Source organism: Pinus tabuliformis, chromosome 6 (genome assembly GCF_031772625.1).
Source record: "Pinus tabuliformis cultivar Carrire ecotype Pingquan chromosome 6, CPIR1, whole genome shotgun sequence".
Classification (NCBI taxonomy): Eukaryota; Viridiplantae; Streptophyta; class Pinopsida; order Pinales; family Pinaceae; genus Pinus; species Pinus tabuliformis.
The window spans coordinates 1,985,140,786-1,985,212,874 of record NC_142292.1 but is presented as its reverse complement, the minus strand read 5'-3'; positions in this window follow the sequence as shown (position 1 = coordinate 1,985,212,874).

The window sequence follows — 72,089 nt, the reverse complement described above, 5'->3', positions numbered from 1 at the left end:
GCACTGTTACGAGGATTCCTTCTGATAGCTTTGATTTTTCCAAGACTTGAATCTTTTAGTATAATTTGGAAACAATCATGAAAACTTAGAGAGTGTTTTAGGATCCAATTCGGATCACGGCCTTCCCAATGAAAAAGCTTTTGGACCACCAAAAGCTGGTTTTCTTTTAAGCATCAATCAAGTGAGGTATTGCTTCCTCGCTTGCTCAATTTCTATCCATTTTGCACTGCTTGGCTTTGAACCTTTGAGTCCAATCCCTGAGGTATTCAACACTCCCTCTGTGCGTGGTTCTTACCTTCTTGTCTAGAATTATGTCTTTCTCCAATTCATTAAGATATTTAGGCAATAGATCATCAATAGAAGGCAATTGACTCTGCTCTTCAGGATCTTCAATTAATGAAGGTTCAATATTCTCAAGCTGTCTGCATTAACAACTGAGTAGATGTGCATGTAAACTGGTAAATCAAGGAAAAAAGCATTCTCACCAATTTTCTCAAGTTTTTTGAAAGGTCCATACCTTATTGGCTTTAGCTTCTTACCTTCACCTTGCATTCTGTCTTTTTTGATATATAGCCAGACTTGATCACCAACTTGGAAACTATGCTCCATCCGATGCTTGTCATGCCTTTCCTTATACTTGGCTTGGCTCTTTTCTAGCCGCTCCTATACTGCCTAGTGAATCTCTTGGATTTGTTCAATGAACTTAGTTGCCTTGTCCACATCACTGTGTCCATCAACTGCTATGTCTTTACCAAAGACAAAATCCAAGGGAGACCTTCATGTGAAACCAAAACAGGTCTCAAAAGGAGATCTCTATGTAGAAGAATGTTTAGCTCGGTTGTAAGCATGTTGCACATAACATAAATGTTCATCCCAAAGTTTGGGATGTTTGTTGCAATAGCCTCTGAGCAACTAGATCATTGTCTTGTTGTTCACTTCTGTTTGGTCATCTGTGTGCGAATGAAAAGTTGTGCTATTCTTCAACCTAGTGTCGATCAATTCCCACAAACTCGACCAAAATTTCCCAACAAATCAGGTATCTCAATTAGATATAATGGGAGTGGGTAATCCAAAATGAACCCATACATGGTGAAAGAACAAATTTGTAGTTTGTTCAGCTGTAATCTATTTGTTACAAGGTATTAAAATACACATTTTCTTGAACCTATCCACAACAACATATAAACAGTCATGACCTTTCCTAGATTTAGGGAGTCCTCCAACAAAGTCCATGGAAACACTTTCCCAAGGATGAGAAGGAACTGGTAGTGGAGTGTACAAGCCTAGTTTTCTGTTATTGGGTTTGCTTTTAGCATACATGGTACACCCTCTCACATATCTAGAAACTGTCTCATTCATTTTTAGCCAATAACAAATTTTTTGCAGTTGTGCAACTGTTTTACTTACACCAAAGTGACCTGATATCAGAGAAGTGTGAGCTTCTCGAAATGATATAAGAGTTGGTCCTTAACATGATAATCCAATTCTTCTACTCATTTTCCTTGACTTAAAGTTGCATATACATCTTTAAAATGTATATCTTGAGCATATTGTTCAATGTAGCTTTCATGCAATACTGAATTATGCTTAAGTATAGTAGATGCATTTATAATTGTTCTCGACAACATATCTACAACTTTATTGTGTATGTCCTTTTTATATCCGATCACTAAATGAAATTGTTGTAGAAAACCCATCCATCTATAGTGTCTTGATTGCTGTAGCTTAGTTTGGGAGTGTAGATATTGAAGTGGTTGATGATCAGTATGTATAATTGTCTCTTTGCCCATTAAGTAATGTTTCCACTTTTTCACACTCTGTGCCAATGCATACAATTCTTTATCATATGTGGGATAGTTTACTACTGTAGAATTTAATGTCTCATAATGATAACATATGGGTTTACCATGTTGCATTAACACTGCTCCCATGGCATAGTCGCTGGCATTTGTGACAATCTCAAATCGTCTTTAAAGATCAGGCAGTGCTAGTACTGGTGTTGTACTAATCTTTTCTTTCAAGGTGTCGAAGGCTTTCTTCTGTTTGCCTCCCCACTGAAACATATTCTTCAATCCTGTTAAAGCATGTAAGGGAGCTATAGTTAACGAAAAGGTAGAAATAAAATTTCTCCAATATTGTGTTGCTCCTAAAAAGCTTCTAACTTCCATAGCAGATTAGGGTTTAGGCTAGTTTACGATGACTGCAACCTTAGAGGGGTCTATATTCAATTCACCACCCCTACTATATGTCCCAAATAATTCAAAGATGTTTTGCCAAATTCACATTTGGAGAGTTTAACATAAAGATTTTCTCTTTTCAAAACATCTAAAGCATGCTTAACATGTTTTAAACGTTCTTCCCACATTTTGTTGAATATAAGAATTTCATCCAGATATACAATAACAAAATCATCAAGAAAAGGTCTGAGTACATCATTTATTACTCTCATGAAAGTAGCAGGAGCATTAGTTAACCAAAAGGCATAACCAGCCACTCATACAATCCCTGCTTTGTTTTGAAAGTAGTCTTCCATGCATCTTGCTCTGCAACTCTGACCCAATGATATCCACTATGCAAGTCTAACTTGGAAAAATAAACAACTTCTTTCAATTGATCTAATAGATCACCTATTCGAGGAAAAGGAAAACGATTTTTTATCGTTATTTTATTCAGTGCTCGATAATCAATGCACATTCTCCCTGAGCCATCTTTCCTTTTCACCAAGACTATGGGAGACCCACATGGTGATGTGCTAGGTCTGATGAACGCTTTCTCGAGCAGCTCCTGTACATTCTTCTTGATTTCTGCGTTCTCTAAAGTAGACAACCTGTACATTTCGATGTTAGGCAATGGAGCATCTTGCTGCAAATTAATATCATGCACTATTTCCTTTTTGGGTGGTAGACCTTTAGGTTCTTGAAACAATATATCATATTCTGAAACAAATTTTTCTAAATCAGCTTGTTGTTTAGCATCACAGACCTCAAATACATTGGTTTTATCAGGTTTCTTTTCCTTTACAACCATCATTAAAATTGTTTGCATGAATTCACTATTTATTTCATTTGCCTTGAGTTTATGAGAGTATAATTATTCTTGAGCTTATGAGCTCTTACAATATATTCGATTCCATCTTTAATGAGTAGATACTTGTTCTCAGCTCTATAGAAAATAGTTCTTCTATCATACAAGTAAGGACTTCCTAAAAAAATTCCACATATATCCAAAGGAACTATATCTAACTCACCCTCATCTACAAATGTTGACCCAAAGAAAACTTAAGTTTACATTGTGTAGTCACTTGTGGCTTTGGTTTATCACATAACCAACCTAATGGATATGGTTTCTTGTAAGGTGTGGTTAGTAATCCCAACTTCTTTACAATTTCTTCAGAAATTAAATTTACTTGTGAGCCACTATCAAACAAAGTATCAATTTTTTGATGATTGGAAATAACTCGAATATGAAAAAACTCATGTCTTTTCCTCTCATTTTCTTCATTATCAGTGTCAAAACTACTAGTAGATGCTTCAAAATTTTTACTTTTTATACCTTTGGCTGCGATTGTTGTTTCATCTCCTGAGTTTGACCCCAAATGCTTTTGAATAGTTGCGGCAGTTCTCTTCTTTTTGCCCTCCAACTTCTTAGGTTTCAACTCAGGATGTAGGATCCAGTAGTGTTCATCATCATGCCCATCCTTCTTACAGTGAGTGCATGAAGACTTACTTTTTTGTATAGTGTTTCCCTTCCTCTCTTTCCATTTCCGTTTTTTTTATTCTTATTTTTGCTTGCAGTGGGATTGGATGATCCCCCAACTTCTAGGTTCCCATTCTTACGTCTAGCTTCTAGAAGCATCGCCTGAACAAATACCTCATTTATGATAGTGGGATTAAACCTGAGGATGGTGTGCCTCATGTAGCTATGTAGACCACCTATATACTTCAACAGAGTCTCAGGTGATTCTAAAGAAATTCCTAGAATTAAAGCACTTTTCCTAAATTCTTGGGTGTAACCTTGCACACTTTCCCCTTTTAGTTGTTGAAGAGTTTGTCAGCGCATCATGGCTTGTTGCATGTAAGCTAGTGGATAAAATTGCTTTTTAATTACAAAAACAAATTCACTCTAGACAGAAAGAATCTTACCATGTTTCTTCATGTCAGCTTGTGTCTTGCCTTCCCACCATACCAAGGATATGCCCCCAAGGTGTAGGTTGGACAACTGAATCTTACTCTTGTTTGAATCAATGCTCTACACTCTGCGATAAACATCAATCTGTCTGATCCAATTATCCAGCCTCTCTGCATTCAACTCTCCATCATATATCAACAAATCAAATTTAACATCTAATTTAATCAAAGATGCTTTCTTTTTATTTTCAGGGCTATTAGGAGGTGTGAGAAATTTTTCTTCTTTCCCCTTTCATTTAGAGTGGTCATGGAGGAGAGATTCTTCTACTCCTTTATCTTGTTTGGAGTTGGATGAATCTTCATCCCTTCTTTTCCTGAATTCTCTATACATTTCCTCCACCATGGATTTCATGGTCATAAAACTATCCATGAATTGGGGGTCTGATTCCAAGGGATTTTCTTCTGACATTTTCCTTTTAGAATAGACTCTTCCAATTTCTGAGTTAGTTTCATCCAACTCTCCTTCTCCTAATTTAAGCTTTGATCTAGTTAGCATTCAACAAAAAAATCTAGCACAAGCTTGTCTAACCTTAGTAAACCTGAGCTCTAATACCACCTCACCTGGAATTTATCTAGGAAAAAAAATTAAAGGTGTTACAGACTCATATGCATGGATGTGTCTATGTCACATTATGCAATGGATTGATAAGATTGCGAAATACATGGACACTGAGGCAGTTAGAGAAAAACATAACAGGAAAACATGTAAGACAACAAGTTTAATAAGGAGTTCACCCAATGCTCCTAGGTTACGTCTCCTGGTCCAGCCTTAAGTGGTGGCCTCTCTATTATGTTTTCAAGCAGAGTTTTTACAATAGTGGACTCAATTCGAGTCTCAATAAACAAATGAAATTTAGTACGACCAGAGTACACAGACTCTCCTTACTGAAACTCAACCTCTAAGGGTCACAGTAGTATGACAGGCCCTATGCCGATGAGTTCTCTTGAACCTCTCAAGCCTTTTATGGAGTGCACAAACTCTTTAATTCTCTCTGGCTTTGTCTGGCTCGATGTTGCCTTCAGGTCAGCTCAGCTTCTACTCTTTTGACTGTTCGTTTCCACTTCCTGGCCTTCTGGTTTCCCTGCCTCTGTCCGTTTGATTTTCTCTGCTTTGCGTCATCATCACTGGGTAACACTTCACAGGGAGGTGCCCAAATGTTTTTCTAATGAACTAAGTGTCAGATTCTTTGAATCATATTTGAATGGCCGTTAATTCCATTTGCTTCAAGATTGCCCGCGAATCATGAATCATTTTCCAACTCATCCCCCACGGCGGACTTCAAATCCTCTATCATCTTGCTTTTTGACTTGTCAGATCAAATCAATCATCAAGATACATCTCTATCATCGATCTAGGCCCCCCAGATCCTACAGTCATCCTTCATATTGGGCGGACAAGTTGCTCGATGTTTACCGTCCGATGCGGGCGGTTTTCTCTCTCATTCGCCAGACGCGTGTCGCTTGTTGTATGGCATCGGGCGGGACTTAGTCAAAATTGCTTACCGCCTCGAAGCCTTCAGATATCCTGCCGGTTTAGGGAATCCCATGCTACGGAACCGAAATGTTTACTTTTCCCCATTTTACAGTGTTTTCGGGTCTGGGAGCTTCGGGGCTTTCCTTCACTAAGGGGGACGCCCTGCGATACACAATTAGCGCTTTCTTGATTTGGCCTCTGGTTTTTCTAGTTTGTGCCAGAGCGTGTTACCATGGGCCAACGGTTTGCACGCTTGATCGAGGGTCCTCGTTGCTCCACTCTGGCCACAACTGCCACTGTTACGAGGATTCCTTTTGATAGCTTTGATTTTTCTAAGACTTGAATATTTTAGCATAATTTGGAAACAGTCATGAAAACTTAGAGAGTGTTTTAGGATCCAATTCGAATCACTTAGAGTGCCGCACGTACAACCACATTACATCTCAATTTCAAATTCTTTGTTGCAACACTGACCTTCCTAGCCTTTTACGTTGTCAAAATTACAATGAGCTCGGGAGGATTCTCTCCAAGATTTTCGAGCATAGGAATAAAATCTTAAATCAAACTAAGTCCGATAGACCAAAGTTTGATCTCAGTGGACGTAAACCACCACCGTCATCATCATCATCAATATATATAAGATAAAAATAATAATAATTACACATCATCAATGTATATAAAATAAAAATAATAATAATTACACAACACTACAATGTTATAGCCCATACAATTAATCTTGGACCTCACCCATAAACTTATAAATCTATGATACATTGCTCATTATTTTATAAAAGGAACTCCACAACAAAGAAAAATCACAACAAACACCTTTCTCTACCTCGTAGCCCGATCTTATCCTCGCAAACCACCTTTGGTTACGTCAACCATAAGTCCTTGGTAGGACAGGGGTTATTCGAGTTGAACAGAGGTCCCAGATGACCAGAGTTTGATACATTAATATGGATTATTAAGTTCTTCTTAGGTAGGTAGGTTTGTTCATGGGCATGGCAGTGAAGCCTCGGGAGATTCCAAGCCGTAGAGTGGCAGCACACTCTACAACTCATACATCTCTTTTTAATTTTTTATTGTATGTTTTCCTTATTTATAAATATTATATACATAGGTGCTATATTGTATACTTACTATACGAAATTTTTTCTATCTTTAATTTTTATTGTAGTTTTTCCTTATTCATAAATATTATATACATAGGTGCAATATTGTATTGTTACACACTATAAGAAAAAAATTGTCTTCAAAAGTTTTCAGCATATTACAATTTATGCAGGGAGATGAGGAGAGGAGACGAGCTCCATGGTTTTTGATACATGGTCTATGGCCACACCTCAGAACTGTTTACCCTTATTATCATAAACTTAAATAGATAATATATTATCATAAGTAGATAATATATTATGTACTTATATAAATATATAATATGGATAATGTTATTATAATATAGTGAATAATAATTTATATACATATATCATTCACAAATGAATTCCAGGTCTTGCGAATGAAAGAAGGTTGGGCATAAGGTTAAAGTTCAAAATAGAAGTTGGGAAAATAAATCACAATCACTCATCATCGATTATTGGCACAATCACTGATTTATATAAACTAGCCTGATTTCGAAAAAAGGGTTTAAATGCTATAAAAATTACATGAATCACACTGCTTAGCATGCATACATACCCACTCCATTCTTTTCAATTCTACCCATTTCGTGTCGATAACGCATCATTTTCCCACACCTTTGCCTCAACCATCTGTACAGAGAATAAATTAATTTTGACGAAGAAAAAAAACCAAAACAATGGCATTTTGTGTTACGAATAAAAACTTACACATTTAGCTCATGTCTATAACGTTCTTTCTTCAAACATAAAATCAGTTATTACAAAATTAGTATATATTAATTTATAAACCCATAACTTTAAAATAATAATAATAGTAATAATAATTATTATAATTATAATTATAATTATTTACATTTATTATATTAAATGTGAAACCACCTAAATAGCATACCAAACAGGTGAGCACCAAATATACTGTGATGTGTTTCTTGAGAATTTTAGAGGAATATCATCCCATCGTGTATAATAGAAAGAACAATTGTCATCTCTGAATTGTGTCATCTTGGAATTAAAATTTTAATATTAATAAACATAAAATAATTTGACATGATCTTGATATTGATATATATTGTATTATGTATGATAATATAAAATATAAAATATTAATAAAATTTCAATATTAATAAACATGAAATTATTTGATATGAAATTGGTATATATTGCATTCTATATGATTATATAAAATGTAAAATATTTTCTTTTAAAATTTATTTTAAAAAATTTAATTTGAGGTGTCAAAAATGAATGACGAGATATAGCATTTAAAGAAGGGATATGGCAATTAAAAGAAATGTTTAGTAAATGCATATCTTTGTAATTAATTGAATGCTCTCTTCAATTTAGAAGCCACTGCGGTCCCAATATTTTTGATAAGTATGAAGATTAGCAATAATTTCAATTGTAAGAGAGGAAATACTTAAGGAGCTTTTGATAAGTATGAAGTTTGACAATAATTTCAGTTGTAAGAGAGAAAATAGTGTAAGCAGCTTGTAGGAGGAATTGCTCGCATAAAAGTTTTCACAGAAGTTTGCAAGATATAACTATTTTGGAGAACCAACTCCAACTAAATATGAGTGTGACTAAGGTGTGTTCCTTTTTTGGGTGATGTGTTTTTAAAGGTCTTTGTAATGTTGCACTGTTCAAGGTCTTGCCGTAGTGAGTAATGTCATAACTAATTAACATTTTTATGATATTGTGCTTTTTAAGTTTTGATAATTTTCTATCGAAGGAGGAAAAACCCTTCTTCATAGGAGTTCTCAATGACTTTGGAGAATCGGCTGCAACTATATATCAATGTGTTTAAGGTATGCTTCTTTCCAGGGTGATGTGTTTTAAAGTTCTTTGTAATGTTGTCGAGGTCAAATTTCTTGAGTTTAGGATAGCCATCCATCTTTAAATTATTTAGGGACTATAATTAAATTGCAGTCTTTAAAGTCTTGAAGTAGTTAGTAATTATCTAAGTCAAGGATGATTAACATTTTTATCTTTTTTTTATTTATTTTTTTGGACACCTAATCATCTATGGGTTGGTGTGGAATGTGAACAGCCACCGGAGTCCAAGAGACCACTTGGAATATGAATCCAAGGGTCACACCAATGTACTATATATATATATATATATATATATATATATATATATCATTGTGAATAAGATATGCAACGTAATGTTTATCATTTATATTCTGCCTCTGTCATGTATGTGTTTAACATGGTATTAGAGCATATACTTTCATAATTTGCTCAATATTTTGTGAGCCACTTGTCTTTATGGCCTACGTAAACCTGTGCATCTCTCTGTCTCTAGCTATTTATGTAAGGTTTCAAGGTTTTCTCACATGTATTTTTACCACATTGGTGTTATGCTGCAATGTCGTGAAAATTGATGCAGAGACTAGAATCCTAAATGTAAGATCGTTGAATTTTATGCATTTTGATGGTAAATTTATGGGATTCATTTGGCAACATAGGATTGGACGGTGGATACCTATTTTTTGATTTTGAGATTGATTTTGAGATGGACAGTTTGGAAGGGTATTTTTAATTGGAACGTTGTAGAATCTACCTGCTTTCTGCATTTGGGCAGTGACTGGGGCATAGAGGTTAACATTCTAGCCGCTTCCAATAAACGCTCTTCAGAACCCTAACACTCTTTCTTCAATGTCATTCTTTCGTACTTTGCATTTTTTTACTTATCACAGTTCTACTACCTACTTGAATAGTATCCTAGTGGTCGTTTCTTTGTTAGTGAGTTAAGCCTTATCTTGGCCACCTCCGAAACACCTCTCTACTATCCTATAACTAATTCTTAGATGGGCAGTGTCTGGATAATAATAGAAATGGTAAACATTATAGAATCCCAATAATCTACACACAACACTGCCTCCACTCAATGATTCCCTCATAACTGCATTTGAGTGTTTTACCTACAGACTTAAGGCACTTGGCTACAACTCTACCATTCTTCTTCAGCCACTCAGACCTGTCTAACTTGTCTGTCAAGTAACATAGCCCTAGTATAAGCATGCATAATGCACAGTAATATGTTCATTTAGTGTCTTCCATACACGTGCTTCATAAAAATTCTGCATTATCACCACTACCACCTTCCGAGTTCCAGAAACATCAGCAGCAAGCCTCATCTTCTTCTCTATATTTTAAAGAGCATCTATTGCAACATCCAATTTACCTTCCTGGAGGGCTACTTTCCTCTGCATGGCAATTTCATGGTCAATAGAATCCAGATTCATGTTGTTTATGTACCATCCACAAAAGATGATGCCATTAGGATCCACCATTGGAAGAAGGCTCTTGAAAAGAGCATGAATCTCATCACAATTAAAGGATACGATTCTGCAGGTTGAAGCTTATGTGAGGGAACCAAAATAATTTACATGCTATACTTTATCCTTTGTCACCCACAAGGTTCCTTCTCTGTTTGAAATCACACCCTTGGTGAGACTGGATAATAGCTTTGATTACTCCCAAGAATCGAGCGTGGAACATGGAAAGAATATGGAAAGCCTCATGCCTAAATTACCCGTTGCCTCAATCTAGACTATAACATCTCTATCCTCTTGTCAATTCATTCCTTTTGAAGTGGGTGCTCATAATTCCTTCTTCTTTCCAAAAATCCTCTTTTTGGGCGTTTCTCTTCCATATACTTAGATCAATAGAGATTCTTGGCATCAAAGGCTTACACACTACATAAACACTTTCACATTCACTTGTATGTCCTTTCCAATCCTTAGTCTACGTTCGAACTGATTCTTGCTGACTCTTCATCATCTATGCATATGCTTGTCATCCAAGAATATACGTGTGTACACTAGTTGTGAATGCATTGAATGTTCTTATGACATTCATTGAAACAATGCATTAAATCTCTGATAATACGCATTGTGTGTGCTTGGTTGACTTTATTGGCCTGAAGAAATGTTTCGATGCACTCCATTCTATTATTACACTAAATGGAGTAGTGAATCATTCAAACATTTATGGTTCATTGATTTTCTTGTCTTCAGCAATTGTGCCAAATTTGAACTAGACTCAATCGTTGCTGGAAATGTTAGCTGCTAAGAAATTATTTCAGGTGGATGGTCGATGAAAGCGTTGGTAACTGACCGATAATTTACATCCTCTCATTGTGTGGGATTGCTCATTCCTGAGTTCCATAGATTCACATGCCAAATGGCATTGGATGAATTGTTTCAACGTCATGCTGGAATATTCTACAACAAATAAACATATACAGTTGAAATTGACACTCGAGAATCAATTTGATTTATCTATGTCATAGAATTTCTTGTAGAATTCCTTTCATATTCCAGATTACTCAAAGCCCATTTAGTTTCAGAGTGTTGGACTTTTCATGACAACTCACCTTCAATTGTTTCAGATTCTTGTCCTCTTCCACAACAGCCAAAAGTTGTTAAATGCCAATACTGTGACCGAGGTGGCCATATGAAAGATCATTGTTTTGATCTTCATCCATGTGAGCACTGTCATAAAACCATCAATTCTTCAAACATATGTTTCAAAAACAAGCCTCCTGCAAGAACAAATATTCATCTTGGATGGATCACTTCATAGCAATGGGCTTCAACAAATAAGATGATATTTCAGTCATATGTCAGAATTTCTTTTAGAATATTAAAAGATCTTGTAGTTGATTTTTCTCCATCATCTTACCTTGTATCTGACAAGGGGGGAGAGATGGTCATCTACAAGCTTCAAAGCCACATCAAGCGAGCCTAAGCCACAACCTTCCATACCAGATTCAGAGTCGTAGCCAGAGACAAAGATACCCTTAAGCATGTCTTCGGTTGGTGATCAACTTTAAACCATCTATGCAAGGTTGAGATATCTCTTCAAAGAATTGGGGACACTTCTTCTAACAAAAGACTTCAACTTATTTCTAGTTTTGGAAAATTTCCAAGAATTTCTTTAAGAATTCAAGAGTTGGTGGTCATCCTTAAACCATCACAGGTTGAGACCTCCCCTTTCAGGTTGAGGTTTTCCCTTTTTATGCGGGGTGAGACCTCCCTTTCAAGGTTGAAGGTTTCCTTCTTTAAAACATGAGGAGCACTTCCTCTAACAAAGTTCCAAATTTGGAAGAGTTCCAGGAACTGCACTAAGCGATCCAATGTCGGTGATCATCCTTGAACCACCCCCCTTATTCCAGCATTTCAGGGAGCACATTCAGCCTAGTGTTGACATGCATATTTTTGCACATTTTGTATTACAACTCATACATACCCCTTTGGATTAAAGGGAAGAATGTTGGATACCTGATCCTTTATGGGTTGGTGTGGAATGTAAAAAACCATTGCAGTCCAAGAGACCACCTGGAATATGAATTAGAGTCACACCAATGTACTATATATATGTATCATTTTGAATAATAGATGCAACTCAATGTTTATCATTCATATTCTGCCTCTGCCATAGATGTGTTTAACATTTTTATTGTTTTGATAATTTGTTTACAAATCCAAAAAAGTCATTATACATTACATATATTGCTAATTTTCAGAAAAAATCACATCACTTTTTCATAAGGTTAGCAAATTTTCATAACATTCTTGTGAAATCTCTAATTTTCTAAAGATTTTTTTTTTTTACCTATGGGAATTATGATTTTGCCATTTTTTTGGTAATTTTTGATCTATACAATTTCTCGAAAAATTTATGAAAAAATTACAAAAATCTCATTTAAATTCATTTCCCCTAATGTAATATGGTGACCCTGAAAATGTATCTTTTAGTGGTTAAAAAAAAAAAAAATCAATTATTGGAGAAAGTTATATAAAAATCAAATTCTCTCAAAGATCGAATCTCTAAAAGAATAATATAAAAAAATCTCAATTAACGCGTACAAGTTCAATGTGTGGTATATTCATTTCCCAAAAAATACACCATGGATCTCTTAGGAGGGAAGTTGTGAGCATGGATTATATCCAACAATATTGAGCCAAATTTAATAAGGTAGTAGTAAAGAAAAAAAAAAGTTATATAAAAACCAAATTCTTTCAAAATCTCTAAAAATAACTAATATAAAAAAATCCTAGTTAACAATAATTTCAGTTGTAAGAGAGAAAATAGTGGAAGGAGCTTATAGGAGGAATTTCTTGCATACAAGTTTTTGTATAAGTTCTCAAGATACAACTACTTTGGAGAACCAACTGCAACTAAATAAGACTGTGACTAAGGTATGTTCCTTTTTTGGGTGATTTTTTTTAAATCTCTTTGTAATTTTGTATTTTTCAAGGTCTTGCCGTAGTGACTAATGTCATAACTAATTAACATTTTTATGATATTGTTTTTTTTCAGTTTTGATAAATTTTTTATGGAAAGAGGAAAAAGCCGTCTTCGTAGGAGTTTTCAAGATACGACTTTGGAGAATCGGCTGCAACTATATATCAGTGTGTTTAAGGTGTGTTTCTTTCCATGGTGATGTTTTTCAAAGTTCTTTGTAATGTTGCAAAGGTCAAATTTCTTGAGTTTAGGATAACCATCCATCCTTAAATTATTTAGGGACTATAGATTAAATCGCAGTCTTTAAAGTCTTGAAGTAGTTAGTATTTATCTAAGTCATGGATGATTAACATCTTTATAAATATTATTTTATTTTATTTTTTGTTGGACACCTAATCATCTATGGGTTGGTTTGGAATGTGAATAGCCACTGGAGTCCAAGAGACCACTTGGAATATGAATCCAAGCGTCACAACAATGTACTATATGTATGTATGTATGTATGTATGTATGTATCATTGTGAATAAGATATGAAACTCAATGTTTATCATTCATATTCTGCCTCCGCCATGTATGTGTTTAACATTGTATCAGAGCATATACATTCATAAACTTCTCAATCTTTTGTGAGCCACTTGTTTTTATGGCCAGTGTAAACCTGTAGATCTCTCTGTCTCTAGTTGTTTGTGTAAGGTTTCAAGGTTTTCTCACGTGTAATTTTCCCACATTGGTGTTATGTTGCAATGTTGTTGAAAATTGGTGCAGAGTCTAGAATCTTAAATGTAAGATTGTTGAATTTTATGCATTTCGATGGTAAATTTATGGGATTCATTCGACAACGTAGGATTGGATGGTGGATACCTGTTTTCTGATTTTGAGATTGATTTTTAGATGGACAGTTTGGAAGGGTATTTTTAATTAGAACGTTGTAGAATCTACTTGCTTTCTGCATTTGGGGAGTGATTGAGGCGTAGAGGTTAACGTTCTAGCTGCTTCCAAGAAATGATCTTCAGAACCCTAACGCTCTTTCTTCAGTGTTAATCTTTCCTGCATTGCATTTATTTACTTATTACAATTCTGGTGCCTACTTGAATAGTCTCCAGGTGGTCATTTCTTTGTTAGTGAGTCAAGCCTTATCTTGGCAACCTCCAAAACACCTCTCGAGTGTCCTATATCTAATTCTTAGATGGGTGGTGTCTGGATAATAATACAAATGGTAAATAGTACAGAATCCAAATAATCCACACACAACACTGCCTCCACTCAATGATTCCTTCAGAACTGCATTTGAGTGTTTTACCTACAGACCTAAGGCACTTGGCTACAACTCTACCATTCTTCATTGGCCACTTAGACCTATCTCAATTGTCTTCCAAGTAATGTAGCCTTGGTATAAGAATGTACAACACAAAGTAATATGTTCATTTAGTGTTTTCCATTCACGCGCTTCACAAAAAATATGCATTATCACCACTACCACCTTTCGAGTTCCAGAAAGATTAGCAGCAAGCCTCATCTTCTTCTCTATATTTGAAAGAGCATCCATTACAGCATCCAATTTTCCTTCCTAGAATCTAGTGAAAGCCTCAAGGAATTTGTATATTCTGACAATGGCAAGTGAAGTCACTTCATAGGGAAAAGTGCTAATTATGTCTCTTGGACTGGTGAGAGTGTTTTTAGGGCACTGATGTTGGACAAAATTGAACTAGTTAAAGAGTTTATGTCAAGCCTCTGTTATCTGAACATAGAAAATATGGTGGAATTACAAGAAAATTTTAATTTTTTAAATGGATCAAATTGACAATGTATTAGAGACATTGAAAACTCTAATCATGTATAATGTTGAAAACACCGTTAAAATCACTAAGGACACTTTTTTTTATATTCAAATTTCTCTTCAACGTGCACAAGAAAATATTGATTTTTTGCAGCTTGAATCTCAATTGCAGCAAGAAGAATTACAACAGTGGAGTCATCATTCTGAACCTGTTTCTATTTATAACATTGAAACAGACTCCCATAAACAACAAGTTAATAACGTTGCCATTGATTCATATTCAGTGACCAATGAAGTAATAGAGTTACATGCAGAAGCAGAAAGTCATCCAACACTTCCCAAGCCAATCATCAAACCTTGGGAAGAGGTTGTCCATAACAAGCACAAAACTAGTCTTGGATATGACAAGGATGTGTCCTTTCATATTCGAGATTACTGAGAGCCCATTCAGTTTTAGAGTGTTGTATTTCTTCATGATAACTCAGCTTCAGTTGTTTCAGATTCTAGTCCTCTTCCACAACAGCCAAAAGTTGTTAAATGCCAACACTGTGACCAAGTTGGCCATATGAAAGATCATTGTTTTGGTCTTCATCCATGTGAGCACTGTCATAAAACTACTCATTCTTTAAACATATGCCTAAAAAACAAGTCTCCTGAAAGAACAAAGATTCATCTTCGATGGATCACTTCTTAGCAATGGGCTTCAACAACTAAGAAGATTTTCAGTCATGTGTCAGAATTTCTTCTAGAATATTAAAAGGTCTTGCAGTTGTGTTTTCTCCATCATCTTACCTTGTATCTGACCGGGGGGGTAGTGATGGTCATCTACAAGCTTGGAAGCCACAACCTTCCATACCAAATTTAGAGTTGTAGCCAGAGACAAAGATGCCCTGGAGCATGCCTTCAGTTGGTGATCAACCTTACACCATCTATGTGGGGTTGAGACATCTCTTCAAAGAATTAGGGACACTTCTTCTAATAGTATACTTCAACTTCTTGCAAGGTTTGGAAGAGTTCTAGGAATTGCTTTAAGCATTCAAGAGTTTGTGGTCATCCTTAAACCATCACAGATTGAGACCTCCCTTTTTAGGTTGACGTTCTCCCCTTTTATGCGGGATGAGACCTCCCTTTCAAGGTTGAACCACCCCCCTTATACCAACATTTTAGAGAGCACATTCAGCCTAGTGCTAACATGCATATTTTTGCACACTTTGTATTACAACTCATGCATACCACTTTGGATTAAACGAGGGAATGTTGGACACCTAATCCTCTATGGGTTGGTGTGGAATGTGAACAACCACTGGAATCAAAGAGACCACTTGGAATATGAATCAGAGTCACACCAATGTACTATATATATGTATCATTGTGAATAATAGATGCAACTCAATGTTTATCATTCATATTCTTCCTCCGCCATATATGTGTTTAACATTTTTAATGTTTTGATAATTTTTTTACAAATCCAAAAAAGTCATTATACATTACATATTTTGGTAATTTTTAGAAAAAAAAAATCACCTCAGTTTTTCATAGGGTTAGCAAATTTTCATAACATTCTCGTGAAATCTCTAATTTTCTAAAGAATTTTTTGTTTACGTATTGGAATTATGATTTTGCCATTTTTTTTGGTAATTTTTTATCTATACAATTTCTTGAAAAATTTACTCAAAAATTACAAAAATCTCATTTAAATTCATTTCCCCTAATGTAATATGGTGACCCTGAAAATGTATCTTCTATTGGTTATAACAATATAAATGAAAATAAAAATCAATTATTGGAAAAACTGTATAAAAATCAAATTCTCTCAAAGAACAAATCTCTAAAAGAATAATATAAAGTTATCTCAATTAACAATAAAAGTTCAAAGTGTGGTATATTCATTTCCCAAAAAATACACCATGGATCTCTTAGGAGGAAAGTTGTGAGCATGGATTATATCCATCCCTATTGAGGCAAATTTAATAAGGTGGTAGTTTCAAAAATAAAATAAAAAATTAATTAAATTTTCTTTTATATAAAAACCAAATTCTTTCAAAATATCTAAAAATAAATAATATAAAAAAATCCTAGTTAACACGTACAATTTTTGTTCAAACTCTGGTATATTCATTTCCCAGAGAAAATACACCCTGCATCTCTTGCGAGAGATGCTAGGAAGTTGTGAGACCCGGGGAAGTTATGACCAAAATCCATATTAATCTTGTATAGAAATATAAACCCTACAAAGTATGGCATTGACATTGATCAAAGCAATTGGACAATTTGTTCTAACTAGCTATATGACCCAATAAGCCTAGATGCCAAGCCAATAGGCCTCTCCACTACCCTTGCTAATACTAATACAGCAGACCAAGGTTGAGGTTGTGATAATAATGAGTTTGTGGAAGTAGAAACTAGAGCGAGAGTGCTTACATTTCTATGCAATGTTTTTAACAAATATTTCTTTTTGTAGTAGAGAAATTTCAACAACTAAAACATTGTAGAAGACAAGAACAAACAGGAGTTGCAGCCATTATCTAACAGAGATACTAACAAAACCCATGAAAACGTTACCCTTATGAGGATAAAAGAACCAAACCACAAAGGAAAGAAAACAACGGTTTGATAAGACTAGGCCTTTATCTACAACAATGTTCTCACCTTAGTTAAAGCCCAACTCTCCACTTAGCTCTAGAAACCACATTGTTTGACTTAGAAATAAGAAAACTAGTTACCTGGGTTTTAATACCATTTTGCATTAGTCAAAAAATGATATGATCATAATTATCACAGCCTTTATCTACAACAATGTTCTCACCTTGGTTGAATCCCAGCTCTGGAAACCACATTGTTTGACTTATAAATAAGAAACTAGTTATCTGGATGCATTTTGGAGGTCTCCAAATCGTTTCGTTAGTACCATTTGCTTTAGCCAACCAATAACTGCTTTCACACCTTGATTTGTTTCTATCAGCCGAAGTCTAGAGTACATTAAGCTCATGTTCCCAAGTCCACCGTGAATGTGAACTGTTACTTGGTTGAGTGAAGAAATGGTTGACCATGGAACTAAGGTTAACTTAGACATTGGCTTCCATTGCTCAAATGAGCTAGACAAACAAACAAATAGAATGAGCAATTAAGGGGCTACCACCAGAGGGAGTATGGTTTTAGGTAAAAGGCGAAAGAATAGTTCACTCTATCTACTTCCCCACACATCGACCCTGCCTCGGCAGGCAGCATTACTATTTGTCAGAAGTAAAGCCGAGGTAGCCGACATTTCCAAGGGTGAAATAAAAATATCTCATCCACCTCTCCAATGGACCGTTCCCTTGTTGATGTTCCAATTGTAGATTTTTTTCCTCTGGGGCCCTTAGAGCATGGCAGCCCGATGATCTGCTCCCATGACTCGCATCATATCCCTAAACCTCCGGGGTCTAGGGGCTAGGCCAAGATATTTAGCTCTCAAAGACTTTCTCTTCTCTCTTCACCCATATATCATTCTCATACAGGAATCTATGCATAATGTCACATAGGTTGTTCTATACTTTCGAAAAATATTCTCGACTTGGTACATTTATACAACTGCTTCCTCAGGTCTCTCTAGGGGCCTAGTGGCCTTATGGGATCCTTCTTAGGTTTATGTAAAGGACTTTTGGTGTTTTGTAGGTATTCTACTAGAAGCCAGCTTTTGCGGAACACCTGGGCATGTTCACATTCTCAATATTTATGCCCCCTACAAAGACCGATTCATTTTTTGGGATCGTCTTTTCTCCTCTGGAATGATGGAATTGGTTTCTCTTATCATTGTAGGTGACCTAAACTATACCATAGGTCATGATGAAGTATGGGGCCACTGTAATAAAATAGACCCTTTGGCCAGACTGATTCAAGATACTATACTCATGCATAATTTTGTGGACATATGCTCGACAAAAATTGCTCCAACATGGGATAATGGTCGTACTGGAATGACATATGTGGCCAAGAGACTAGATCGCTTTATGATCCTTGAATAGTGTTTAGAGTGACTTGGGGATGTTCGCGCTGGAACCATCAACAACTCCATTTCTTACCACAGGCCCATCTCACTGCATTGGAGGAAAATAGGCATCTGTATGGGCATTCCCTTTAAATTCAACTGATCCTAGTTGGAAGATTCAGTGGGAATGTCAAGATCTGGCAGAAACAGAAGCAAAAGGACCTCAAGAAAGAACTCATTGATATACAAAATGAAATGGATCGGATCCTGCCTAAAATGTCCTCCCACTGCGTTCCTGTGAAGATTCAGTTCCGAATACATGCAATGAACTCTGTAAGAAGAACATTCTTTCTATTGAGGAATCTTCATGGAGATTGAAAAGAAGGGTGACCTAGATAAAGGAGGGCGACCGCAATACTAAATTATTTCACCAGTTTGCAAATCACCACACAACATAAACTCCATCTGGGAGATTATGGATGAGGATGGCCAAATTCATCAAACACAAGAATTTGTAATGAAGATGTTCATTATTTTCAAAAGGCATGTGACAAAAATGATAATATAGTGGCAAAGGATGTAATTTATGGGATGGAGCCTTATCCCACTATGTATGAGGACAAACAAAATGAAGAGTTATACAAGGAAGTCATGGAGGAAGAACTTCTGAATGTGCTAAAATCTTTTAAGAGTGATAAATGTTCAGGTCTTGATGGACGAATGATCGAACTCTTTACACATTTTTTTGAACTTTTTAAAAAAGATCTTTTGAGCATGGTGGAGGAATCCAAGTCCACGGAAAAAATACATCAACACACCACTTCTACATATATCACCCTCAATCCAAAGAACAACAATGCAAAAAATTTCTCGGAATTCAGGCCTATTTCCCTGGGCAACATTATACACAAAATCATTTCAAATACTATTGCAGGTAGAATGCGAAATACTCTTTCGCGATATATCTCTCCAAAACAACATGGATTTCTCTATAACAGGCTCATCCATGATGTTGTTGCAAACATGCAGGAGAGTATGCATTCGATCCACACCAAGAAACTAAATGCGTCTATTTTCCAGATTGACCTGAGGAAGGCATATGACTGCCTGGATTGGGGCTTCCTTAGGTGTGTCCTTATCAAAATTGGACTAAGACCTAGATGTATAGAGTGTATAATGGCATGTGTGCATAATGTAAATTGTCTTGTCATAATAAATGGTTATCCAACAAAATATGTTCGAGTTGCTTGAGGTCTGTGGCAAGGATGCTCACTCTCCCCCCTTCTCTTCATTCTAGTAATGGATAGCCTAAGTCTGCACATAAAAAGGGCAGTTCTGGAGGAACAGTTCCGGCCACTGAAGATGGGCAACAACATCAGCATCTCCCATGGTCTTTTTCTTGATGATATTCTGGTCTTGGGTACGCTCTGTCACTTTTCCTGGTTATGTCTCTTTAATATTTTCAATAAATTTGCAAATGCTATAGGATTGCACATAAATAATATCAAATCTGTAATATATCATGGAAATTGCAACATGGAGGTTATCACATATATAGAAGGTTTATTTGGCATCAAGGCAATGTCTGTTCAAAAAGGAATGAAATACCTTGGATATTGCTTAAAGCCATGTTGTTACAAAACTGTTGATTGGCAATGGATTATTGACTGTTTCTTCAAAAGAATATCTGGGTGGGAGTTCAAATGCCTTTTATTGGTGGGCCAAGTCGTCCTCAGCCAAGCAATATTAGCAAAAATGGGGATTTATTGGGCTCATCTATATCACATCGTTACATCCATTTTTAATGAACTAAACCACTTAACAACAAACTTCATCTGGGTGGGGAACCATGAAAGGAAAAATTATCATCTAACCAAACTATCCAACATTACTTTCCCTAAGGAATTAGGTGGATGGGGGATTATGGATCTTCGTAGATTTGGTGGAGCACTGTTGATGAAATCTTTATGGAGGGGTTTATTTGGGGATGGCTCCTGGAGTAAAATCATTCAACACAAATACCTCAAAGATAAAGATTTCAGGTTTTGGTATAGAAAGGGCACCATAGGCATCAAGCAGGGATCTACCATTTGGCAAGTCTTTGGAAGATGGATAAACTCTTCTTTCAACAACTTGCATGGAAATTTCAAATTGGGAATTGTATCCTCATTGCTGTTGACCCAATCCTTGGTGCTAGGGAGGAATGCTCCATCCCTGAGAACATCAAAAATCACCTAAATGGAAATGGCATTTATTTCTGGGATCAGGCCATAAGTGATTGGCAAGGTCCACTTCCCATTTGGAAAGAGGATCACTCTCTTGGCCTTAATGGCCATATGGTTGTGGAGTGGAACAAGATTATAGTTGTTATCCAACACATCGAGATCTACCACACAGGTTCCTGAGACTCAATCACCTGGAAAGAAAAAAATTTCAGCTGACAATATCATTGTTGCAGATACATATTCTACTCTTTCCAGGTTGACGACATTACAAGCAGAACTACAATTCCCTTTGCCTTTTGGAAAACAAAAATTCCAAATAAAATCATCATCTTCTCATGGCTGGTTTTCCACAATAAGAATCTGATCTGGGAGAACCTAAAAAAAAGAAAATGGCATGGGCAGGGTATATGCTCTATTTGTAAAAGTGACACTGAAAACAACAATCATATTTTCCTTCATGGTCGACATACTGTTCAGGTATGGAAGAAACTGTCAAAATTTTTTGGTTTTTAGTATATCCTTCATTCCTCCATCAAGGAGTCCCTAAAATGGTAGAGCACTCATAAGTCCTCCTAGAGAGCCATTCCACTATTTATTTTATGGGCCATCTAGAACTCGTGTAACAAGTATCTTTTTCAGAACTCAATGGAGGATTTCCATAAGGTCACAGATAGAATCATATCTAATTTCTCAGTTTTCTCTTTACAACCCACTCATTCGAGCAACTGCCCACACATGCATAAAAATACACAGTTTTTATATCCGATGGGTTTTTTTTACGGAGCAGAACAAAGGGGTTCATGTGCATGTGGTGTTTGGATTACTATATCAGCTGAACTATCCTACAGGATCTTCTAGAATAGAGGCTACAACACCAACAACAAGGCAAAGAAAATAGCTCTATGGGGCCTCTTGTGGTTCAACAACTTTCTTAATATTCCTTAATTGCACATATATGGAGACTCAAAGATCATTATTGACCAAGTACTCGGTAAAGTCTCCATTAACATTCCTATGCTACAAGGATGGCTGAAGAGGATAGAGCTCCTTTTGCAGCTTCAGGAAGGTTCCACAATCCAGCATATCAACAGATCCCAAAACATGGAAGCAGATAGTTTATCAAAAAAAGGATTGCTTGGAATGTCTAGTAAATGGTATTTAAATATCACTTGGGAGCACAATACATATGACATGGGGGACTTCCTATTTCCAGGTTAAATCTAAACCTCCCTCTTTTTCTGCAAAGTTTATATATGTCTCTTTTTGTTTCTGTATATGTCATTTTTTGATTTGGTGCTCTGAACAATATATGCAATTTTGTCTTACAAAAGGGGATGTTCCCCCTACCCCTGGATACTAAAAAATATTTGCACTTAGGGTGATATGATCTTTTTTATGGTCAATATATATTTCAGTTTGATAGCTCACCCTTTCTCCTCTTATGAGAAATGGAGTACAAGGTTCCAATCATCTTGAGAATGATATGTACGGTATCTATTCGGTATACGTATACAACTATTTTCTTACTGAAATGAAAAAAAAAAAAATTAATTAATTAATTAATTTAATTAAATTAAAGTAAGTAAGAATATTTTAATATCTAAGGTTCAAAAAGATACACATGGCCTACGGGCAAGGCCCACATTGCTTTCACGACTCATTGAACTAAGGCCCATGTTACCTTACCTACTCAAACACGTGAAAGTAATATTTTTTTTCTTATTTCTATTTATTTATTATTATTATACAATAAAGATTTACTATTTGTAAAGAAAAAATCACTAATTTTCTATACTAATTAATACTTAACAATACTATTTAATCCATAGAGTGAACAATTTTTAGAACTCCCGTAATAAAAAAATGCTTTAATTTCGATGTTTTGATGCCCACAAAATTCGACTTCGGTTTCTTGCTCATAAAATGGGGTTTATCCACAGCAAACCGAAAAAACTATTTTAGTCTCACGTTATCGAGAATCAAAAGCTTCTGAACTTAGTTTTAATTTCTAGGCATTATCTAACGTAATAAAATATTTTAACCTTTTTCGAATTTTTTTTTTCCAATCATATGTTACTTAAATTTACATTTTGTAGCATTACATCAATAAATTTGTTAGTTTCAAAAGAATAACTAGCAATTGTATCACATGTTGCAAAGGAAATGCGGTAAGGTACAAATTCAATTATGAGATATAAAATATCACTAAATATAAATGAGGTAGTCATTATAAATGCGGTAGACAGAATAATGTAGTTAAGAATACTCACGAAAAGTATAAAAATTATGGAAAACTTCTCTCCAATATTTATAAGCATAGAAACAAATTTCTAATTAAATATAATAATTAATTTGTTATCATTTTCCATAAAGTTAGATAAACCAAAGTAATTGAGGAAAACTTATCTCCTTTTTCATAAGTTCAACTCTAACACCTCCTTAGTGTAGCATGTATTCTCATCATGAGATAATTAATGACTTATAAGTGATTGAGATATGGAATAAACATTTTGAGCTAGTTCTTGTTTAGAACATTTTTTGTTTGACATTGATTGTCATCAATAACCAGTAGATGATCAGAGCATATTCAAATGAAGGTGTAGAAGTTCAGCTTACATCTCCCAAACTTATCGTTAGACCTTATGAAGAAATCATCCACAACCAATACAAAAAGGATGTGACCTTTCACATACTAGACTACTCCAATATAGGTTTAGAGCGATGTATTTCTTCAAGAAAACCCATCTTCTCTTGCTCCTCTTCCACATTCACTTCATAGGTTTAGAATACCAACATTATGATAGAGTTTACCACCTAAAAGATCATTGTTTTGAACTTCACCTTTATGGAAAACATTATCATCACTCAAACAAATGTTCCAGACACAAGCTTTTTATGATGTGCTTTTTAATAATAAAAAATATCATTTTAAATACAAAGATTATATTTGACTTTTCAACAATATTATGAGTGACATTTTAAATTTTTTTCCCATATTCAATTTAATTTTTTTTAATAATATTTAAAATTAAAATTTGATTTTTTTAAATAAATTTACAATTAATATTTATATGTTTATCATAATTCACTCACAACTCCAATAAGATATAGGATGAACTCTTACCATGAGTGTCTAGTTAAAATAGCATAATTGGTTTTATGCTTAAAAACCTTATAATCTGAAAGAGAAAAAAATACTTTTATAATTTAGAAATAATAAATCAGCTTTACTTTAAAATAATTTTTATTAAACATCTTTAACTAAAATATTAGCATAAATAATTCTTTAAATACTCTTATTAACGTTCTTATTGTAATTAATGATCCTTATCAATTATCAAGAAATAATTTTTCTGAACGCTCTACATTCTTATTAATGTTTTATTGTAATTAATATGGATACCAATTAGGGCAATAAAATAATTTTATTGAAGACTCTTACATTACTATTGGCATGTAAAAACTAATAATTTGAATTTAACAAAGCCACATATATAATTGTCTTATTTTGATTATTAAATTTTGAAATTACCAAATTAAATATGTTTTGATGTATATATAAAAAAAAGAAACAAAAACAAAAACAATTTTTTTTATTCATCAATAAAAAAATTTATTCATCGTGACAAAATTTAGTTTGAACAAGTTTTGAGTCTAGGTTTTATTTAGTCATTACACAAATATTTTTGTTACCAAAACCTAAGATTAGTGTGAGAGCCTATAGAACTAATAACACTTTAAAGCTATATGATTTAAAAACACTAATATTATATATTTAACCTTAAACTCTACATTAATTATATTTTGTGTTATCTTATCTAATTTTAAAGTCATAATCAAGCCAAACACCAAATTGGTGTATGAGATTTGAGGGACAAATTACCCACCTTCCCGCAGCCGTTTGACTGCTAAGTTTATCAAAGCATACATACTCTGATTTTGAACTTGTAACCTCTTAAGGAGGAACACATTCTCTATATCATGATTTTTTTACCATAGATACTTTAGTGTTTTACCACATTTACTATAATATGTTATTTTAACTTTCAAACTAAATAGCTCGACACAAGTCAATATACCAAAAAGATATATACCATGTTATTTTATCATATATACTTTGTTGTCTTACCACATTTATTATAATATGTTATTTTAATTTTCGAGCTAAATTGATTGTTACTATGTTAAAAGAGAAAATCTAAATACATAATACTTATCATAGGATTGAATTATATACTTATCATAAGATGAATTATATTAGCCATTAAATTATGAACACTCAAGAAAGAATTCAAAATTACCACCGGTACACAATTCTATTAACAGTAGAAAGTTGCAATGTATATAGGGTGCCTCATAATTTAAATAAAGAGTAAATCTACTTAATTTCTAGAAATAGAATGAATAGGCTCATGTATGCAATTGAAAATAAAATTGATGGTTAACCAGTACCTCATGGTCAAGATAATGTTAAGTACCTCATGGTTTAAAATAAAATTATGAAATATCAAAACCTGACCTAAAATTAAAATAAAATTATGAAATATGAAAACATGACCTAAAATTAAATTCCAATTCTAGATTCTAAATTTAAATTTAAAAATGCGCTACCATGTAGATAAAATGATTTTCTATTAATTAATTATTTATACGAGCATATTTTTTAATTTAATTATTATAACCCATTAATATTATTATTATATTTATTTATGCTCCCAAAATCAAGGTGAATCATCCCATAACCGACGAGTGCTGTATTATTTCCAGGTGTGTTAATTGTGGTATAAATAAACAATCCAACTACTTTTAAGGCCCATCAGCCTATAGATCGGATGGCAAGTGGAAGTAAAGCAGCTCAGCAATTTGGTAGTCCCGACTCCCATCCATCCACGTACCCATAGATATGACAAGTGGAAGAAGCCATGCATGCGTCGAACCAGGGTGCAGCAGGCCTTGGGTCGGGATTCGGAAAGGTTTGGAATTTTATAAATCCCGAATTTTAAGATTATAAATTTTGATTTGTATTGTAGAAACCACGCTGCTCTGGAACACCCAGAACGAATATTTGGTTGAAGATGCCCATTTCGCTTGAACCCAGTTCAAGTATTTGCTTGAAGACTCGTCGTCTTGTGGAAGCATTAGTTAGTTGGAATCCTGCATATGAAATAGCTAATGGAGGCTTCGAAATTAGGCGTAGAAACAGAGCGCGTTGTGTTTATTTTTTCCCTTGTTTGTTTCTGAAATTTTAAAGCACCCTGCCGGAAGATCTTCACAGAGCGAGAGCGAGTGGTGACAAACAATCTGATGAACTAAAGCTTAGAATTTATGTGAAATCGAAAGTGGATAAATTTGCAAGTTTTAATTACTAAGTGTATAATATAAATATTTGCAGCAATTCGTCGTAGCGTTATCTATACAGTGGTTTAAAAGAGGAGGGTTCATTCCAATAACATGTTCAAATTTACAGCTACAGCTACAGCTAATCCACTTCTGTAATTTGAAAAATATTTGACCAAATTAACTCAACCAATATCTATAATCCATTTCTGTAATTTGAAAAATATTTGACCAAATTAACTCAACCTCATTCCAATAACATGTTCAAATTTACAGCTACAGCTACAGCTAATCCACTTCTGTAATTTGAAAAATATTTGACCAAATTAACTCAACCAATATCTATAATCCACTTCTGTAATTTGAAAAATATTTGACCAAATTAACTCAACCAATATCTATAGCGTGATAATTTTAAAAGTATGTTTGAATTTTAGTATAAACAATTTTATACTTTTAATTTAAATAAATTTTAAATATATTTGAATTAAACATAAAAGTATGTTTGAATTTTTGTATAAACAATTTTATAATTTTAAATTTAAATAAATTTTAAATATATTTGATTTAAACATAAAAATTATGCATAAATAAATAATCACTAATATATCAATGAACAATGTTTTATAAATATATATGAAATATAAATATAAATGAAATACAATCCAGAACGTTTTATAAATATAAATGAAATACAAGCCAGCAGAATTTTTAAATATAAATATAAATGAAATAAAAGCATGAAATACAAGCAAACGTGAGATATAAGCCAGCTTTAATCCAAAGTCAACCCATATCTATGGCCTAATAATTTTCATTAGGGATATCCGGCTATAAAAATTTCTTTCGTGGCTTACATGAAATTAATTTAATTATAAACTATTAATAATAATAATAGATTTAATTATAAATTAATAATATTGATGATGATCGTGGTGGTGGTGGTTAACATCCGCTGAGACCAAACATTGGTCTATTGGACCTAAAGAAATAAATTATTTATTTTGATTTAAGATTTTATTCCTATGCTCAAAAAGCTTGGAGATAAGCCTCCCAGGTCACTATAATTTTGACATTGTAAAAAGCTAGGAAGGTCACTATTATAACAAAGATTGTGAAACAGATCTAATGTGGTTGTACGCGGGGCACGGAAGTGGTTTTCATCCTCAATGTTCCTATTCTCACATATATGGCAGATCCTTTCCATCCATGGCATTTTAGGAACTACCCAACGACGTGTTTGACTATCGAGCTCATGAGAATTCATTCTAATCTTTGCTATATTAATTTTCTTCTTTGAGCTAGTTAAAATAGAGAGATACTTTTGATCTTCTAGGGTGGGGTTGATGAACTTCTTATAATAACTTTATTTTCTTTTAGCAGCTAAATCTTTCTCACACCACATTTTTTCTTTGAACTTAGAAGTAACAATATCTTTAATGTTATTTATGTTTTGCAATGCATCATTCCCGTTGATCTCCCAATAGTTTAACCAGGCCCTTGTGTCTTTATGCCACCCCTGATTGAGCCTTAGGTGGTTTTGGCTGGAATTTAAAGCTAGCTTAGGAAGTCTATGATCGTCTATGTTATTGAGTTTGTTCTTGTACAACAGAAACCTAATCATAGCTAGGCTCTCAATAGGGGAAAGACCTGCTTCTATAAGGAGAATAGGATAGGGTGTATTACTTTTAATTTTCAGGTTATAAATTATAAAACGCTTTTGGATTTGCTCAATCTTTCTCCATGATTCTCTGGAGATGATGCAACCCCAAACCTCGCAGCCATATAAGATAACAGGAGTGACTAAAGTTTCAAAGAGGAACTTCCTTTTATCCCACATTACAAGGTTTGTTGTTTTACAATTATTTTCAAGACCAAAATAAGCTTTCCACCCCCCATTAATCCTTTTCTCAATGCTATGGTTCCAGTTGAGCTTGTGATGAATATCAATTCCTAGGTACTTGTAAGAATACACTTCCTCCAAGTTATTATTGTCATACATAAAATTAGCGTAAGTGTCCTTCTTGGATTTGATAATCATAACTTTTGTTTTGTCAGTGTTAACAATCATACCCATGGTAGAGCAGAAATATTTAAGAAGCCTGAGTTGCTTATAAAGAATAGTAATAATATTATTAGTAGTAATAGTAATAATATTATTAATCTAATTATAAACCAGTAATAATAATAGTAGTAAAAATTAAATAACTATAAACCAATAATAATAATTATAAATTTAACTATAAACTAGTAATAGTATTAGTAATGGTATTAATATTAATATTAATTTAATTATGAACCAATAATAATAATGATGCAGGAGCATCAAGGCCGATTTTCATTTTAATGATGTAAATAAAGGGGGTGATACATTTTTATTATTTTATTGTTAGATAAATAATATAAGTGAGGATTTTGTAAATATTCTTGTATTAATTAAAAGGATATGAGAGAAATAGATTAGGAGCCAAATTTGGGATTAGGAATACTATGTATGGGACTTTGTTGAGTCCACACCTAAAATATAGATGTAGTTGAGGATTGGGTGGAGAGACTTTTGGAGTGAATTAAATGCATTATTTGTGTATAAATATGAGTGGTTTTTGTAAGGAAAAGAGGGCATGAAGTTAGTTTTTAGAAGTTGAAGGGCCATCAAATGAAGATCTGGCCAAGGCGAGAGGAAGTTTGTAAGTGGTTTGCATAATTAATGAAGAATTGATTTTGTGTTAATTTCCATTGTGTGATTATGAGACTGTTGTTTCTGAATTGTATGAGATTAAATGAGTCAAATCCTGCAATGTAATGGGAAATCGATCTGAATATAGGTGTAACTCTGCTGCTGAAATAATTAGATTGAATACAGTTGATTTATTTTTGAGGACAGAATCGATTTGAATTAATATCATGTTTTGTAACGAAAATACCAATTGATAGTTGCCAAGAATCGAATTGGCAAAGTCGAAGATCATAATCTGGAAGTCCAGGAAATCGTGTGAAATCCTGTAGGAAAAACTCTGTTCTGTCATTCAGTGAAATCGATATCGGATGGATTTTGCTATTGCATAATGTGATAAATGCATCAGATTGAGCCATCTCCTTGCAATTTAATGCCTCGATTGACATCATGTGAACCGCTTTCCATAAGATTGTTACAAGCTCTCGTGACCCAGTTGGGCGTTCATGAAATGTTAATCTATGTATACGGTGTGGTCGCTGCAGTTTTCATATCCAGAAAAGTAGATGTTCTGCTTGTGCTTACCCATCAAAGCGCATCCGTAAATACAACTGGAGTGTCAAGGCTATCTGGATAGAGACTACTGGAACAGGAAGTTTTATGGTGAATTGAAGAGTTTTATGTTGAATCGATGGTGCAGAAAGGCGTGGATTGAAAACACAGATAATGACTGTGTTTATTTTAAAACAAATTGTGGATCGAAGTGAAGGAGAATGCGTCAATGTTCTGTAAATCGAATCCAGAGGATGGAGATTGTAAATCAGTGAAGCAGTTTGTCAAAGGCAGCAACGTTCTGCATTGGAAGACTACTGTTCATTTCGTGGTATGGCGCAGTTATATTTCAAGTCAATTTCGTTTGGAGAAGGCGCCATCTCTGTGATTAGTGGATTATACACAGAAAGCGATAAGAAGGTATGTTAATTCCACAGTCAGATTGTTGTTATTTAAGTTCTGGTCAAATAAATTGGGAGTACTGGCATGTTGAATAAAGTGGCAGTATAACAGAACAAACAAATTCGAATCGTGTTGAGATGCAATGGTATTGCTTTGCAATGGGTATGTTTTAAAGGGAAAGGTGTATATATATTTGATATTTGTGTTGAATGGGCAAACACATTAATGTTAATGCCGTGGCATACTTCTGAGTGTGTTCACTAAAATGGAAACGTTGTTAATCCAGTTATGAACCAGTAATGTGTGTGGGTTGATGTCAATTGTCAAAGGATGGATGGTATTGCTTATGGTTTGGATTGAGTAAACAATGTTAAGATTGTTAAAAAGAAACAAGAGCACATTTGTTTTGTTGGCTTATAAGTCATATGAAGGCTGGGTGGTTTCTAATGGGTACGATGTAAGGGAGGAAAGATTATGGGTTATGCAGGGAGCCTGCATCAAATAATAATGATAAATTAGCAATAATAATAATATTTTATTAATTTAGTTTTTATGAGAAATCATTTCAACCCTAATTCTTTTTGGTTAGATGAAGACCTTACTCTGGCTAGCAAGTACAAAAGGAGCTCTGAAGACCTCGGGGAGAATTTGTTTGGGGCGGAGCTAGTCAAGCTTTGTAGTGCTCGCGATCTCATAATTTGCAATGCTCTAAAAAAGTGGCCCAATTCTAGCTAGATGACCTACATCCATGGGCTTGCTAGCAGCGTGGTAGACTATGTTATTTCCGATCTCCCTTTATACAACAAAATAATAAATTTTGACATCTTAAATGACCACGAGCCTGACTTTGATCATAGGCCTTTACTTATAACTCTCAATTTTGTCATGCATAGAGATCCCATAGAAGATAATCCTTATAGCCAAATGAACTTAATCTTTGATAGAAATAAAAATGATCTATTTCTAAATGAATTAAAAACTAATTTTCTTCCTTTATCTAGTATAGACAACATAGAAGACCTCTATCATAATTTTACTACAACCCTCTCATATTCTATTAACAAGTTCTCAATTGAAGTTTCAAGTAATAAAAGTAATAACAAAACCAACCCATGGTATGACAAAGATTGTACAAGTGCAAGGAGAGAAATTAAGGAAGCTGTTGATAAATCTCTTAAAATTGGAAAGATAAAAATATTCAAAGCCCTAACTAAAAGGAAAAAATGCAGTATATTTGTAAAAGACAAGAGAATCTCTTACACCTCTCTAAGGTAGCTCCTAAGAAATTCTGGAGGCCGATTCTAACTAGAAAAACTAAAGATAATAATAAAATTGTTTTACACAACTGGAATTCCTATCTTAAAAAGCTTTATGAATCTCCAAATGTCGTGGATAACTTTGAAACCCTGCTCACAACGAAAGAAGTTTTCTCATTAGAAGACATTGATTTTGGGGTTAAACGCTTGGCAAATGGGAAAGCTAAGGACATTGAAGGTTACCAGGCAGAAATCTTAAAAATTGGAGGTCTTGTCCTCATCCCCCACATCCACAAGCTTTTCAATCAAGCGGTCAAGCAAGGGTTCCCTAAACCATGGACTCAGAGCCTCATTATCCCTATTTTTAAAAGTGGGGATACAAATAACCCCTCTAATTATCGGACAATTATGATCATCCCTCTCTTAGCCAAGTTATATGGTATTATTTTGGAAAAGAAGTTGAGCATATAGCTTGAAAGTGAAGGTAAGCGGGCTAAAGACCAAGCGGGTTTTAGAAGGCAACACTCAACAATGGACCTACTCATTACGCTTAGGATCATTTTGGAGGAATGCCGTAATGATAAATCCAATCTCTTTTGCTGCTTTGTGGACTTTATAAAGGCTTTCAATACGGTTCCTAGAAACAACATATGGAATAGATTAAAAGAGCTAAAGGTTCCTTTTGAGTTGAGAGATATTGCTATAAGGTTATATGAGATCGTAATTTCCAAGCTAAAGAGCAATAAGGGGTGGTCGAAATATATTAAGTGTAATATCAGAGTTAAACAAGGTTGCCCCCTCTCCCCTACCCTATTTGGCATTTACATCAACAAGCTAGAAGGCTGTTTAGAGGAAGCAGGATGTGCTGACACGATATTAGCTGGGATAGTCATCATCCTTCTTCTCTATGCTGACGATATTTTTCTTCTCGCAAGGTTCCCATTCGATCCTGATAAGCAACTTAGACTTCTTAAAGATTTCTTCTCTACCATGGGTGTGACTGTTAACATTGACAAAACAAAAGTTATGATTATCAAATCCAAAAAGGACACTTATGCTAATTTTATGTATGATAATAGTAACTTCGAGGAAGTGTTTTCTTACAAGTATCTAGGAATTGATATTCATCAAAAGCTCAACTGGAACTATAGCATTGAAAAAAGGATTAGTGGGTGGTGGAAAGCTTATTTTGGCCTTGAAAATAATTGTAAAGCAACAAACCTCGTAATGTGGGATAGAAAGAAGTTTCTCTTTGAAACTTTAGTCAGTCCTATTATCTTATATGGATGTGAGGTTTGGGGTTGCAGCATCTTTAGAGAATCCTGGAGTAAGATTGAGCAAATCCAGAAGCATTTTATAACATATAACCCCAATATTAAAAGCAATACATCCTATCATATTCTCTTTATAGAAGTGGGTCTTTCCCCTATCGAGAGCCTAGCTATGACTAGGCTTCTGTTGTACACGCAGAAACTCAATAACATAGGAGACCATAGACTTCCTAAGCTAGATTTAAACTCCAGCTAAAACCACCGAAGGCTCAAACGAGGTTGGTATAAAGACGCAAGGGCCTAGTTAAACCATTGGGAGATCGATGAGAATGTTGCATTGCAAAACAGTAATGACATTAAAGATATCGTTACTTCTAAGTTCAAAGAAAAAATGTGGTGTGAGAAAGATTTAGCAGCTAAAAGAAAATTAAGATATTATAAGGAGGTCACCAAACCCACCCTACAAGATCAAAAGTATATCTCTGTTTTAACTAGCTCAAAGAAGAAAATTAATATAGCCAAGATTAGAATGAACTTTCATGAGCTCCATAGTGAAACAGGTCATTAGGCAGTTCCTAAAACACCATGGATGGAAATGATATTGCATCTTTGTGAGAATATGAACATCGAGGATGAAAATCACTTTCTCTTAGAGTGCCCCGGGTACAACCACATTAGATCTCAGTTTCATAATCTTTATTGCAATACAGACCTTCGTAACCTTTTACAATGTCAAAATTATAGTGAGCTCGGGAGGATTCTCTCCAAGCTTTTTGAGCATAGGAATAAAATCTTAAATCAAATTAAATAATTTGTTTCTTTAAGTCCGATAGACCAAAGTTTGGTTTGTTAACCATCATCATCATCATCAATAATAATAATAGTAAAAATTAAATAATTATAAACCAATAATAATGATAATAAATTTAATTATAAACTACTAATATTATTAATATTAATAATAATATTGTTATTAATTTAATTATAAATTAATAATAATAATAATAACAAAAATTAAATTAATTATTTAATGAAACAAAAGCATCGCAATGAGGCCTGGAATTTCAAATCATCTCTACCCGTCAAATAGTAATTTGATGACGTTTTGGCATTTTTCATGCCTTTCATTTTATGTTCTACTTAAATTTGTGAGTGTTGACTTCCCCTTATCTAGAAATTCTCTTACAACTATTCCTTCATCTCAACTTTCTTTAATTTCCCTAGGAGAGTGCCTTGTTTCTTGTGCCTAAGTTAGCATATGTGTTTCCACCTAGTATACAACCATATTTTTAAGATTTTATAAAGCTTTTTAGCTTTTGGGAGTTAATAATTTTGATTATGTACATAAATTTTGACATGTAAAAGAAACTAAAGAAAGCCATATAGTTAAGATGATGAGGATTCTCAACTACAAGTAAATGAGATAGAGTTATTTTTTTTAAATATCAAGAATTTAACTACTATCCCTTTTTATAATTTATTTAAATCTAATAATCTACTACATATGTCAAATTTATTAAACATATAATTACATGTTTAACTATTTCTTAATAACTTATTTTCACCAAATATTTTATTGACAGATGGGCACACACATCTTTATTTACTCACTACATGTTTTATTTACTCAATTCTTTATTTATACCAAGATAACTTTAATCTCTATAAGTGCACTTTCAACCAATTGTGAACTACTTGAACTACTTGAATAATAAATCCATAATGACAGCTATATATTTTTTTAAATATTTGTATATCCTTTCAACTAATTTGATATCCATTACACATATTTGGAACACATTATTCCTAAAACCATGACGCTGAAAAATGTCAAGACTAAGCAAACTCTGCAATCTATCTACGAGGTAATCAACTCATCATTTGCATTTGAACATTGTTAACTAATCATTTTCATAATATCTTAAATATGAACCTATGATTTCCTTATCTTAAAAAATTAGATTCACATTACTGTCCACATCATAGACGAAATATACAGCCCAACCAATTACACAAAGAAATCCTTCCTATTAAACATTGCCCTAGACAATACCATCACTTATTCTATTCATGTACTTCATACGAGTTGAATCCTCCAAATACAACTATATTAGAAGTGGTTGACAATATAAATAGGTATGTTAAATAAATATGAGTTTGTAACATCTTTAATAACTATTTTTATTCTAAGAGAAGTTTAGCTTAATAACTATATAATAATTATTTTAAAAGAGAAATTCACTACGGTAAAAATGAAGTTGATTTCAGAGCATTTAGTAAAAAACTCAAAATACAAAATTAGTCAAAAAAAGCCAGGGCACTCAAAAAGACAAAAATAGTCAAAATAAGCCTGGGCTTTTCAAAATGGTAATTGAGCGCTTCATTATGCAATAAATCACAAGCTGTTTTTAGTCAAAATAAGCCAGGGCACTAAAAGAAACAAAAATAGTCAAAATAGGCATTGGCTTTTGAAAATGGTAACTGAACACTTCATTATGGAATAAATCACAAGCTATTTTTCTAATATTTAAGAAATTTTTTAACGTGACATGATATATTATTCCTGTAAAAGAATGCACCTCAGAGAAATTCATCTTGACAAGCCTGTATAATTTCACAACATTTATTTCACATAAAACAGAACTAAGAAAGAAATAAAAAAACAACAACCGAATGAGATTGAAACTGGTTGAAGAAGGAAACTTACTTGGGACTTGAAAACTAGTAAATCTTGTCAATATTGAAGTAAATGATGAGGAAAATTTTAGTGGAGAGCTTCAACATTTATTTTAGCGATCTATTTATGGTTGTGTTGTTGTCTTTCAGAGTTATGGCATACAAATTTTTGGAATCGATGTTTTGAACCATCTTTTGTGGTTCATGAATGACTGAGAATGGTTCGAAACGTCAATTCTATAAATTTGTATGCAATGACTCTGGAAGACAACACCACACATAGTAAAAATTGCAAGACCCTCAAATCAATAACTATCCTTACTTTTCAAGAAAATAACATGGTAGTGATTACTGTTTTGAATGAGTTTAAGGTCCATCTTTTGCTTACCCCTTTTCATTATTATTTCGTTGTCTGTTTGCTTTAGAAGGTGAGTGGCCATGGCAGACCACCTATTTCCCAGTAGAGCATGAAGTTGAATAATAGTCTTCTCTTTCTGTACACTGAATTCCTTGATATTTGATCTTAGATAGTTAGCCCAATGCAATCTCCAGCGCTTTCTTATCTCAGCACCCAACTCCCTAGCGCAAAGCCCTCCAGCTTCCATGGAGATGCTACAGTATGTAAATAACGAGCTTCTGATTTCGTGCTTCCAGGGCCCTGCTTGAGCCCAAATTTTTCGCAACAGGTAGCCCTACCGTTATTTATGATTTGGTGTGACTTCTCATAAGCCTCATAAAAGATGTTGTTGAATTAAACACTCCAACTGCGCTTCACATCGCCAGTTGTTCCTCAGCTTCTTTTATTTCTCGATCGCATTTCTTCATCGATGTTGGAAGATGGCAGAATCAAACAAGAGGGGGAGTGTGGAATGATTGAGAGAAGCCTAAGGAAAAAAACAAGCCCACCACCCCTTCTGAGTGTTATACACACCAAAAATTGCATGTATATTTTTAGTATTTTTCAATCACGTACTAGCTTATAGTTTGATGGCCAAATTCACATTCTTGACATAGACTAGTTGGTCAGTTCCTTGAATGTAACACCTAGATTACAATGTAGTTTTTCTTAGTTGCCTAAGGCGAGATCACCCTTCATTATGTTAAAATCTACGAAAGGACTATAGCCAGATAATTTTTTATACGATTCAAATCTATGAAAGTGTGCCAGGCTCCATTTCCATGTGAGCCAGAGGTATTATATGCATTTACGTTATTACACTAGGTTTAGCCTGACTTTGGTGTTTTTAACTTAAAGACAGGTACTCTAAAGTTTGACGGGACAAATCCTAAATTAAACATCAAAATGACGGTTTTTCATTTATGAAACACGTCAAATTTGACAGGTAAAAATTTACAACAACTGTCAAATACGTCTTAAAATATGAAATACGTCCAGTAAGACATCAAATTTGAGGCCTGATCACAATACGAATTTATTTAAAAAGTGATATTTTCCACACTACCCATTCACAATACAAATTTATTTAAAAGGTGATCTTTTCCACTACCCATTCACATTACATTTATTTAAAAATCTTAAAAAGTGATGTTTTCCACTCTCCCCATTCACAATACATTTATTTAAAAAGAAATTCAATGAATATCTTAATAACTAATTTGAGAATTTCCTCAACAAACAAAAATAAATAAATTCATAGAATGAAGCATAATTGAATAACCCTCCCTCAAAAAGCCACCATAAAATTAAAATTCGATAAAATGAGTAGCATGCTCATAACTTCATAGTAATGTAGTAATGAAAGCAAGTACTAAAGAAAAGTTGATAAAATTAGGAGCATGCTCCTCAACATCATAGATAAATCATTTTCTTGATAAAATTTATAGGCTTATATTATAATGTATCCAAGTAAAACCCTCTTATAAGGATTAATGCTTTGTTGAGATTAGTCTTACGATATGGTAGGTTCTGTTAGGACGAATATTGAACCCGACCAATATTGAACCACCATAATGCAGTTAGAGGATGTACACTTCTTAGCATAGAAATAATTGGGTTGCTGACGAAAATTGGAAAGTTCCGTTATTTTCCCATTGTGTCTCAAGAAACTAGCAATAGTAATGTCGAGTTGTAGAAATAACTGGGCTACTGATGAAAACCATTTTCCGGTTGTGGAAAGTAGCAATGTCGTATGGCAGCTGTAGCAATGCCCAATGCCCAATTTAAACTCATCCAACATCCTAACTTTTATTAGTTAAATATGCAATATAAAAAATATATTTTGTTTATACAACAATATTAGCTTTTTGTCACCCCAAATTTATGAGTTTTTTTGTGACCTCATTCAAATTTTGTTACCTAATTCAGGTCGGGTCGAATCTAACTGATCACTCTATGCATTTGTTCCACTCTATGGAAGGAATCATTATGGGCTCCTATATGATTTATTAGCTATTAACTAATAAGTCATATAAGAGCCCAATATCTGTGTTCGTTCCACTCTATGGAAGGAAATGATTAACTAATAAGTCATATAAGAGCACAATATATATTCATCCGTTCTGCTCTATGGAAGGAAGCAATTAACTAATAGGTCATATAAGAACTCAATATATGCCTTCCTTCCAGTCTATAGAAGGAATCATTATGGGTTTTTATATAACTTATTAGCGATTAACTAATAAGTCATATAGGAGCTCAATATGTGATTATGATAAACAATAAACCATTAAGGGCAATAGATATATATGATTAGATCAATTTTATATATTTGGGATATAAATTGCATAACGTTAGACAATAAAACAAAAGCACATAATTACCTGGTATTTATCTGCCTAGATTGTTTCAAACTCCATCCCCTTTATTTGTAAAATTCTTACATTTTTCATTAAAATCCATGAAGGCATGGAGGATTACGAACCATTAATCCAACGGAGCCATATTAGCTCTGGTGGCTCAGCAACATTCCATATGCTTTCCACACAATCACCTTCAACCGCAAGAAGCTGCAACCTGCCCGTGAGATCCACAAGGCTTTTGAGGCCATCAGTTAGAAAAATGATAACTTCACACACCTAAAACATGATTGATCGATATTTATGCAATTTAGATGAAAAACTCAAAATTTATAGACAATTCACACCATAACGGTATTTCAAAATTTGATATTATAACATTATTTTCAGTGTCTCTCTAAAGCTTCAAAATACATACAAGTGAGTGTTGACAAAGAAGATTGTTAATTGGACACCGAATACGACGCCAATAGTCTAGATGCTCTTTCTCCGCTAGGTCTCTCCCCATATCCCTGAGGTGTTCGTGCATTCTTATTTCATTTTCTTCGTCTACCTCCACAAGACACCTGTTTTGTAGATTATGAAAACCCAGCGCTCCTTCCCACCTTCCTAGCCAAATCCATCCCATATTCTTATCATTGTATCTCTGTCTTTGTGTAGAAAGAAACAAGAAATGTCTAAGAATATGTGCTTCTCCTCTTCCTCGAGACTGTCATAGCTAATTCTGTTGTAATCCTTCGGGATTTCTGTATAGTTAAGGATTTAGTTTAGGGATTTAGTTATAAATTAGGTATTTCTAGTTATAATTGTTTTAGTTATTTTTTTCAAGTATAAATGTAATATTCATTGAATGAATTAATATACAGATCACAACATTTGAATCAATGGAATTCTCCAGACTTCTTATCAGTGGTATCAGAGTCTGGATCGAACTCCATTGAACCATAATGTCTAGATCCTCCATTGTTGTAAACCAACAAAGATGTGCTTACTGACCTAAATAGTTAACTGTCAGTAGCGTTGGTAGAGGTGTGACCTAGTAGTGTGCACAACAACATTGGTGGAGTCAGCAATGTTGGTAGAGGCGTGCTTGGTAGAGACTCTGCTCTAGCAGTTTTTTTAATATACAACCATTGGGTTTTGAAACCCACTATATACATAATCGATGAATTTGTTAATAGTTTTTTTAAGACCACCATATGGTGCCTTGGACCATACAAATCGATGGCTATTGAATTTGTAACTTAATACAAAAAATATTTAAAAAAAAAAAAGGAAATTTATGTTGTAATCGTTGAAACATAATTTTTAAAAGAATTTTGTTCTTGTAATCATAACAGTTTTTTTAAGAATTTTGTCATTATCTGAAAAAAAAGATGAACTCCTTGGTATATTTAATTGGGATTGTTCTATACAGAAAGGAAAATTACTAGGAATGGTTCAGGAAGGTTAAAAATACACTTATTTTTAATGATCTATAGGATGGAATCTATGAAGGAAAAGAATGGAATTCACCAGATCAACCTGATGAGGAGAATCAATTAGCAATCTGGAAAAGTAAGGATAAAAAGACCTATGCCTTAATTTCCAATTCAATCTTAGAAGAGGTAAGTAGATACATTGCTCAGAATAAAACAACATATGATGCCATAACAAAACTAAAAGAACTTTATGATTCACATTCTGAATTGGAGATAATTCAGTTATTGTTGAAGTTATTTAATTTGGAAATGAAAGATAATGATCCTCTAAAACTTTCTTCTGAAATTAAAGTCATCAATCATGAAATTTAATATACTAGAGTTAAAGTTGATCTGCAACTCATTGCCTTTATAAAAGCTCTTTACCCTACTTATTCACACTACTTGGAATCTCTCCAAGCTAGTGGGCAGTTAAAAGATTTATATTTTGATAAATTAGTTGGGAAAAATGCAGATAGAGAGAAGACTTTTGGCAAGAAAGAAACATCACACAATTCTAATACTAAAACCTCATGTCCTGCTCAAAAAGGCCAAAAACCTCAAGGAGAATCTAACAAAAATACTAAGGGTAATAGAGGTCGAGGTAGGAAGAATTATAGAAGCAGGGAGGGTGGAAATATTCAAAGAGATATACAACAAAATGATAAACAAAGTAATTTTCTTGATAAAAGAACTATAAAATGCTTTAGATGTGGTAAAATTGGACATACAACTGCAAATTGTAGAATTCCCTAGGAGAAAATTAATGAAAGAAGAGAACATATTCCAGAAAAATGATAGTCTTCTAAGAATGCACATTATGTTGTTGCTCATTGTAATTTTCATATGGAAGATATATTTAGTACCTATTTTTCTTCATGGCATGATAGTTGGATTTTAGGCACAGGTGCAACTTGTTATATGACTTTTAGAAGAGATTTGTTTGAACAATTCTATGATCATTTTGATGGAGTAAACATAGTTACCAATCAAACAGGAACTATTACCTCAAAACAGGTATTCGAGCCAAAAAATACAAAAAAAAGAAAGAAAAAACACCTTGAAATTGAAACGTGTTATGTCGTAATAATTTTTTTTAGAGTAAATTTTCAATTTTTTTTTAAAATAACAATAAAAAACAATAAAAGCCATTTTGTTTGGTGATAAAAACACCTTGAAATTGAAAAGTGTTGATGCCGGAATAACGTTGTTTTTTTTTATTATTTTTATTTCAGGGTACATTTTCAACATTTTTTAATAACAACGTTAAAAACAAAATATCGTGACTCTGAAAAAATTTAAATTTCCAATGATTTTCAAGCATGACATTAATGATAAAATATCATCCCCGGATGCGGGTGTCTAGGACTGCCTTCATTGCGATGGGGCTGGAGTGGGCGAAGCAGAGCCGCCACCTGCCAGCTTTGTACAGCAGAGCCAGATCCATGTGGAGGGAGGATCACATGCAGGTGGGTTTAACTTGGTGTAAGGGAATGTTTTCTGGTAAGATTAATATGTTGTCCATCTCCGCACGCGCTGGCTGGTATCGGCTCTCGGCTCCCATTAATGCTATAGTTATGGCGGGAGGGTCTCGAGGCAGGGGAAAATGCTTATTAACTAGACTCCGCCATGGGTTTACTCTGATGTTCCTTGTGTTGTGTTGGTTGGGCTCTATCTCAGCTAGCTCGAAGCCTCCGTGTTGGTTGGGCTCTAGCTCTACTTCTCTGACTCCCGCTGCTGCTTTGGGCTCCCGTTTGATAGCCTGTGTGTTTGGACTGAGATATATCTCTCCGGTGGTCTATTCTGTAATCCACAAAGGTGTTGTCTCTGTTGTCATGCCCCAGCTCCGCCAAAGAATGCTCAGCCACAGAGGAACCTCTCGGGGCGCTCCTTCTCGCCCTTCTTCCAGTGATGCTACCTCGAGTCAGCACCCACGCTCCCGCAGCGGAAGAGGGAGCATTCTGAGGCCCAGCCAATTTCTTGAACCCAGCTCCCCAGGTTCCTCGTCTTCACCCTCCTTCGGCTCAGCAATCTTCACATTCAACTGTTCCCTTAACCGTCCTCGGATCATTGCCCATGTTTCAGTGCTCTTTCTAGAGGAAGCCCAAGAAGAGGGCGAATCCAGTGTTCTTCGGGAGGACCAGGGAACAGTTCTGATGCCAATTGCAGGCTCCTCGCGAGACATGGAAACGCCGGCCAGCATCGTCAATGACACAATGATGGCGCCTGCGCCTCTGGTTTCGAATGAGAATGAGGAGGCCCAAGCCCAGGACCTGGCTGACGGTGGATGGTGCAGGATCGTGGAGGAGACTCCGGAAGTTTAATCAAGCTTTGCAGCTTCTTAACAGGTTATGCGGCCCAGTAGCGAGGGCTTTTTTGTCAAAACTGTCAATCTTTTGTATCTGCTGTTGTGTCGAGGTCAATCTTGTTTGTTTTTGTTTGTAAATCTGATAAGCTCAGGAAGGCTAAATTGTGTTCCTATGGATCCCCTGCGCGGGACTGCAAATCATGGTCTTGTCCAACATCTGTGCTCTGGACACTTTCTGTATCATGCTGCCTTCCCTTCTGGCCAACTGGTTCTTTTTGCTCGTCATGTTGTAATTTTACACTTTTAATGTGAATAGTAGAATAGTCTTATTTAGAAAAAAAAAATGATAAAATATCATGTCTTTGAAAACCCTTAAAATTCCAACGATTTTTAAGTATGACATTAAATTTAAAATATCACTTCTTTGAAAAACCTTAAAATTCTAAGAATTTTCAAGCATGGTGCTAAGAAAAAATATTTATAATTGTTTTCAACCATAACATTAAAGATAAAATGTCACGACTTAGAAAAACATTAAAATCTTGACAATTTTTCAACCATGGAATTAAAACCAAAGATTATGACTACAAAACAATCATAAATTTTCAAAATGTTTTTGGCTGAAGCAAGAGTCGTACCTGCAATTTCATTAAATTGGAAAATAAATTACATAAAATACAACAGTCCGCTAGGAACTGTGGACCAAGGAAAATCTATTCTCTTGAAGCTAAGGGCACCGAGCTAAAGGCAAGAACCCCGAATCCTACAAACAAAACCACAAAACCCTCAAATGACAGACAATGTTGAGGCCGTACGATCTTCCCACAGAGATCTGACGGACGAGAATCATTTCGAGCTAGCAACAAGCACTCACATTAAATTTGGAATCGGACCCGAAGAGGAAAAAGGTACCAATCTAAAAGGAATAACCCTCGAACATGTAGAACGCGCAAAAATCATCGATTCCCACCATAAAACGAAACAAGCATCCTTAATCTTAACCGTCAAATCTCCTCGCCCGATCCAATGGCGTAGGAAGATATCGCAGTACCTAGAAGCATGGCGATTAACCACCTAGACCCACCTACATGCACATTTTTTCCTGACCGTAGATCCGTCTTGCTTGATCCGACGACAGAGGATCATATCGCGCGGGTCTAAAGCACCAATGATTACCACGCGATGAGGGCGGTATTCTTTCCATTCCCTTGGCCACGTGTCATTTGGTGAGTGGAATCGCTCCCATTTCAGAAAAACTGCTTCTAGCTTGAAAGGCCAGTGATAAACCATATACCACCCCGAGAGAAGTATTGTGTCCATAGAAAGAAAATTGGGGGTATTGAGGCAGCCGAGAAAGCTAGGATTCCGGCTCCTTGCACCATCCCCTCTACGCCAATGTGTGAACCAATGTAAGATGATACTCCAACCCTCCGGCCGACCGTCCAAGAAACAGAGACTGCCGAGAAAGTTCCACCTGGAGTCTCTGTGATTGTACTTACGAGGGTTGCAGAGGCTAACAGTGGCCTGCATCCCACAAAATACTAGATTGTGGGAAAAACAACAATTCATGATGAATCCAAATCATATAGACCCCGCCACCATGCCTCCGTTTTGAAACACCATCCTGTCTTCATCTGCCTGATCATAAAAATGCGACTTTAGTCTATTCTAAGGCATCTCTTGCCAACTAATCGCGACCCTGCTTTCAGTACTGAGCACCGCTTGATTGGCTAGAATATCCGCCAATTTATTGGTCGTCCTTCACACATGGTTAAACCTTACTGTACGAAGGCACAAGAGGTGAAGCTGAATCCGTTGAAACACCTGGATCAACCTCCAGTGTTTTGAGACTTTTTTCAGCTCTGTGCCACAGTTCATTCTCTTGACCGAGTTAATAATTAACTTAGAATCGGCTTCGACAATCACATTTTAGTGATTATCCTGCTCCGGGAACTCTAAACATTTCTCCAAAACCATTAATTCTGCCATATTGTTAGTGGCTCTTCCTAAATGGCAATGGAAGATGATAAGGATACTTCCATTTTCATCCCTTCACGCCCCTCCAAAGCCAGCCGTACTCGGGTTGCCTTTTGAATCCCCATCAATGTTGTATTTCAAAAAACCTTGAGGGGAAGGATGCTAGTGATCCTGCTCAGTATCCATTTTCATTACCTTCCTATCGAGACCCTAAGGAATAAGCCCCTACATACCCACCTGAAGGATTATCCACATTTCAGCTTCTAAAGGTGGATTCTTAGGGGAAGTTTGCACTATAGTACCAACCATCTCCTTAAGCTGTTGTAAGATCTACCCAAAAAGGCGTTGGGAGTGACTCTTTTCATTTTTGAAGATATTGTTGTTCCTTTCTTTCCAGACATTCCATATTATGAAGCGTAGCATAAGAGCCCAAGCTAAGCCAAGAAATTCATAATTAGAAAAGTTTCATCTCGAGATGTTTAGGGTATTAATAATACTCCCTTTATCCCTGTCGGTCTATTAGAAAATGGTGGCAAAAGTATCCCACAACCTAGAGGTGAAAATGCAATTATTAAGAAGGTGCTCTATTGTTTCCTCTTGGGCTTCACAAAGCTAGCATCTAGAAGGCCCCAGAACACCCCTCTTCCAAATATTATCCCAAGTCAGAATTTTCTTATGATGAACCAGCCACATGAAGAGTTTAATCTTCATCAAATCTTGATGCCTCTAAAGGTTCTGCCAAACCATGTTCGAAACATGGGAATCCAGCTCAAGGGGTATGCATTTTTCCTCCTTAATATTAAAGGTACCCTCATTACTGTTGCCCCATCTATGTTGGTCATGCCCCCTTGTCACTAAAATCTTCCTTTGTTACAACATTTTCGTAAGTGCCTCATCTTTTTCTTTCAAGGGGTTGTGATCCCAGGTTCTCCATTTTCCTACACTATTGGTTTGATCCCAAAAATCTTTTACTTTAGATAACCCTTTGGTGTCTGTCTCTTTCTTGAGGTCCAAAAATTCCTCTTTTAACAGTGTAGGTTCTTGTTGCCATTTATCCTCCCAAAATAAAGCTAGATCTCCCTCTCTGATTTCCTAGAAGCTATTTTTTTGTACTAAGCCTCTATTCTCCCAGGCCTTATTCCAAATGTGTGAGCCCTTTATACTTCCAGACATCCTTATGTGATCATTATTTTTCCAAGTGCTCGCATATTTTTCTTTCCAGATACTAGCCCACTGAGCCTTTGGGTATTTTACCCAACGCCACCATAATTTTGCCCCTAAAACTTTTCTTAGAACCTCTAGATCATCCAATCCAAGACCCCCATGGTTTTTAGGTTTGCAGATTTTGTCCCAGGCTACCAAGGCCCGTTTCTTTCCTTCCTCCCCCTTACCCCAAAGAAAGTCTATTTTAATGGTTTTGAATTGTTGCAAGACTCCTTTAGGTGTTGGGAGTGCTGACAGCATGCATACAGGGATTGATTGAAGAATAGCCTTTGTAAGCACCAGCCTACCCACCAAGTTTAAAGATCTAATAGTCAATTTCCTGATTTTATCTTGCATCTTATTAATCATCGGCTCCCAAATGCTCTTGTGCAAAGGTTTAGTAGTTAGAGGAACTCCCAAATATTTTGAAGGGAGGACATCCCTTTGAAAGCCCATAATTCTGGAGATATTCCTCTGAATAGCAATATTGGTATTAAAGAAAAAAATCTTAGATTTTGAGAGATTAACTTCCATACCTATGGCCATCGCAAAGTCACTTAGGATTTGTTTATACGCAAGTGCTTATTTGACCATGGGGATTCCTTGTAGCATAGTATCATTAACAAATTGTTGATGAGTCAAGGCCTGCCCATTCTCAGAAAGTTGGAGACCTTTGATATTACAAACTTCTTTCACATGCTTGATAGACTGACCAAGTCCTTCCATGATGAGGATGAAGAGAATGGGAGAGAGCGTATCTCCCTGCCTGAGTCCTCTTGAAGGAATGAAAGTCTCAGAGGGAGAACCATTAACCAAGATTGAAAAGCTAGAAGAAGTTACCAGAGCCATGACCCATATTACCCAGTTATGATCAAACCCAAAAGCAATAAGAACCTTCCTGATATAGGTCCAATTCAACTTATCATAAGCTTTATCTAGGTCCAATTGCATGATCATTCCAGCCTTCCTATTGCTAGTCAATGAGTGCACTACCTCATGCACTTGAATGATGTTATTGAGAATTTGTCTCCCTTCCACATAACCAGATTGTTCCATAGAAACTAGAGTAGGAAGAAGAGGTTTGAGTCTATTGGCAACCACCTTGGATATTATATTATATACCACATTGCACAAAGCTATGATCTAAACCTATCTGGTGTTTGAGCATTGTCCTGTTTAGGTATCAGGGAGATGAAGGAGGTATTGAGCACCTTCAAAATAGTTCTATTGATCCTTGAATCTTCCACCACATTGAGAATATCCTGTTTAACAATATTCTAGCAAGATTTAAAGAAATCCACATTGAAACCATCAGGGCCTGGCACTTTACCATTCTGCATTTCTTTGAGGAACTCACCAACCTCATCTTTAGTCACTGGCCTATTAAGGTTGAAATTCTCCTCTCTAGATACTAGCCTAGGTATATGTCTTGTTATGTCCTTGATGAAATGCTCTCTATCTGAAATGGTTTCCTTTGTTGTACCTTGAAAGTGCTAAACTAACACAGCTTCTATATCTTCATGGGAATTAAGAAGATGACCTCCCTCATCCTTGATCGAAGAGATCCTATTATGAGATCTGTTCACCATGGTGGATCTATGGAAAAATCTAGTGTTATGCTCTACTTCTTTTAGCCATTGAACTATATTTTTTTGTCTCCAAAATATTTCCTCTTGTTTACATAAATTCTCCCAGTCTTGATGATGTTTGGTGACTTGATCATTTCTGACTTTATCAAAGCCATCCGTGATAAGGGCTTGGTTGAATTCCTGCATTTTATCTTCAACACATTTTTTTACTTTAAAAATATTGCCAAATTCTTTCTTGTTCCAAACTTTAACCCTAAGATTGATGTGATTTATTCTTTTGTGTAGAAGGAACATTCTTGTACCCTGAATATGCAGATCTTCTGACCACCAATTTGCAATGTTGCTAATGAAATCTGGGACGGTGAGCCAGATATTCTCAAATCTAAAAGGTCTATTCCTGGGGGTACCAATGCCTTGAACCTCCAGTTGAACCAGCCAGTGATCGGAGCCTCCAAAGGGGAGAACTCTAACTATCATTTCCTTGTTGATGAGCATAAGGTCCTCTGAGATTATGAATATATCTAAATTTGAGGCCACTTGAGACTCTCCTCCTATTTTATTGTTCCAAGTAAAGAGACCATTACTCGTATCAATGTCAACTAGCTTCATATTATCTATAAAAGTTTCAAATTCTAAAGAGTATTTTCTTAGAGTTCTAGTACCCCCTTTTTTCATTGAAAGTGATTTGATCATGTTGAAGTCCCCACCCATGATCCATGGTATTCCTGCATGTCTATCTCTAAGATCCACGAGAGAATCTGGAAATCTGAGTTTATCATCCATTCTTTGAGGGCCATAAACATTTGTGACCAGATAGGTCTCCCTATCTCCCACAGGCTGAATAACTACTAATAAATAATTCCTAGATGCCTCAGCATCTATTATGCCAATATTTTGGGGGTTCCAAAGAGTGGGTATGCCTCCTATTGTATTCTCTGCGTTGAAGTCTAGAAACTAAAATCAATTGAGCCATTTTCTATGTATTTCTTTTATTTTTTGAATCGAACATTTAGTTTCCTGGATGAAGATCATATCCAGAGCTTCTTGTTTCATTATATTACTAAGTAATCTTTGTTTCCTTTTACTACCTAGACCCGTGATATTCCAAGATGTGAACTTAATTATTAAAGATTTGTAAAGGAGTAGCTGGTTAAGTCTTTCATCTTACCTGAATCTATCATTAGCTTTCCACATTCCATCAATAGCTCGTTCTGATTTTTCCTGCCTCTTTTCTTTCATGTGTTCCTAAGTGCTAATCCTGGTGTGGTTTTCATAGTTTTCACACCTTTATTACCCTGCCTTTCATTGTTTCTTTGCCTTTTCTTCCCTTTAGCCTGAGTTTTCCATAGGAAGAGCTGCTATACTCTATTGAACTCTTCTTGAGGTAATGAGTCTACCCCTCCCATGGTTCCCTGTTTCAAGAACCCTTCCAAATCTAGATGTTCTCTATCTAGAATCTCCTGTAGTTCATGGTCCTCCATTTCCATCTCACTCTGGGTCATTTCCTAGTCCATCTCCAGTTCTACATTGCTCATCATAGTCTCTTTCTGTTTATTAATATCCTGTGTTTGTTCACGGTCTTCTTCTTTCTCCTTCTCCACTAGACTTCCTTCCATTGCCTGATCTACATTTGTTATCGCTTCTTCTTCTTCGAGTACTTGGAACCTGTTCTGACTGGCCTGTTGCCCTTCTGTTTGATGTTGCTTTGGCCCCCTTTTGCCCCCTTTTCCTCTATGTACCACTTTGTGAAAGCTTTCAGTATCTTTCATTGTGTTAGCTTTACTCTTGTTCTCTATTTTACTGAGAGGGCAGTCTCTGAATAAGTGCCCATGCTCATGGCATCTGTGGCATCTGAATGGAATATGTTCATAATCTACTGTTTGCACCCATTCTTCATCAAAAACTTCCAATATTACCTCATTTGATAGAGCTCTAAAGATTTCCATATCCACACACATTCTTGCAAAGGAAGTGAATTTTCCCCTTCTGGTGGCCTCAAAAGCTTTAACAGAACGCCCTAATTTATTTCCTATGGTAGATAACAATTTTGTTTGCTAGTAATCAAGAGGTAGAGAGTAGAGTCTTACACAGACCGGGACCAAAGTAAAAGTCTCATGCTCCAGGACGAAATTCATTATCCATGGCAGCATGTAGAGGCCTGCTACTACATAGAAGTAGGGCCCTCCTTCAAACACCCTATCTTTATCTTCAATATTTGTAAAGACCACAGTGAAGAATCCCTTTGACCCAAGATGTAGGTCTATGCTTCCTTTTGGTTTCCAGTGGTATTTAATCCATGTCTGTAAAGCCTTTTTAGTGGGCCATAATCCCATGAATTTACAAATGATAGCATATGTCCGCATGTGGTCCCTGTGCGCCTACAGAGCAGGATCATTTAAAACTACTCTGGGTGTGACCTCAGCTTTGGGTTTACATGGTCCCTTTTGTGCTTTGTCTTTTGTTCCCTATTCCTTGTCTTCTTCCTCATTTTCTTTTGTGCTATTATTCTCCCTTGATTTGGTACAATCTTGCTCCTCTTCCATGTTCCTTTTCCCTTCTCCTGAAGGACATCTGACAATTTCAATTGGTTGCTTTCCTCGGCTGGCCACAACCTACTTGTAGAAGGGAGTGGAGCTCCCTCCTTTGCGCCCTTCCATGGAGTTCAACCCTGCAGAAGCCTGGAAACCCTAGTTGTTCGTCCACCTCCCACAAAGCAATTTTCTCCTCTCTCACACATTTAAGTCTCCCAATCCTAAGATTCAATAGTTTGAGGCCATAAATTTTCAAAATGTTTCAAGCATGACATTATGGAAAAAATTTATGACAAAAAAAACTTTAAAAATGAACACTCGAATGAAAGAGTTATTATACCAAGAGCAAATTTTTTTTTGAAATGCTAGATGTTAGCGATTTTGAAATCTTAGTCTAAGACAACTTGATACATTGCGAACAAAAAAAAAATAAAAATCAACTATCAAATTGACACATGGTGTAGGTGAGCTCAACCCATTGTAATGAAAACTTAAAGACAAACCATGAAATTAATACATTGTGGGGTAGACTCGATTCATTATAACAAATAATTTAAAATCAACTATCAAATTGCATATAATGGGATCAAGTTGCTAGACAAGCATCAACACATACCCTAGAATATATATATATATATATACATATATATATATATATATATATATATATATATATATATATATATATATATATAAGAACACAATAATTCAATTATTGAAAAAAAAAATTAACAAAATAACAAGTAATAAAACATGACAAGAAAAATCAAATATAAAAATATATAGAAATGCATAAATTCAAATATTGAATAAAAACAATAAAAAAACACACACAAATTTAAAATATTGAAAAAAATAATAATAACAAATAATAGAACATGAAAAAAAATCAAATATTACAAATATATAGCAATGACATTGAAAATAATAATAATAATAATAATAATAATAAAATGTAAAAAAAATTAACCATACCATGTAAAATTAAAAAATAAAAAAGAGTAAAATTAAATAAAAACCAAATAAAAAAAAATACAAAAACAAAATACAACATTAAAAAAATTAAAAAATAAAAAAATTCTCAGCCGCACCTGAGGCCTAACTGGCCAGGGGTGGCAAAGGGAAGATTCATGACAAAAAATAACTTAAATTTCAAAAATAAAATAAAATAAAATAAAAGCAAAAAAAAAAAATCAAAATTAACTTGTTGAAATGAAAAATTTTAATAAAAAAAATATAAAAATATAAAAAATAAACAAACAAACAAAAACTTTGAAAAACATATATAATATAAGAAAAAATAAATAAAAATTTAAAAAAATGACCATTTTAAAGTTAAAAATAAATAATAAGAAAATAAAAACATCATTTAAAAAAAAAAGAATATATATATATATATATATATATATATATATATATATATATATATATATATATATATATATATATATATATATATATATATATATATATATATATATATATATATATATATATATATATATATATTGAAATTTAATGCCAACCCCCGCATTTCCTCCCTGTCCCCTCTATACTCATCGTCTCTCTCATCCCCTCTTGCCTCCCCCTCTTGACCCTTTCCTCACCCCCTTCCCCTTCCCACCCTCAGCACTCCCCATCCCTCCCCCCATCTCCCCCTGTTACCCACGCGCACCCCGCTTACCTCCCAGGCAGGGGGCGACAAGGAGGGGAGAGGGGAGGGGTGATTGCGGGTCGGGTGGGGGAGGCACGGTGCGTGAGGGCAGAGAGAGAGGACAACCGAGGGTGGCAGTTGGGTAGGGGAGGAGAGAGGGGAGGGGGGAGGGGCGGCTGCAGGTCGGGTGGGGCAGGCGAGGTGGGTGAGGGCGGAGAGAGAGGAGGGCTGAGGGTGGAGGTTAGGTAGGGGAGGAGAGAGGGGAGCGGGAGGGTTAAGATTGGGGGTGGAGGGGACGGGGGTGAGGGAGGGGAAAGGGCAATGGTCAGAACGTGGATGAGGGAGGGCGAGGTAGTTTTAAATTGTGTTTTAAAAAAAATGTTTTTTTTTAATTAATTGTTTTAAATTGTATTTTTTATGGTTTATTACTAATTGTTTTTTTTTTCAAATTGTTTTTTTTAATTGTTTCTTTTATTTTTTTATCGTTTTTATTTTTAAAATTGTATTTTTTATTTTTTTATAAGTAATTTTTTTAATTGTTTTATTTTTAAATTGTTTTTATTTTATATTTTATTTTAATTGTTTTTTATTTTATTTTATTTTAATTGTTTTTTTTTAATTGTTTTTTTTTTCAATTTTGTTTTTTATTTATTTTTTGTTATTTTTCTTAAATTTCATTATATGTTATTTCTTTATTTTTATAATTTTAATCTAAAAACTAAATTCTTAAATTTTTATTTTATTTTATTTTATGTTATTTGTTTATTTAAATTACTTAATTTAAATATTTTTTATTTTAATTAATTTTGTTTCTTTTTTTATTTGTTTTCTCGGTAATTATTTTAATTTTTTTTTGTAACGAGGTTTTTATTTTGTTTATTTATTTTTTTAACTTAAAAAAAATGCTTTTAGATTTTTTTAGTTGAACAATTTGTTTTATATATATATATATATATATAATATTTTTTGTTTTTTCTTTCATTAATGTTTTTTTATTTTTAAGAGTGTTTTTTTTATTAAGTATTTTTTCCTAACATGTTTTTATTATTGTAATTTTTGTAATGTTTTATGTTTATTTTTATATTTTTATAGGTTTTTTTGTTTTTTGTTTTTTGTTCTTTTTTAATATGATTTGTTTCTTCATGTTTTTTTTGGTTATTAATATGAAAATCACCAACATTTAAAAAAATTATCCACGCTTAATTGATTAGAAAATTTAAAGTGTAAAAATTAAGCCTTTTAAATAAAAAGGGTTGACGCTCATAAGCATTTTTCAAAATCAAGATGAAAATCACTAACAAAAAAAATGTTCATGCTTGATACATAAAAAAATAATTAAAGTGTAAAAAATAAGCTCTCTAAAAAAATGTGTTGATGCTGCATCAACACTTCTCAAAATCAGCATGAAAATCATTAACATTTAAAAAAAATGTTCACACTTGATCGATAAAAAAAAAATGAAGTGGCCAAAATATGCTAAAAAAAAGAAAGGTGTATTCTAGCATCACCATTTTTTAAAATCAAGTGATTTTTTTCTACCTCAAAAAAACAGGTATTAGGTCATTTTATCATTTGATCGGTAATGTTATTAGTGTAATAAGTCTCAAATAAAACCATCGTGGATTGGTTCTATTCAATTAAAAATTCTTGGAATTTCTGATTATACTTTGAATGATGTTCTTTACATTCCTCAGTTCCAAAGAAATTTATTATCTCTTGTACAAATAAGACAATTGGGACATTCCATCCACACATTTGATGGTAAAGTGGAAATTCGAAGAGCAGCCGACAATAAAACTCTAATGAATTGTGTAGAAGAAGATAAATTGTTGAAATTGAAAGGTGTGTTGTCTATTACATTGAACACTAATTATTTGGTTCAGCAAAATGATACTTTGTCATCTTCTTTATTGTGGCATGTACACTTCAGTCATATTAATTATGTAAGTATTAGAATTATGAGACAGCAGGGGATTAAAGGACTTCCAACAGTTCCTAAAAAATTGTCCCCGTATAATGCTTGTATATTGGTTAAGCATCACCAAACAATATTTTCATAATTCTACTTCTAGCACTACAAGAAAATTAAGTCTCATACACTTTGATTTATGTGGACCTATGCTTGTACCAAATGAAAATGGCAATAAATACATACTAACTTTTATTGATGATTATTCAAGGATGTGTTGGGTTTATCTGCTTAAGGAAGAATCACAAGTTTTTGGTGTGTTTAAAAAAAAATTGTCTCTTGATTTCAAATGAAGCTCAACTAAATATTGGTACTATAACAACTAATAGTGGAGGAGAATATAATTCACATGTCTTTGAAAAATATTTGCAAGAGAATGACACCAAACACGAGACCACAATACCATATAATCCACAACAAAACAGTGTTGTAGAACGAATGAATGGAACATTGTTTAATATGGTAAGACCAATGATGTTTTTTAAGAATGTAAAATTGATGTTTTGGGGAGAAGCAATGTTGTCCGCAACATATATTAGAAATCGGTGCCCAACCTCTATCAATAACAACAAAACTCCATATGAAATGTGGTATAATCGTCTTCTTACTATTAAACATTTCAAACCTTTTAGTTCTCAATGTTATGCTTTGATTCCTAAACAACAGAGGACTAAGTTGAGTGAATGGAGCAGAAAATGTATTTTTTTAGGGTAGTCTATGACTTCTAAGGCATAGCGATTGTATGACGAAGAGAACAAGATATTTATTTTGTCAAGAGATGTAAATGTTTCTTGAATATGATAAGGATTCCATCAATGTTGATAGACAACTTAATCAAATAGAAAAGTTTGTGCCTCAAAAGTTTTATTATGAATCAGATAATATACTTCCACATCCTAAAGGGGGGATACCTATATTAGATTAGTATGTGGAGTTTCTTTCTCTCAATGATGATAATTCCGTTATTGATGAGAAATTGGTTGATGCAAGTGTTTCTACAGACACGAAAGAGACATATATGGAAACATAGTTGACAGGGACAAAAATGGCAAGAACTCAGACAAATGAAGAAGAAGAGCAACTTCCTGCACAACCTTTGCGAAGATCATCTCGTATTCAAACATTTATGAAGAAATATAATGAGTTTAAGAGAGGAAGTTCCTCAAGTAACTATTCTCATTGTGAATTTAACTTTTTTGTGGAATGTGAACCTACTTGCTTTGAAGAAGCTACTAGTTATGATCAGTGTATAGATGCAATGCAAAAGGATTATGATGCTCTCATAAAAAATGGCACATGGAGGCTGGTGGATCCTCCTGTTGGCATCAAACCTATTGGTTGCAAATGGATTTATAAAACTAAGCATAAAGTTGATGGTTCACTTGACCAACACGAGGCAAGACTTGTAGCGAAGAGATATGCATAGAAAGAGGGTATTGACTATATAGAGACATTTTCTCCTACAACTAAATGGGGCACTATTAGATCTTTGTTTTCTATTGCAACTTGGAAATAATGGAAAATTGATCATATGGATGTCAAAACTGCTTTTTTAAATGGATATTTGAAAGAAGATGTTTACATGTTTTAGCGAGAAGGTTTTTCCATTAAAGGGAAAGAATAAAAGGTTTGCAAACTAATAAAGTCTTTGTATGCCTTGAAACAAGCGCCACGAGGACGGTATGAGAAACTAACTGAACATCTTCTAAAGTTAAATTATAAATAGTTTGACCTAGATGATGCAACTCTTTTCGTTAAGAAAGTTGGATGATCAGTTGTATATCTAGTTGTATATGTTGATGATTTGATGATCACAGGAAACAATGATGAATATATATATATCATCTATTAAGAAGGAATTGAAAAAGCTTTTTGATATGACAAATTTAGGTTTACTTCATTATTATCTTAGAATTGAAGTTGATCAAAAACCACAACATATTTTCATGTCTCAGAAAAAGTATGTTGGTAAGTTATTGAACAGATATAGTATGAAGGATTGTAATCATGTTGCTACACCAATGGAGCAAAATTTGAAACTTACTTCAGAAGAAGGAAAACCATTTGAAGATCCAACAAATTATAAGCAACCTTTTGGAAGTTTGATTTGTTTATCTATTACTCATCCTAATATAACATTTGTTGTAGGAATACTTTCTAGATTTATGCATCATCCTTGTGAGGGGCATTGGGTAGCAGAAAAAAGAGTACTGAAATATTTAAAAGGGACCCAAACTTATGACACCAAATATACCAAAGTTTTAGACTTCCAGTTTGTTGGTTATTCAGATTTCGATTTTGATGGAGATAAAGAGAATGGAGTCTCTACTTTTGGTTATTTGATGAATCTTGGCCCAGCAGCCATCAGTTGGAGATCACACAAGAAATATGTTCATTTTGATTCTTACATTGAAGTCGAATATGTTGCAACAGCTCAAGCCACTAAGGAAATCATTTGGCTTCGAAAAATACTTGAAGATTTGCAAGAGAAATAGAAACCTTCATCTCCTTTATTTGTTGACAAATCTTCTGCAATTCAATTGGCCAAGAATCCAAAGCTTCATGGTCGAACCAAACATATCAACACCAAGTATCATTTGATTCGACATCATGTAGAGGCCAAAACAATTCATCAGGCACATTGTCCAACATCAGAATAAATTGCAAATATATTTACTAAAGTATTGCGGTGTGAAAAGTTTGAAACATATAGATCTTTAGTTGGTATGTCAGATTTCCTTTCAGATTAAGGGGGAAAATGTTGTAATCCTTCAGGATTTCTGTAGTTAATGATTTAGTTTACGAATTTAGTTATAAATTAATTATTTCTAGTTATAATTGTTTCAATTATTTTTTTCAAGTATAAATGTAACCTTCATTGAATGAAATAATATATAGATCACAAAATTTGAATCAACGAAATTCTCCAGACTTCCTATCAAATTCCGAGTGTGCTTTGGATAGCTGTGGGAAGTGCTTTGGAGATTTTGCAGAATTGGGCATGCCAATACTTCAAATGTTTTTCACCATGTAGATGTGCCTCAAGCACCGTGAGATAGAGTGACAATCCATTACAGGCTTCTAAAAACAGACAAACTACTTCTTCAAAACCCACATCTGGATAAGATTTGTCAAAGGCGTGAGCGCAGAAGATCTCTTTCAACTGTTGTGGATCCAATCCTATGAGCTTATATATGGATGACTCTACAATTCCCCATCTTATAAGACCATCCATATTACGAGAGGTAACTAAAATCTACCTACTAGAGTAAAGTGGAAAATGCATTGTAAATATCGGTGAAAAATAATAGTTTGAAAGCTCAATTGGAAGAAAATTCTTGGGTTAAAAGTTGAGACTGTACCAAGCAATGTAAACCAAAAAAAGGAGGAGTGAAATGGGAAAATTAACTCAGAACAATAATTCAACTTATCAATGAGAGAAAGCCAATTAAAACATACATGTGAACCTAGTTTTCCTTGAAGGTAAAAGAAAACTTAATTGCAATAAAGAACGTCTGGACTATTTCCTCTCCCTTCGATTTTGAAGCGTGGTTTCCCTTATTTTCTCTTAAGAATGATTGAACCATGTAAACCGAAACAATGGTTTTACCCTTGGATGCTCGCAGAGAGGAATGAGAATGGAGTGAGAAAGTCAAGGCATGGACATGATGGGAGAGTAAATAAATGAAAGGAAATTGATGTGGGGGTTGGCAAGTTTAAAGCTAGATCAGTAACACAAAGTCCACACCAAGACTAGCACAACTTTATCCCATTATAGCGAGGAATATGGCCCACAAGGAAGAATCCAAGAACACACGACCTCGTCTTGATCAAAGTTATAGGCCTCAAAGAACAATCCCCACAAGGAAGAGTCCAAGAACACACAGCCTCGTTTTGATCAAAGTTATAGCCCTCAAAGAACAATCCTCGAGCTAACAACTTTAATGAAGGAAAGAAAATAAAAGTAAAAGACAATTAACTACTTATTCTAACCGTAACCCTACAATATACAAGAAATAAACTACAATATTAATTTTAATACAAGATATAAGATTTTAAATAAACACCCTCTTGAGAAAAGAATGTTAAATGGTTATAATTCATAAAATTTAAATGGAAAACATTCATTCATCTATTAATTATTGTATTATTTTAATTATTGTTAAATTTAAATTTGTTAACCTCTATATTTATAATGTGTATGACTGAAAGTAAGTCACAAAAAAAAAGAAAAATATATTGAGAACTATTTAACAACAATTAAAGTAAGAAATTGCAATGTTATAAAAATTGTAACTAAACAAAACAAATGATAATAGTTTTTTGATGTAGGAGAGGAAGCTAAAATATTGCTCTTTAAGAAGATATTTAAAATTAAAAATTTTAATGATTAAAAACAATAGTATTAACCCCTTCTTGTAAAATATTTTAGTTGTATATTTTAAAACTTAAATCTTAACTATTTATAGTAATTACAAAATTATTTTTATCAGAGAAACAACTTTTGGAACAGATTAGAAGAGCTAAAGGTTCCTTTTGAGTTGAGAGCTGCCACTCTAAGGTTATACAAGATTGTAATTTCCAAGTTAAAGAGAAATGAGGGGTGGTTGAAAGATATTAAGTGTAATATTAGAGTTAAACAAGGTTGACCCCTCTCCCCTACCCTATTTGGCATTTACATCGACAAGCTAGAAGGTTGTTTAGAGGAAGCAAGATGTTCTGGCATGATCTTAGCTGGGATAGTCATCATCCTTCTTCTCTACGTTCATGATATTGTTCTTCTTGCAAGGTGTCCATCCGATCTTGATAAGAAACTTATATTTCTTAAGGATTTCTTCTCTACCATGGGTATGATTGTTAACACTGAAAAAACAAAAGTTATGATTACCAAATCCAAGAAGGACACTTACGCTAATTTTATGTATGACAATAGTAACTTGGAGGAAGTGTCTTCCTACAAGTACCTAGGAATTGATATTCATTACAAGCTCAACTCGAACTATAGCATTGAGAAAATGATTAATGGGGGACGGAAAGCTTATTTTGGTCTTGAAAATAATTGTAAAATGGAAAACCTCGTAATGTGCGATAGAAAGAAGTTCCTCTCTGAAACTTTAGTCACTCCAGTTATCTTATATGGATGTGAGGTTTGGGGTTGTAGCATCTCTAGAGAATCCTATAGAAAGATTGAGAAAATCTAGAAGCATTTTATAACGTATAAACTCAAAATTAAAAGCAACACACCCTATCCTATTCTCCTTATAGAAGTGTGTCTTTCCCATATCAAGAGCCTAGCTATGACTAGGCTTCTATTGTACAAGCACAAACTCAATAACATAGGAGACCAAAGACTTCCTAAGCTAGCTTTAAATTCCAGCCAAAACCAATTAAGGCTCAAACGAGGTTGGTATAAAGACACTAGGGCCTGGTTAAACCATTGAGAGATCGACGAGAATATTGCATTGCAAAACATTAATAACATTAAAAATATTTTTAGTTCTAAGTTCAAAGAAAACATGTTGTGTTAGAAAGATTTAACAGCTAAAAGAAATTAAGATATTATAAGGAGGTCATTAACCCCACCCTAGAAGATCAAAAGTATATCTCTGTTTTAACTAGCTCAAAGAAGAAAATTAATATAGCCAAGATTAGAACAAACTCTCATGAGCTCCATGTCGTTGGGCAGTTCCTAAAACACCATGGATGGAAAGGTTCTGCCATCTCTGTGAGAATACAAACATCGAGGATGAAAATCACTTCCTCTTAGAGTGCCCCGCGTACAACTACATTAGATCTTAGTTTCAAAATCTTTGTTGCAATATTGACCTCTCTAGCATTTTACGTTGTCAAAATTATAGTGAGCTCGGGAGGCTTCTCTCCAAGCTTTTTGAGCATAGGAATAAAATCTTAAATCAAACTAAATTATTTGTTTCCTATAGACCAAAGTTTGGTTTGGTCTCAGTGAAAATTAACCACCATCATCATCATCGATATTATATTAATAACTTTAAACAACCAACATTATATTAAAACACAAATTTAAATAATAAAATAAAATTAAAATAAATTATTTACCGAACATTAAAATTTAATTAAAAAATACACTATATTAAAATAAAATTAAAATTAAAACACATCCGATACAAAATACTCAACCTAATTTTAAAAACCCATAAAAAGTTAAAAAGTAACCTTCATGCTCCAACGAATTATATATACAAAAACAAAAGTTAATATATAAAAAGTTTACCAAAGTTTATTCACAATGTGACTCTGTTTATTATGTGCGCACGGAACTGTAACAAAAACCGAAAAAGGTGTGACTCTGTCTATTATGTGCGTACATAACTGTAACACAAAACGAAAAAGGAAAACGCACAGGTGTAACTACGGCCCGAAAGGCACTGCATTGCTTTTGAAGTCTTGTATATAGAATGTGTGTGCAGTTATCCACTAACTAAGATTAAAAAAAACTATACCAACATGAATATATATTTATATGAAAACAAGAATATATATAGAAAAGAGCACATGCAGTGTGCAGCGTACAATAAAAATTGAAGATAAAATCTCCAGGAAAAAAAAAAAAAGATGATAATTATAATGAAGCTGGTGAAAAGTATTTAACTTTTTTCAATTAACAACTAGTGTAACATATTTTGACATGCAATCACACACTTATTTTGACTATGACTTATCTCGACTTGACTCAACAATAACACTGAGTTAACTATCTCTCTAATTTTAGCCAACTCCTCATGCGAGTGTAATTAGATTATTTTAACACTCCCCTTAGTTAAGCCCACTAAAATAAAATTAACTCATAACAACTCAAACATGCATGGTGGTCTAATGCCTCACCTAAACTCACAACACCCAAATTTCTTCTATAAATCTAAATCCAAAACTTATAACAATATACATATTAATTAAATAATTAAAAAAAAATATTTTTAAATTAAAATATAAAATAAATAATAAAATATTCGAAATACATAATTCTAATTGAACTTCAAAATTGAAATCATACCAAACGTAGGTTAATATTCATGAGTGATAAGGATTGTAAAAATACAAAATATGGTAAAAATACAAAATATTGTAAAGTAAAAGTATATTATTATTATTATTAAAAATTGATATTAAACATGCATATTCTCACTCCTTTTTGGTATTGTAAATATATTTTTTGGTATTCAGGTCAATAATATTTATGTATAAATAGCTAAATGTACCCATCTTTTCATGAATATAATTGCAATTTTATTGTGATAGAATGGCCAAATAAATAATTAACCAGTATTTTATGTAAGATTTTTTTTAATATAATTGCAATTTTATTGTAATAGAATGGCCAACAAAAAGTTAACTATTTGTTAAACAACATTTTACATAAGGATTTATTTTCAAATTAATATTACCTTTCTCTTTGTTTGTTTTTTTCTAAACATCATGATTTGTTAACTATTTGTTAACCAATATTTTACAGAAGGATTTATTTCCAAATTAATATTACCCTTCTCTTTGTTTGTTTTTTCTGAACAACATGAGGAAATTTTTTCTGAACATCATGATGACGAGTACTATCCACTGTAGGTTGAATTTCATCAATCTTATTAATATTTTTAGCGCCAAGAGGATCTGCATAGTTTACGAAAAAGAATGTCATCAATATTCACAATCCCTAAAATATCATAATAAAAAAATAGAACATGACACATTATAAAATCCAAAAATATTAAAAGGCAAAAAAAAAAAAGAATAACTTATAGCCATCATCATCCAAGCTATTGAAGACCTTTATTTTCAAGCACATGCAACAAACACAAAAAGTGTCATTCACAACAAGTTCATAATGATCGGATCATTGAAATATAGAATACCAATTAATAGAACTACACATCAATTTCTTAAAAGAAGAACAATAATATACTACTTTCCATCTTCAAGTATGGTCTCTTCTTTTTCAATGTGCTGGAAACTGAAATATCATTTGTTAAATTATATCTCACTATTGAAAGTCCGATATTAAAAACATGAGGGAGGATATAGTGATATTTGTCTCCAATATAAGTAATCCTATGTACCTTATGAATTATGGATATTAAATGGATATTAAATATAAATATGCATGGATACATATATCCACATATATATATATATATATATATATATATATATATATATATTAGGTATATCTATATATATATATATGTATGGATACTATTTATAATAATTCATAGGTATAATGATAATAATATGTATATGTAGTTTATATAAGTATATTATTCTATAGGAATTACCTTGAAAATAATATGGGTTTGTTCATTGTTATGGATGTGATGAATTATTAGTGTTGATAGTTATCCCTTACTATCACTATTATTATATCACTATTATTATCATGATATTACATGTCCTATGCATCTCGCCCATGTGGAGTTCTACGCCCATCAGGATTTTGATCATCTTATTATTCCTAATGTTGGTCATGCACCAAATGTAAATGTACCTCCAATTTTGTGATGTTGGTTCTCTGTTCAATTTTTTATTGTTTTTTGGGCTATCTCACTAGCTAGTTTATGGTCTTTAGGTAAAGACTGGTAGATTTCACTAGGATGGGAGATAGGGCCCCAACGATAAAGAGGGTAAAAAGAAGCAGTTCACTTCCTGATTACCTTGCTTATTATCTAGGACGAGCGTAAGTATTAAGATAAGTTGACTCAATTGAATAAGCACCAATGGCTAGTTTATGGTCTTTAGGTAAAGACTCGTAGATTTCACTAGGATGGGAGATAGGGCCCCAACGATAAAGAGGGTAAAAAGAAGCAGTTCACTTCCTGATTACCTTGCTTATTATCTAGGACCAGCATAAGTATTAAGATAAGTTGACTCAAATTGAATAAGCACCAATACCATCGGTAGAGGTAAAAAAGTCGGGGCAACAGAAGAGGGGCCTAGCGAGAGCGAAGGAGTTATGTGATAAGAAAGGGTCATCCCATTGCTATTATGGCCAACAAATGTGGTCTCGCTGAGGTTGGGAGAGAAAGGGGAGAGCGAAGGAGTTATGTGATAAGGGTCATCCCATTGCTATTATGGCCAACAAATGTGGTCTCGCTGAGGTTGGGAGAGAAAGGAGCTTTCTGAGTATCAAATATAATATTTTGTAATTTTTATTTTATTGATCTCGTTGAGGTTAGGATAGAAAGGGGCTTTCTAAACATAAAATGTAATATTTTATAATTTTTATTTTATTTATATATTATTATTTCATGTTTTATTATTTTTTTATTCTATTTTATTTATATATTATTATTTTATTTTTATATCTTATTTTTTGAAGACCTCTATAGTTTTTAAGTGCAAATTCAATGTAAAATGACATTGTAAATCTATCTAATGACATTGTAAATCTACATGCACAGATGCATTCTCAGAAAAATAAATAAAAATAAAAACCATATATGTATAAAATGGTAATAATGACACAACACTACAATGTTATAGCCCATACAATTAATCTTGGAACACCACGACAAAGAAAAATCACAACAAACACCATTCTCTAATTCGCACAGAACCTCGGCAACACTTATCTTGCACAAAGCTTAGCCTCGCAGCCCGGTCTTATCCTCGCAGACCACCTTTGATTACGTCAAAGGTAGCACCTTGGCGGGGACCGGGGGTATTCGAGTTGGACACAGGTCCCAGTTGGACCGAGTTCCATACATTAATATGGATTAATGTGATCCGTTGCATTAAGTTCTTCTTATGTAGGCAGATGCGTTCGTGGCCATGGCAGTGAAGACTCGAGAGATTCCAAGCCGTAAGAGTGGCGGCACACTCTATAACTCATAGATCTCTTTTTATTTTTTTATTGTAGTTTTCCCTTATTCATAAATATTATATACATAGGTGCTATATTCTATTCTTACACACTATACGAAATTTTTTATGTCTTTGATTTTTATTGTAGATTTTCTTTATTCATAAATATTATATACATAGTGCAATATTGTATTGATACACACTATAAGAAAAAAATTGTCTTCAAAAGTTTTCAGCATATTACAATTTATGCAAGGAGATGAGGAGAGGAGATAAGCTCCATGGTTTTTGATACATGGTCTATGGCTACACCTCAAAACTGTTTACCTCTATTATCATAAAATTAAATAGATATATACTAGCACAATCATATTTATCAAACATATATATCAACAACATTTTCTAATGTAGTTGATATAGGTAGATAAGCTAATTATTATGGATATTTAAGATTATTAATAACTATATAAATAACTATATAAGATTATTAATAACTATATAAATATTAACACCCAGATTATTTATATATGTTACTATGTAAATATTATATTAATATTATAATAATTATATAAACTCTTAATATATATTAATTAATAATAAGAATAGCTCATAATAATATTAGATTATAATGTTATAATAATATTATATTATTATAATAATATACCGATATAATTATTATTATAATAATAATATAATCAATATTATTATAATAACAACCATAAAAGTCAATTATTTATTATTTAATATAATTAATAACTATATAAATAATAGCAACTATATTCCTATATAATTATATATTTATGATTATAATAATAATAATAATAATAATATTTTTAGGCTTTAGTATTTTTAATATTTATCTTAGGGTTTGTATACATAGGGTTAATTATTATCATTATTTAGGATTATTAATAACTATATAAATATTAACAACCAAGTTATTTATATATATCACTGTATAAATATTATATTAATATTATAATAATTATATAAACTCATAATATATATTAATTAATAATAAGAATAGTTCATAATAATATTATATTATCATTATATTATTTAAATCATCTAATAATATAAAATTATAAATAATAATAATAATAATAATATTTGATTATAATATTATAATAATATTATATTATTATTATATTATAATAATAAGAATAATAATATAATCAATAATATTATAATATATTACTATAATAAGAACAATAAAGACCAATTATTTATTATTTATGATAATTAATAATTATACAAATAATAGCAACTATATTCTTATATAATTATATATTTATGATTATTATACTAATATTGTATTAATAATATAAACTCCATATATATATATATATTAATTAATAATAAGAATAGTTTATATATTAATTAATAATAAGAATAGTTCATAATAATATTAGATTATAATTATATTATTAAAATAATATAATAATATAAAATTATAAAAAAATCATAACAATCATATTGTATTATTATTATAATAATAAAATATAATAATAATAATAATAATCGGTTATAATATTATAATAATATTATATTATTATAATAATATGCAAATATAATTATTATTATTATTATAATATAATCAATATTTTTATAATATATTATTATAACAATAACAATAAAGAACAATTATTTATGATAATTAATAACTATAAAAATAGTAACAACTATATTCTTATATATTTATATATTTATTATTATTATATTAATATTATTATAAAAATATAAACTATTATTATTATTATTATTATTATTATTATTATTATTATTATTAGGCTTTAGTATTTTTAATAGTTATCTTAGGGTTTGTATACATTGGGTTTATAATATTAGTCCCTTTTGTTTATTATTACCTAAGGGTTTAATACTAAAATCCCAAGGGATTATGAACCAAGGGGAATAATATTAAACAAAAAGGTCTAATATTATAAACCCAAGGAACTAATAAACCCAACCCTTTAATATTATAAACCTAAGGAATTAGTGAACCCAACGGATAAATATTAAAAACCTAAGGGATGAAGAAGCACAAGCAATTAATATTACAAACACAAGAGAAACATAAAGATGACCATGATTGATATTATAAACCCAAGCTAATAATAAACCCAAAGGATTAATACTAAAACCCCAAGGGATTATGAACTGAAGAAAATAATGTTAAACCCAAGGGACTAATATTATAAACCCAACATTGGTAAACCCTAATATAAATATTAGAAAGACAAAAATAGACATGGTTTATTTTCATGGTGAGAGAATCTTTATCACAATGTGACATTCAACAGTTGGCCATGGTTGCCTATGATTGACAATGGTTGACCATGATCGATATTATAAACCTAAGGGAATAATAAACCCAAGTCATTGATATTATAAACCCCAAGGAATAATAAAACTAAGGTATTAATATGAAAACCCCAAGGGATTATGAACCCAAGGGAATAATATTAAACCCATGGGACTAATATTATAAACCCAACATTGTTAAACTCAAATATAAACACAACAAACACTAAAATAAACATAGTTTATTTTCATGGTGAGTCAATCTTTGTCAAAATGCGACATTGACTAATATTATAAAACCAACATTGGTAAACCCAAATATAAATACTAAAAACGGTGAGACAATTATTGTCACAATGCGACATTCAACTATGGTTGACAATGTTTGGCTATGATTGACAATGGTTTATCATGCTTTATATTATCAACCAAAGGGAATAATAAACCCAAGTGATTGATATTATAAATCCAAATGAATAATAAACCCAAGGGATAAATACTAAAACCGAAGGGATTATGAAGCCAAGGGAATAATATTAAACCCGTGGGACTAATATTATAAACTTCACATCGAGTAAAGGCAAATATCAATACTACAAACACTAAAATAAACATAGTTTATTTTGATGGTGAGACAATCCTTGTCACAATGTGACATTCAAACATGGTTCACCATGTTTGGCTACGATTTATACTATAAACCTAAGGGAATATAAAAACCCAAATTCTGATATTAGAAAGCCAAATGAATAATAAACCGAAGGGAGTAATACTAAAACCCCAAGGGAATATGAACCCAAGGGAACAATATTAAGCCCAAGGGACTAATATTATAAACCCAATATTTGTAAACCCAAATACAAATATTACAAATACTAAAATAAACATGTTTTATTTTCATGGTGAGACAATCTTTGTCAAAATGTGACATTCAAGCATGGGACTAATATTATAAACCCAACATTGGTAAACCCAAATATAAATACTACAAACACTAAAACAAACATAGTTTATTTTGATGGCGAGACAATTCTTGTCACAATGCGACATTCAATAATGGTTGACCATCTTTGGCTATGATTGACAATGGTTTACAATAGATTAATATGAAAACTATGAAAACTCCAAGGGATTATGAACTCAAGGGAATAATATTAAACCCATGGAACTAATATTATAAACCCAACATTGTTAAACCCAGATATAAACACTACAAACACTAAAATAAACATGGTTTATTTTCATGGTGAGTCAATTTTTGTCAAAATGCAACATTCAACCAAGGGACTAATATAATAAAACCAACATTGGTAAACCCAAATATAAATACTACAAATACTAAAATAAACATGGTTTATTTTGACAATGAGACAATTCTTGTCACAATGCAACATTCAACCATGGTTGACAATGTTTGGCTATGATTGACAATGGTTTACCATGATTTATATTATCAACCAAAGGGAATAATAAACCCAAGGGAATTTTATATTACAAACCCATTGGATTATAAACCCCTGTAATATTCCTAATTAGCCATGGCTAATTGGAATATTTGGTTTTGCTCAATTTTTCTTTCTTTAGTTATTTATAAATAAAAAGGTGAGAAAAGGGGGACATAACTCACTTTATGAATAAAGTCACTCCATAGTAGCACAACATTGCCATGGCTAATTGGAATATTCGATTTTTCTCAATTTTGCCTTCTATAGTTATTTATAAATAAAAAGGTGATAAAAGGGGGACATAACTCACTTTATGAATAAAGTCACTCCCTAGTAGCACAATGTTGTAACTTAAAAGGGGCGACAAGGGGGCCCAAGGACCACGTAGAGAAGGGACCCACGTAGACACTTGGAGGGACTGCACAGATGGAGAAGGAACCGAGGCAAGAGAGAGGCTACGTTGGAGGAGGTGGCCTTAGGGTTTTGAAAGAGGCCAACACTATAAAGGAGAGAGGAGCCCCCTCATTTTGATCATTCGATTATGTTGCATTTGAGCTAGTCACTTCGACTTAGAGCACACTGGCTGTTTAGCATGTCTGCAACACTGTTTAGTGCATCGAGTGTCTCCGTTCGGAGATCTCACCCTTAGCCCTGGGGGACTTCAAGTGCCTACTCGCGCAAGGTAGTTTTAGCAGTCTTTTACAGGACGAGTGATTTCTGGAGTTGAGGAGGAACTGAGCATTTTGATGATTGCACAGTCTTGAGAGAGGAGGATGCGGTCTCTGTTGGTAGGAGCTCCGGACTGGGTTTGTGTGGAGGATTTGAGCTTGGAGATTGAGCAAGGGATCGGCCCTTGCATATTGGAGGATTTTGGCAAAGTTTCGGGTAGATTTTTGGAGGATTCTCTTTAGGAGCAGCGTAGAGCCTTGAGAGATAGTGTAAATCCTCAAAGGTGTGATTTTTGGGGGTCAGCTATTTTTGGGGGGCTTTTCTGGGTTTATTGAGCAAAGGTTGATTCCAAAGTTTCAGCATTTTCTGAGGAGGGGAATAGCCCCAAATCCTCACTTGATTCCAGCAGTAACAGTAGCACAATAGTTTTCCGGCAGCTTGGATGCACTTAAGAGAGAGGCCATTTCCTTACCATTCTGTGTATTTCTTCACTTGGCTTATGCAAGTCGAGGTGTTATCTTTCTAATCACCTCCTGTACTCTTTCCATTACTCAGTATAATAAAATGGCTTAGCATTTCTCTCTGCATTTCTCGAGTATCTACTTATATTCCATGTATACATTATTGTATGTTGCACTACTGTTATTTTTCTGATTGGAGTTTGCTTGTGTTTGAGGGATACCCCTGATAAGGGATATTATGGTGATATTAGAGCATAGATCTGGCTCAGCCTATGGAGCTAGTAGTCTATGACACCAAGGGAGAAGCCCTACATCTGTTACAGAGGTAGGAAATATAGAGATAAAGAGCATAGGTTGTAGAACACCTACGGATAGGGAGACTGTGTTCGGGTGGTGGACATATAACAGGAGGAGCCTGTGGTCAACACAGAATAGGAGAAGCCTGTGGTGGACGTAGAGCAGGAGGATCTGATGGCAGATGTGGATGGGAAGAGATTTGCGGACATGCTCCTCAAATCAGTGCAGGATCTATCGAGGCAGATCGATGTGATGTGGCAGAGATTCACGGCGGTGGAGGCTAGACAGCGTGAGAACCCATGGGTTTTCCAGGTTGGTGAGGGTCAGGTACATCCCACCATTTGCCAGAGCAGGGTGCCACTCAGCGTGATACTACTCAGAAGATGGCCTCTCATGCCCCTACACATTCTACCATGCCCACTTTCCTAGGAGTAGACACGGGGGCCGGAGCCCAGTAGGAGGCAGAGCTCTGTCATGTGGGCAATTATTTTGCAGAGTACCAGGCCTATGGGTAGGATTTTAGGGATGCTCTCTCATTCAGAGACTTTGTTCAGCTCGAACGTGACAGTAGACCCCGACCATCACAAAGGATACCGGCATTATCATGATGGAGACACCAACCACACAGGTAGTAGATTCCACTTGCCTACGTTTGATGGCTCATCAAACATTTCAGCAAAATATTTGGTGGAGAAGCTCGACATCTATTTCCAGCTTAACCAGATGTCGGAGACAAAGGCCATCAAGGTGGCAACATTACATTTGGATGGTGAGGCCCAGGACTGGTGGTTCCATGGGATGTTTACACCCAAACACTCCACAGTGACGACATATGATGAGTTCACCAGTAGATTGATGGAGAGGTTTGACCGAAGGGATCCATAACAACACTTTGTTGAGCTGACGAGGCTCAAAAAGACCAAGAACTCAGAGACCTACATTGCAGACTTCTTGAGGGTTTCAGTGATGGTGCTAGATCTATCTGCGGCACGGAGGATCTACATGTTTGTTGAGGGGTTAGTAGAGCCACTTTGGGGTCTAGTCATATCCACTAGACCAGCCACACTCCAGGATGCTAGTAGGAGGACCCAGGGCTTACAAGATGCCTTACCCAGGACCCGACCATTTCACCTCCAAAGACAGGCTTTCCAGCCTAAGGGGAAGGATGAGAGGATTCCGCCTCCAAAGGGGAATCCAGGATGAACACAGATTAATGATGATGCGAGGAGGGAGTTGAAGAAGAAGCGGTTGTGCTTTACTTGTCAGGAGCCGTGGGCACCGGAACATAGATGTACTACTGGAAAAGCACATTTTATTGAGGTCTTCTCTGATAGCATCAGGGAAGAGGATGAGGAGGATGTTGTGGAGGTAGGAGATAGTCATGTCGCACAAGATCCTTTGCCACCTCCACCACCACCAGCAGGTGGTGCAGCTTTTGCACCTACCAGAGGGGCCCTTGCAGCATTGCGAGGAGTTCCCAAGTATTTGACATTGCTTGTACGGGGGACAGTATGTGGCCAGCTAGTATCAGTTTTGGTTAACAGTGGGGTAACTCGCAACTTCATCGATGCACAGATGGTTGAGCGGAGAGGTATACAGACAGAGAGCTTCGATGGCTTTTCAGTTTTGGTCCTAGGATATTAGACCATGGTGTGTGCTCGATATGTTCCAAAGTTATCAGTAACGATGGGCACCTACACACTGACTAACCACTTTTTCGTGGTCGATATTCTGGACATCAACATGATACTGGGTGTTCAGTGGCTTATCACTCTAGGGAAGGTCACGACGGATTGGAAGGCCCTAGAGATGGAGTGGGATGATGAGAAGACAGGGACGCATGAGAAGTTACGGGGATAGCACACATATCCGCCTCAGACTGTTTTGGCTCATCGGATGGAGGCAGTCTTCCAGAAGGGAGACGTAGAGTGGGCAGTGGAGCTGCATGCATCAGAGGTAGGGACCATAGGGTAGACTTTGTACCCAGAGATACATTCCATCCTTGACCAGTATGCCACAGTGTTTGGGGAGATTCCACTGGGACAGCCACCAAACCGGGGGTTTGAGCACACCGTTGAGCTTGAGCAGGGCATACAAGTAGTGATTACTACCGCCTATAGGCATCCCAAGGCCTATCAGGGTGATATTGAGTGGGCCGTTCAGGAGTTGTTGGCTCTTGGGCACATTTGGCTGAGCACGAGTCCTTTTGCTTCTTCTGTGATGTTGGTGAAGAAGAAGGACATCATATTGAGGATGTGCATTAACTACAGGGCCTTGAATAAGAAGACCCTGAAGAATAGGTACCCCATACCCAATATCGATGAGTTGATGCTCAAGTTGAAGGGATCACAGTTCTTCTCAAATATTGATTTGAGATCTGGGTACCATCAGATTCGCGTGAGGGAGCAGGACATTCCCAAGACCGCCTTCAGGTGTCACTATGGGCACTTTGAGTTTTTGGTGATGCCCTTTAGGCTAACCAATGCCCCAGCTACATTCAAGTCCTGCATGAATCACATCTTCCATAGTCACTTAAGGAAGTTTGTGTTGGTGTTCTTTGATGATATTCTCATTTACAGTAGAACTTGGGAGGAGCATCTCCAGCACATTGAGACAGTGTTGCACATCTTGGAGGAGCAGTATTTCTATGCCAATCTCTCCAAGTGTGAGTTTGAGTTGATGGAAATGTTGTATTTGGGACACATCATAGGGGTGGATGGAGTGAGAGTCCATGAGGAGAAGATCAGGGCCATCGGAGATTGGCAGGAGCCGAGGAACGTGACAGAACTCCGGGGATTCATCGGCATTTGTACTTACTACTGGAAGTTCGTCAATAGTTTCTCATAGCTTGCTGCACCCCTGACAGATCTGACGAGGAAGGGGACATTCATTTGGTTAGATACAGCGTAGCGAGCCTTTGACAGGCTCAAGGAGGTTATGAGCAGCTGCCCAGTGCTTGTATTGCTGGATTTTTCGCAGCCATTTGTTTTGGAGTGTGATGCATCGGGAGAGGGGATCGACGCAGTGTTGATGCAAGGAGGTCACCCTATAGCCTTTGAGAGCTAGAAACTCCTTCTACATGAGAGGTTGTATTCTATATACGACAAGGACATGCTGGCCATTATGCATGCATTGGCCAAATTCCGACAGTATTTAGTGGGTAATAGGTTTAGGGTGAGGACTGATCACAACAGCCTCAGGTTCTTTTTGGAGCAGAAACAGCTACAGGAGAGGCAACAGAAGTGGATCAGTAAGATCCAAGCGTATGACTTTGACATTGAGTATGTCAAGGGTAAGAACAACGTGGTAGCAGATGCCCTTTCACGTAGACCAGCCACGTTGTCTCTTATAAGCTTGGACACAGACTAGAGGGCTCGACTCTTAGTAGAGTACTCCAAGGACAGATTTGAATGTGAGGTTCTGGATGGGTAGGTGGCAGATGATAGGTACAGAGTAATCGATGAGATCAACTACTATAGGGACCAGATCTTCTTGACTGAGGGATCTCAACTCAAAAAGAAGATACTGCAGGCATCACATGATTCACCATTGGCTGGCCATGAGGGGTTTACCAAAACCTACAGGGCCATTAGAGAGAGGTTCTCATGGAAGGGCCTTAAGGAGGACGTACTCCAGCATATCCAGGAGTGCGATATTTGCCAAAGGAACAAGGGGGAGATGAGCCATCCCGCAGGATTATTGCAGTCTCTTCCTATTCCGGAGGGGAAATGGGAGAGTATTTCGATGGACTTCATCATAGGGTTGCCCATGGTGTAGGGCAAGGATTGTATCTTTGTCGTCATTGATCGACTGAAAAAGTATGCACATTTTTTCGCCATATCTACACACTACATAACAACGTAGGTGGCCGAGCTATTCTTCAAAGAGGTCTTCAGGCTACATGGTCTTCCAAAGACCATCATCAGTGAGAGGGACAGCTGTTTCATGGGTGGGTTTTGGCAGGAGATTTTCCAGTTGGTGGGGACGAATTTGACACCGAGTACCAGTTATCACCCACAGACGGACGAGCAGACGGAGATAGTTAACAAGTGGCTAGAGGGCTACTTGTGTAACTATGTCAATGGGTAGTAGCGAGCATGGTTGAAGTGGTTGCATCTGGGGGAGTACTGTTACAACACTACACATCACATATCCATTGGTATGTCACCATTCTATGCTTTGTATAGATATCATCCTTTATCTTTTGCTGACGTGATGTTTAGTGCTAGCAAGGATCCAAGAGCCAAAATTTGGATCCAAGAGAGTCAGGATATCCTCTGAGCTCTCAAGGATAATATGGCTATAACGTAGAACCAGCAGAAGCTGTATGCTGACAAGGGTCGGGTGGAGAGACAGTTTGAGGTAGGGGACTTGGTCTACCTACGATTACAGCCATACTGACAGTCGTCACTGAAGCAGAAGGGAGCTGATAAGCTCAAGCCCC